The sequence below is a fragment of the Petromyzon marinus genome, chromosome 5, assembly GCF_048934315.1.
Source record: "Petromyzon marinus isolate PM22_M1 ecotype Great Lakes invasive population chromosome 5, UKy_Petmar_22M1.pri1.0, whole genome shotgun sequence".
Taxonomy (NCBI): domain Eukaryota; kingdom Metazoa; phylum Chordata; class Hyperoartia; order Petromyzontiformes; family Petromyzontidae; genus Petromyzon; species Petromyzon marinus.
This window is the reverse complement of record NC_133671.1, coordinates 644,778-716,866: the sequence shown is the minus strand read 5'-3', so window position 1 is coordinate 716,866 and position 72,089 is coordinate 644,778. Positions and strand designations below refer to the sequence as shown.

The window sequence follows — 72,089 nt, the reverse complement described above, 5'->3', positions numbered from 1 at the left end:
ATAATATTCTCACGACGTTTCGGCCACAACACAAGCGGCCTTCATCAGGTGAAGGGAGCGAGACTGTCTGGTAGGACAGCGCTGGAGTGAGAGAGCCACGTTCAGATCACGGCTTTTAAGCTGTGTGAGAGGAACAAAGAGCCTTGACGAAGGAATTAGCATAAAATTTAGCATTGAAAAGGCTGAATGATTAGCTTGTGACTGGTCACAGAAATAGCTATGTTAAAAGTTAAAGCATACACATCCGCAGAGGCACCCATTGTTAAAAAGGAATTAGCATAGAATTTAGCATTGAAATAGCTAAATTAAGGCATTCGCTTGTAACTGCTACAGAAATAGTTACGTTGAAGTCAGAGCATACACATTCACCGAGGCACTTAGTACAAATCAAAACAGGAGAATTTAGCATTGAAATAACTAGGCGAATTTAGCATTGAAATAACTGGGTGATTTGCTAGTGACTGGTCACAGAAATGCCTACACATCTGAGCTATTCACAGTACTATATAGTGAACCAATAAAAACTAAAATATAAATTACCTTCATGTTATCAATAAACTCTATATTCTCCAATCAGCTAAGCTACCAACCATAAGTCGTTATATATCACAATGCTATATGGCGAAAAAATGGGTGGATTCTTACCCTCAAATTTCCGTACCACGGATAGCTACGGGCCCCGTTCAGACGGACGAGTTCGTCCATGGTCGGAACAGAGGAGGGGGAGAGAGACAGCTGCGAAGCCCTAGTATACTCCATGTTGTAAACCATACCATTAACCGTGGTGTGAGAGGTATTAAGAGGCAATGCTGGCGAAAGAGCTGCGGTCTGAAGGTCATCGTAAAATTACAATTAATTAAGAACAGAAATGATTTAACACATCTTTCCAGTGGTTACTAAGCCTGAATCCATCTTCTCGGTTGAAATTGTCTCTGTGCTTGTATATGTGAATGGCCTCATGAACGAATCTCTCATGGTAGCCAGTTGGTTTGCAAAGAACCTCCGTCTTGGAGAAGTCAATGTCATGTGAGCCCACTGAATTGTAACAGTGATCTGCCACGGCAGAGGAGTTCGTCTTACCGTGTTTCAAGTCTGCTTTATGTTCGCGGATGCGGTCCGAGATATGTCTTTTGGTTTCTCCAATGTAGCTACTACCACAGAGGCACTTTAGTTTGTAAACGCCCGGGTACTGTATGTCTGGAAGAGCATCTTTTACAGATGGAACTAAATTACGGATTTTGTGTACTGTGTTGAATCGGACCTGGATCTTGTGTTTATTCAGGATTTTGGAGATCTTTTTATTGACCCCTGCAATGTAGGGTAAGGTGATGGTTTTGAGTGGCTCCACAAGAGGATCCTTCTTCATGACTGGAGTGATGGCTTTGCGGATTGTGTAGTCGGAGTAGCCATTAGCCCTGAGAGCCTGGTGTACGTGCTTGAGTTCACTGGTAATGTGTTCCTGGTCGGAAATGCATTGGGCTCTATGGTATAGAGTCTTGATGAGGCAGTTCTTCTGGGATGGATGGTGGTGGGAATCCGGTTTCAAGTAAGCATCTGTATGGGTAGCTTTCCTGTAGACAGAGTGGCTCATTGAACCATCATGTCTCCTTTTAATTAAGACATCCAGAAAGGGTAGTTTGCCATCTTTTTCGACCTCCATGGTAAATCTGATGGCTGGGTGTATGGAATTGATGTGGTCGCGGAATTGGTCTAGAGCAGGCTGGCCATGTGGCCAGATGACAAAGGTGTCATCAACGTACCTCTTCCATAAGGTCGGGCGTAGAGTGGCAGTCTGGATGGCGTCAGTTTCAAATTTTTCCATGAATACGTTGGCTACAACCGGAGATAGGGGGGAGCCCATTGGGGTGCCCTCAGTTTGTTTGTAGAAAGTTCCAATCCAGGTGAAGTATGTGTTGGTTAAGCAATGTCTCACCAGGGAGGGTACATCAGTATGCAGTCCTTGATGAACCAGGTCTTCAATGATAGCGATGGTGTCAGGTACCGGGACTTTGGTGAACAAGGACACCACATCAAAACTGACAAGCAGGTCGTTTGGGGACAGGGAAATGTCTTTGATTGTCGATACCAGGTGAGTAGAATTTAGTACCGCAGAGGTGGTTTTTCCAGTGAAAGGTCGCAGTATATCAGCCAGAAAACGTGCCAGTTTGTAGGTGGGGGAGCTGATAGTAGAGACGATGGGACGAAGGGGTGTATCTTCTTTGTGTATCTTTGGAAGGCCATATAATCTTGGTGGTCTGGCAGCAGAGGGTTTCAACAAGAACTGTTTGGTCTCATCAATTAATGCTGTTGAATCAGAGATAATTTTGTTCGTTTTGGTGACCAGGCTGTTGGTGGGATCTCTTTTTATTTTTGTATAGCTGCCATCGTTGAGTAGTTCTTGAATTTTGTTGTTATATTCTGTTTTGTCCATGATGACAGTGGCATTGCCTTTGTCGGCTGAGAGAACGACAATATCATCCCTCTTTTTTAATTGAGATAATTCAAAACGTTCGTCTTTGCTGATGTTGCTAGGTGGCAACTTAGCGTTTTTGAGGGTTGCAGCGATTTCAGATCTTGCTACGTCTGCAGAGATGTGACTCAAGCCCTTGAGTGCAACGTCGACATGGGCAATGATATCATTAACCGGTAAGTGTCTCGGTGTGACAGCAAAGTTGAGACCTTTAGCTAAAACGGATTTCAGACCATCAGAAATGGAACTGTTACTGCGATTAATTACGACTTTGTTGACGTCTATCTTTTCGGTGTGTGGATCCGATTTTTTGCTGGAGAGGTGATTGAATTTGGAAATCAAATTGTCCCTACATTGGTTCGACATAGTGGCATCCGAAGAGGTAGTCATATTGTCTACATGTTCCCAATCCGATGTAGACATTGTTGCTGTCAATTTTAAGTGTGATTTGTAGAGTGTCTTGTCTAACTGATCGAGTTCGGTGCGTGTAAGTCTGATTTTTTCCGAGATAAGAGCGAAGCTAGTTCTAGCTAGAATTCGTTTTGCATTGAGAGAAGTTGCAACAGCAGAGGTTAGTGTAAATGCGGTTGGTATTACCTTAGAGTCGCGGCATCTCTTCAGAAAGGTGAGAGACTCGATTAGTTGAGCCTTCTTATCCCGAAGTCTGTTGAATGATCTTAAGGATGTGTGGAATCCCTCCCCGTAGAGGCGGTTAAATTTCGATTTAAAGCTTTCGTGACTGCAATGATTCATCTTCTTTGGTTCTTTCGGTAAAGTCACGTAGAATGAGAATAAAATAATAAATTGATAAAATAAAATAACACAATAATATTCTCACGACGTTTCGGCCACAACACAAGCGGCCTTCATCAGGTGAAGGGAGCGAGACTGTCTGGTAGGACAGCGCTGGAGTGAGAGAGCCACGTTCAGATCACGGCTTTTAAGCTGTGTGAGAGGAACAAAGAGCCTTGACGAAGGAATTAGCATAAAATTTAGCATTGAAAAGGCTGAATGATTAGCTTGTGACTGGTCACAGAAATAGCTATGTTAAAAGTTAAAGCATACACATCCGCAGAGGCACCCATTGTTAAAAAGGAATTAGCATAGAATTTAGCATTGAAATAGCTAAATTAAGGCATTCGCTTGTAACTGCTACAGAAATAGTTACGTTGAAGTCAGAGCATACACATTCACCGAGGCACTTAGTACAAATCAAAACAGGAGAATTTAGCATTGAAATAACTAGGCGAATTTAGCATTGAAATAACTGGGTGATTTGCTAGTGACTGGTCACAGAAATGCCTACACATCTGAGCTATTCACAGTACTATATAGTGAACCAATAAAAACTAAAATATAAATTACCTTCATGTTATCAATAAACTCTATATTCTCCAATCAGCTAAGCTACCAACCATAAGTCGTTATATATCACAATGCTATATGGCGAAAAAATGGGTGGATTCTTACCCTCAAATTTCCGTACCACGGATAGCTACGGGCCCCGTTCAGACGGACGAGTTCGTCCATGGTCGGAACAGAGGAGGGGGAGAGAGACAGCTGCGAAGCCCTAGTATACTCCATGTTGTAAACCATACCATTAACCGTGGTGTGAGAGGTATTAAGAGGCAATGCTGGCGAAAGAGCTGCGGTCTGAAGGTCATCGTAAAATTACAATTAATTAAGAACAGAAATGATTTAACACATCTTTCCAGTGGTTACTAAGCCTGAATCCATCTTCTCGGTTGAAATTGTCTCTGTGCTTGTATATGTGAATGGCCTCATGAACGAATCTCTCATGGTAGCCAGTTGGTTTGCAAAGAACCTCCGTCTTGGAGAAGTCAATGTCATGTGAGCCCACTGAATTGTAACAGTGATCTGCCACGGCAGAGGAGTTCGTCTTACCGTGTTTCAAGTCTGCTTTATGTTCGCGGATGCGGTCCGAGATATGTCTTTTGGTTTCTCCAATGTAGCTACTACCACAGAGGCACTTTAGTTTGTAAACGCCCGGGTACTGTATGTCTGGAAGAGCATCTTTTACAGATGGAACTAAATTACGGATTTTGTGTACTGTGTTGAATCGGACCTGGATCTTGTGTTTATTCAGGATTTTGGAGATCTTTTTATTGACCCCTGCAATGTAGGGTAAGGTGATGGTTTTGAGTGGCTCCACAAGAGGATCCTTCTTCATGACTGGAGTGATGGCTTTGCGGATTGTGTAGTCGGAGTAGCCATTAGCCCTGAGAGCCTGGTGTACGTGCTTGAGTTCACTGGTAATGTGTTCCTGGTCGGAAATGCATTGGGCTCTATGGTATAGAGTCTTGATGAGGCAGTTCTTCTGGGATGGATGGTGGTGGGAATCCGGTTTCAAGTAAGCATCTGTATGGGTAGCTTTCCTGTAGACAGAGTGGCTCATTGAACCATCATGTCTCCTTTTAATTAAGACATCCAGAAAGGGTAGTTTGCCATCTTTTTCGACCTCCATGGTAAATCTGATGGCTGGGTGTATGGAATTGATGTGGTCGCGGAATTGGTCTAGAGCAGGCTGGCCATGTGGCCAGATGACAAAGGTGTCATCAACGTACCTCTTCCATAAGGTCGGGCGTAGAGTGGCAGTCTGGATGGCGTCAGTTTCAAATTTTTCCATGAATACGTTGGCTACAACCGGAGATAGGGGGGAGCCCATTGGGGTGCCCTCAGTTTGTTTGTAGAAAGTTCCAATCCAGGTGAAGTATGTGTTGGTTAAGCAATGTCTCACCAGGGAGGGTACATCAGTATGCAGTCCTTGATGAACCAGGTCTTCAATGATAGCGATGGTGTCAGGTACCGGGACTTTGGTGAACAAGGACACCACATCAAAACTGACAAGCAGGTCGTTTGGGGACAGGGAAATGTCTTTGATTGTCGATACCAGGTGAGTAGAATTTAGTACCGCAGAGGTGGTTTTTCCAGTGAAAGGTCGCAGTATATCAGCCAGAAAACGTGCCAGTTTGTAGGTGGGGGAGCTGATAGTAGAGACGATGGGACGAAGGGGTGTATCTTCTTTGTGTATCTTTGGAAGGCCATATAATCTTGGTGGTCTGGCAGCAGAGGGTTTCAACAAGAACTGTTTGGTCTCATCAATTAATGCTGTTGAATCAGAGATAATTTTGTTCGTTTTGGTGACCAGGCTGTTGGTGGGATCTCTTTTTATTTTTGTATAGCTGCCATCGTTGAGTAGTTCTTGAATTTTGTTGTTATATTCTGTTTTGTCCATGATGACAGTGGCATTGCCTTTGTCGGCTGAGAGAACGACAATATCATCCCTCTTTTTTAATTGAGATAATTCAAAACGTTCGTCTTTGCTGATGTTGCTAGGTGGCAACTTAGCGTTTTTGAGGGTTGCAGCGATTTCAGATCTTGCTACGTCTGCAGAGATGTGACTCAAGCCCTTGAGTGCAACGTCGACATGGGCAATGATATCATTAACCGGTAAGTGTCTCGGTGTGACAGCAAAGTTGAGACCTTTAGCTAAAACGGATTTCAGACCATCAGAAATGGAACTGTTACTGCGATTAATTACGACTTTGTTGACGTCTATCTTTTCGGTGTGTGGATCCGATTTTTTGCTGGAGAGGTGATTGAATTTGGAAATCAAATTGTCCCTACATTGGTTCGACATAGTGGCATCCGAAGAGGTAGTCATATTGTCTACATGTTCCCAATCCGATGTAGACATTGTTGCTGTCAATTTTAAGTGTGATTTGTAGAGTGTCTTGTCTAACTGATCGAGTTCGGTGCGTGTAAGTCTGATTTTTTCCGAGATAAGAGCGAAGCTAGTTCTAGCTAGAATTCGTTTTGCATTGAGAGAAGTTGCAACAGCAGAGGTTAGTGTAAATGCGGTTGGTATTACCTTAGAGTCGCGGCATCTCTTCAGAAAGGTGAGAGACTCGATTAGTTGAGCCTTCTTATCCCGAAGTCTGTTGAATGATCTTAAGGATGTGTGGAATCCCTCCCCGTAGAGGCGGTTAAATTTCGATTTAAAGCTTTCGTGACTGCAATGATTCATCTTCTTTGGTTCTTTCGGTAAAGTCACGTAGAATGAGAATAAAATAATAAATTGATAAAATAAAATAACACAATAATATTCTCACGACGTTTCGGCCACAACACAAGCGGCCTTCATCAGGTGAAGGGAGCGAGACTGTCTGGTAGGACAGCGCTGGAGTGAGAGAGCCACGTTCAGATCACGGCTTTTAAGCTGTGTGAGAGGAACAAAGAGCCTTGACGAAGGAATTAGCATAAAATTTAGCATTGAAAAGGCTGAATGATTAGCTTGTGACTGGTCACAGAAATAGCTATGTTAAAAGTTAAAGCATACACATCCGCAGAGGCACCCATTGTTAAAAAGGAATTAGCATAGAATTTAGCATTGAAATAGCTAAATTAAGGCATTCGCTTGTAACTGCTACAGAAATAGTTACGTTGAAGTCAGAGCATACACATTCACCGAGGCACTTAGTACAAATCAAAACAGGAGAATTTAGCATTGAAATAACTAGGCGAATTTAGCATTGAAATAACTGGGTGATTTGCTAGTGACTGGTCACAGAAATGCCTACACATCTGAGCTATTCACAGTACTATATAGTGAACCAATAAAAACTAAAATATAAATTACCTTCATGTTATCAATAAACTCTATATTCTCCAATCAGCTAAGCTACCAACCATAAGTCGTTATATATCACAATGCTATATGGCGAAAAAATGGGTGGATTCTTACCCTCAAATTTCCGTACCACGGATAGCTACGGGCCCCGTTCAGACGGACGAGTTCGTCCATGGTCGGAACAGAGGAGGGGGAGAGAGACAGCTGCGAAGCCCTAGTATACTCCATGTTGTAAACCATACCATTAACCGTGGTGTGAGAGGTATTAAGAGGCAATGCTGGCGAAAGAGCTGCGGTCTGAAGGTCATCGTAAAATTACAATTAATTAAGAACAGAAATGATTTAACACATCTTTCCAGTGGTTACTAAGCCTGAATCCATCTTCTCGGTTGAAATTGTCTCTGTGCTTGTATATGTGAATGGCCTCATGAACGAATCTCTCATGGTAGCCAGTTGGTTTGCAAAGAACCTCCGTCTTGGAGAAGTCAATGTCATGTGAGCCCACTGAATTGTAACAGTGATCTGCCACGGCAGAGGAGTTCGTCTTACCGTGTTTCAAGTCTGCTTTATGTTCGCGGATGCGGTCCGAGATATGTCTTTTGGTTTCTCCAATGTAGCTACTACCACAGAGGCACTTTAGTTTGTAAACGCCCGGGTACTGTATGTCTGGAAGAGCATCTTTTACAGATGGAACTAAATTACGGATTTTGTGTACTGTGTTGAATCGGACCTGGATCTTGTGTTTATTCAGGATTTTGGAGATCTTTTTATTGACCCCTGCAATGTAGGGTAAGGTGATGGTTTTGAGTGGCTCCACAAGAGGATCCTTCTTCATGACTGGAGTGATGGCTTTGCGGATTGTGTAGTCGGAGTAGCCATTAGCCCTGAGAGCCTGGTGTACGTGCTTGAGTTCACTGGTAATGTGTTCCTGGTCGGAAATGCATTGGGCTCTATGGTATAGAGTCTTGATGAGGCAGTTCTTCTGGGATGGATGGTGGTGGGAATCCGGTTTCAAGTAAGCATCTGTATGGGTAGCTTTCCTGTAGACAGAGTGGCTCATTGAACCATCATGTCTCCTTTTAATTAAGACATCCAGAAAGGGTAGTTTGCCATCTTTTTCGACCTCCATGGTAAATCTGATGGCTGGGTGTATGGAATTGATGTGGTCGCGGAATTGGTCTAGAGCAGGCTGGCCATGTGGCCAGATGACAAAGGTGTCATCAACGTACCTCTTCCATAAGGTCGGGCGTAGAGTGATATACTGCGACCTTTCACTGGAAAAACCACCTCTGCGGTACTAAATTCTACTCACCTGGTATCGACAATCAAAGACATTTCCCTGTCCCCAAACGACCTGCTTGTCAGTTTTGATGTGGTGTCCTTGTTCACCAAAGTCCCGGTACCTGACACCATCGCTATCATTGAAGACCTGGTTCATCAAGGACTGCATACTGATGTACCCCCCCTGGTGAGACATTGCTTAACCAACACATACTTCACCTGGAATGGAACTTTCTACAAACAAACTGAGGGCACCCCAATGGGCTCCCCCCTATCTCCGGTTGTAGCCAACGTATTCATGGAAAAATTTGAAACTGACGCCATCCAGACTGCCACTCTACGCCCGACCTTATGGAAGAGGTACGTTGATGACACCTTTGTCATCTGGCCACATGGCCAGCCTGCTCTAGACCAATTCCGCGACCACATCAATTCCATACACCCAGCCATCAGATTTACCATGGAGGTCGAAAAAGATGGCAAACTACCCTTTCTGGATGTCTTAATTAAAAGGAGACATGATGGTTCAATGAGCCACTCTGTCTACAGGAAAGCTACCCATACAGATGCTTACTTGAAACCGGATTCCCACCACCATCCATCCCAGAAGAACTGCCTCATCAAGACTCTATACCATAGAGCCCAATGCATTTCCGACCAGGAACACATTACCAGTGAACTCAAGCACGTACACCAGGCTCTCAGGGCTAATGGCTACTCCGACTACACAATCCGCAAAGCCATCACTCCAGTCATGAAGAAGGATCCTCTTGTGGAGCCACTCAAAACCATCACCTTACCCTACATTGCAGGGGTCACTAAAAAGATCTCCAAAATCCTGAATAAACACAAGATCCAGGTCCGATTCAACACAGTACACAAAATCCGTGATTTAGTTCCATCTGTAAAAGATGCTCTTCCAGACATACAGTACCCGGGCGTTTACAAACTAAAGTGCCTCTGTGGTAGTAGCTACATTGGAGAAACCAAAAGACATATCTCGGACCGCATCCGCGAACATAAAGCAGACTTGAAACACGGTAAGACGAACTCCTCTGCCGTGGCAGATCACTGTTACAATTCAGTGGGCTCACATGACATTGACTTCTCAAAGACGGAGGTTCTTTGCAAACCAACTGGCTACCATGAGAGATTCGTTCATGAGGCCATTCACATATACAAGCACAGAGACAATTTCAACCGAGAAGATGGATTCAGGCTTAGTAACCACTGGAAAGATGTGTTAAATCATTTCTGTTCTTAATTAATTGTAATTTTACGATGACCTTCAGACCGCAGCTCTTTCGCCAGCATTGCCTCTTAATACCTCTCACACCACGGTTAATGGTATGGTTTACAACATGGAGTATACTAGGGCTTCGCAGCTGTCTCTCTCCCCCTCCTCTGTTCCGACCATGGACGAACTCGTCCGTCTGAACGGGGCCCGTAGATATCCGTGGTACGGAAATTTGAGGGTAAGAATCCACCCATTTTTTCGCCATATAGCATTGTGATATATAACGACTTATGGTTGGTAGCTTAGCTGATTGGAGAATATAGAGTTTATTGATAACATGAAGGTAATTTATATTTTAGTTTTTATTGGTTCACTATATAGTACTGTGAATAGCTCAGATGTGTAGGCATTTCTGTGACCAGTCACTAGCAAATCACCCAGTTATTTCAATGCTAAATTCGCCTAGTTATTTCAATGCTAAATTCTCCTGTTTTGATTTGTACTAAGTGCCTCGGTGAATGTGTATGCTCTGACTTCAACGTAACTATTTCTGTAGCAGTTACAAGCGAATGCCTTAATTTAGCTATTTCAATGCTAAATTCTATGCTAATTCCTTTTTAACAATGGGTGCCTCTGCGGATGTGTATGCTTTAACTTTTAACATAGCTATTTCTGTGACCAGTCACAAGCTAATCATTCAGCCTTTTCAATGCTAAATTTTATGCTAATTCCTTCGTCAAGGCTCTTTGTTCCTCTCACACAGCTTAAAAGCCGTGATCTGAACGTGGCTCTCTCACTCCAGCGCTGTCCTACCAGACAGTCTCGCTCCCTTCACCTGATGAAGGCCGCTTGTGTTGTGGCCGAAACGTCGTGAGAATATTATTGTGTTATTTCATTTTATCAATTTATTATTTTATTCTCATTCTACGTGACTTTACCGAAAGAACCAAAGAAGATGAATCATTGCAGTCACGAAAGCTTTAAATCGAAATTTAACCGCCTCTACGGGGAGGGATTCCACACATCCTTAAGATCATTCAACAGACTTCGGGATAAGAAGGCTCAACTAATCGAGTCTCTCACCTTTCTGAAGAGATTCCGCGACTCTAAGGTAATACCAACCGCATTTACACTAACCTCTGCTGTTGCAACTTCTCTCAATGCAAAACGAATTCTAGCTAGAACTAGCTTCGCTCTTATCTCGGAAAAAATCAGACTTACACGCACCGAACTCGATCAGTTAGACAAGACACTCTACAAATCACACTTAAAATTGACAGCAACAATGTCTACATCGGATTGGGAACATGTAGACAATATGACTACCTCTTCGGCTGCCACTATGTCGAACCAATGTAGGGACAATTTGATTTCCAAATTCAATCACCTCTCCAGCAAAAAATCGGATCCACACACCGAAAAGATAGACGTCAACAAAGTCGTAATTAATCGCAGTAACAGTTCCATTTCTGATGGTCTGAAATCCGTTTTAGCTAAAGGTCTCAACTTTGCTGTCACACCGAGACACTTACCGGTTAATGATATCATTGCCCATGTCGACGTTGCACTCAAGGGCTTGAGTCACATCTCTGCAGACGTAGCAAGATCTGAAATCGCTGCAACCCTCAAAAACGCTAAGTTGCCACCTAGCAACATCAGCAAAGACGAACGTTTTGAATTATCTCAATTAAAAAAGAGGGATGATATTGTCGTTCTCTCAGCCGACAAAGGCAATGCCACTGTCATCATGGACAAAACAGAATATAACAACAAAATTCAAGAACTACTCAACGATGGCAGCTATACAAAAATAAAAAGAGATCCCACCAACAGCCTGGTCACCAAAACGAACAAAATTATCTCTGATTCAACAGCATTAATTGATGAGACCAAACAGTTCTTGTTGAAACCCTCTGCTGCCAGACCACCAAGATTATATGGCCTTCCAAAGATACACAAAGAAGATACACCCCTTCGTCCCATCGTCTCTACTATCAGCTCCCCCACCTACAAACTGGCACGTTTTCTGGCTGATATACTGCGACCTTTCACTGGAAAAACCACCTCTGCGGTACTAAATTCTACTCACCTGGTATCGACAATCAAAGACATTTCCCTGTCCCCAAACGACCTGCTTGTCAGTTTTGATGTGGTGTCCTTGTTCACCAAAGTCCCGGTACCTGACACCATCGCTATCATTGAAGACCTGGTTCATCAAGGACTGCATACTGATGTACCCCCCCTGGTGAGACATTGCTTAACCAACACATACTTCACCTGGAATGGAACTTTCTACAAACAAACTGAGGGCACCCCAATGGGCTCCCCCCTATCTCCGGTTGTAGCCAACGTATTCATGGAAAAATTTGAAACTGACGCCATCCAGACTGCCACTCTACGCCCGACCTTATGGAAGAGGTACGTTGATGACACCTTTGTCATCTGGCCACATGGCCAGCCTGCTCTAGACCAATTCCGCGACCACATCAATTCCATACACCCAGCCATCAGATTTACCATGGAGGTCGAAAAAGATGGCAAACTACCCTTTCTGGATGTCTTAATTAAAAGGAGACATGATGGTTCAATGAGCCACTCTGTCTACAGGAAAGCTACCCATACAGATGCTTACTTGAAACCGGATTCCCACCACCATCCATCCCAGAAGAACTGCCTCATCAAGACTCTATACCATAGAGCCCAATGCATTTCCGACCAGGAACACATTACCAGTGAACTCAAGCACGTACACCAGGCTCTCAGGGCTAATGGCTACTCCGACTACACAATCCGCAAAGCCATCACTCCAGTCATGAAGAAGGATCCTCTTGTGGAGCCACTCAAAACCATCACCTTACCCTACATTGCAGGGGTCACTAAAAAGATCTCCAAAATCCTGAATAAACACAAGATCCAGGTCCGATTCAACACAGTACACAAAATCCGTGATTTAGTTCCATCTGCAAAAGATGCTCTTCCAGACATACAGTACCCGGGCGTTTACAAACTAAAGTGCCTCTGTGGTAGTAGCTACATTGGAGAAACCAAAAGACATATCTCGGACCGCATCCGCGAACATAAAGCAGACTTGAAACACGGTAAGACGAACTCCTCTGCCGTGGCAGATCACTGTTACAATTCAGTGGGCTCACATGACATTGACTTCTCCAAGACGGAGGTTCTTTGCAAACCAACTGGCTACCATGAGAGATTCGTTCATGAGGCCATTCACATATACAAGCACAGAGACAATTTCAACCGAGAAGATGGATTCAGGCTTAGTAACCACTGGAAAGATGTGTTAAATCATTTCTGTTCTTAATTAATTGTAATTTTACGATGACCTTCAGACCGCAGCTCTTTCGCCAGCATTGCCTCTTAATACCTCTCACACCACGGTTAATGGTATGGTTTACAACATGGAGTATACTAGGGCTTCGCAGCTGTCTCTCTCCCCCTCCTCTGTTCCGACCATGGACGAACTCGTCCGTCTGAACGGGGCCCGTAGCTATCCGTGGTACGGAAATTTGAGGGTAAGAATCCACCCATTTTTTCGCCATATAGCATTGTGATATATAACGACTTATGGTTGGTAGCTTAGCTGATTGGAGAATATAGAGTTTATTGATAACATGAAGGTAATTTATATTTTAGTTTTTATTGGTTCACTATATAGTACTGTGAATAGCTCAGATGTGTAGGCATTTCTGTGACCAGTCACTAGCAAATCACCCAGTTATTTCAATGCTAAATTCGCCTAGTTATTTCAATGCTAAATTCTCCTGTTTTGATTTGTACTAAGTGCCTCGGTGAATGTGTATGCTCTGACTTCAACGTAACTATTTCTGTAGCAGTTACAAGCGAATGCCTTAATTTAGCTATTTCAATGCTAAATTCTATGCTAATTCCTTTTTAACAATGGGTGCCTCTGCGGATGTGTATGCTTTAACTTTTAACATAGCTATTTCTGTGACCAGTCACAAGCTAATCATTCAGCCTTTTCAATGCTAAATTTTATGCTAATTCCTTCGTCAAGGCTCTTTGTTCCTCTCACACAGCTTAAAAGCCGTGATCTGAACGTGGCTCTCTCACTCCAGCGCTGTCCTACCAGACAGTCTCGCTCCCTTCACCTGATGAAGGCCGCTTGTGTTGTGGCCGAAACGTCGTGAGAATATTATTGTGTTATTTTATTTTATCAATTTATTATTTTATTCTCATTCTACGTGACTTTACCGAAAGAACCAAAGAAGATGAATCATTGCAGTCACGAAAGCTTTAAATCGAAATTTAACCGCCTCTACGGGGAGGGATTCCACACATCCTTAAGATCATTCAACAGACTTCGGGATAAGAAGGCTCAACTAATCGAGTCTCTCACCTTTCTGAAGAGATGCCGCGACTCTAAGGTAATACCAACCGCATTTACACTAACCTCTGCTGTTGCAACTTCTCTCAATGCAAAACGAATTCTAGCTAGAACTAGCTTCGCTCTTATCTCGGAAAAAATCAGACTTACACGCACCGAACTCGATCAGTTAGACAAGACACTCTACAAATCACACTTAAAATTGACAGCAACAATGTCTACATCGGATTGGGAACATGTAGACAATATGACTACCTCTTCGGCTGCCACTATGTCGAACCAATGTAGGGACAATTTGATTTCCAAATTCAATCACCTCTCCAGCAAAAAATCGGATCCACACACCGAAAAGATAGACGTCAACAAAGTCGTAATTAATCGCAGTAACAGTTCCATTTCTGATGGTCTGAAATCCGTTTTAGCTAAAGGTCTCAACTTTGCTGTCACACCGAGACACTTACCGGTTAATGATATCATTGCCCATGTCGACGTTGCACTCAAGGGCTTGAGTCACATCTCTGCAGACGTAGCAAGATCTGAAATCGCTGCAACCCTCAAAAACGCTAAGTTGCCACCTAGCAACATCAGCAAAGACGAACGTTTTGAATTATCTCAATTAAAAAAGAGGGATGATATTGTCGTTCTCTCAGCCGACAAAGGCAATGCCACTGTCATCATGGACAAAACAGAATATAACAACAAAATTCAAGAACTACTCAACGATGGCAGCTATACAAAAATAAAAAGAGATCCCACCAACAGCCTGGTCACCAAAACGAACAAAATTATCTCTGATTCAACAGCATTAATTGATGAGACCAAACAGTTCTTGTTGAAACCCTCTGCTGCCAGACCACCAAGATTATATGGCCTTCCAAAGATACACAAAGAAGATACACCCCTTCGTCCCATCGTCTCTACTATCAGCTCCCCCACCTACAAACTGGCACGTTTTCTGGCTGATATACTGCGACCTTTCACTGGAAAAACCACCTCTGCGGTACTAAATTCTACTCACCTGGTATCGACAATCAAAGACATTTCCCTGTCCCCAAACGACCTGCTTGTCAGTTTTGATGTGGTGTCCTTGTTCACCAAAGTCCCGGTACCTGACACCATCGCTATCATTGAAGACCTGGTTCATCAAGGACTGCATACTGATGTACCCCCCCTGGTGAGACATTGCTTAACCAACACATACTTCACCTGGAATGGAACTTTCTACAAACAAACTGAGGGCACCCCAATGGGCTCCCCCCTATCTCCGGTTGTAGCCAACGTATTCATGGAAAAATTTGAAACTGACGCCATCCAGACTGCCACTCTACGCCCGACCTTATGGAAGAGGTACGTTGATGACACCTTTGTCATCTGGCCACATGGCCAGCCTGCTCTAGACCAATTCCGCGACCACATCAATTCCATACACCCAGCCATCAGATTTACCATGGAGGTCGAAAAAGATGGCAAACTACCCTTTCTGGATGTCTTAATTAAAAGGAGACATGATGGTTCAATGAGCCACTCTGTCTACAGGAAAGCTACCCATACAGATGCTTACTTGAAACCGGATTCCCACCACCATCCATCCCAGAAGAACCGCCTCATCAAGACTCTATACCATAGAGCCCAATGCATGTCCGACCAGGAACACATTACCAGTGAACTCAAGCACGTACACCAGGCTCTCAGGGCTAATGGCTACTCCGACTACACAATCCGCAAAGCCATCACTCCAGTCATGAAGAAGGATCCTCTTGTGGAGCCACTCAAAACCATCACCTTACCCTACATTGCAGGGGTCACTAAAAAGATCTCCAAAATCCTGAATAAACACAAGATCTAGGTCCGATTCAACACAGTACACAAAATCCGTGATTTAGTTCCATCTGTAAAAGATGCTCTTCCAGACATACAGTACCCAGGCGTTTACAAACTAAAGTGCCTCTGTGGTAGTAGCTACATTGGAGAAACCAAAAGACATATCTCGGACCGCATCCGCGAACATAAAGCAGACTTGAAACACGGTAAGACGAACTCCTCTGCCGTGGCAGATCACTGTTACAATTCAGTGGGCTCACATGACATTGACTTCTCCAAGACGGAGGTTCTTTGCAAACCAACTGGCTACCATGAGAGATTCGTTCATGAGGCCATTCACATATACAAGCACAGAGACAATTTCAACCGAGAAGATGGATTCAGGCTTAGTAACCACTGGAAAGATGTGTTAAATCATTTCTGTTCTTAATTAATTGTAATTTTACGATGACCTTCAGACCGCAGCTCTTTCGCCAGCATTGCCTCTTAATACCTCTCACACCACGGTTAATGGTATGGTTTACAACATGGAGTATACTAGGGCTTCGCAGCTGTCTCTCTCCCCCTCCTCTGTTCCGACCATGGACGAACTCGTCCGTCTGAACGGGGCCCGTAGCTATCCGTGGTACGGAAATTTGAGGGTAAGAATCCACCCATTTTTTCGCCATATAGCATTGTGATATATAACGACTTATGGTTGGTAGCTTAGCTGATTGGAGAATATAGAGTTTATTGATAACATGAAGGTAATTTATATTTTAGTTTTTATTGGTTCACTATATAGTACTGTGAATAGCTCAGATGTGTAGGCATTTCTGTGACCAGTCACTAGCAAATCACCCAGTTATTTCAATGCTAAATTCGCCTAGTTATTTCAATGCTAAATTCTCCTGTTTTGATTTGTACTAAGTGCCTCGGTGAATGTGTATGCTCTGACTTCAACGTAACTATTTCTGTAGCAGTTACAAGCGAATGCCTTAATTTAGCTATTTCAATGCTAAATTCTATGCTAATTCCTTTTTAACAATGGGTGCCTCTGCGGATGTGTATGCTTTAACTTTTAACATAGCTATTTCTGTGACCAGTCACAAGCTAATCATTCAGCCTTTTCAATGCTAAATTTTATGCTAATTCCTTCGTCAAGGCTCTTTGTTCCTCTCACACAGCTTAAAAGCCGTGATCTGAACGTGGCTCTCTCACTCCAGCGCTGTCCTACCAGACAGTCTCGCTCCCTTCACCTGATGAAGGCCGCTTGTGTTGTGGCCGAAACGTCGTGAGAATATTATTGTGTTATTTTATTTTATCAATTTATTATTTTATTCTCATTCTACGTGACTTTACCGAAAGAACCAAAGAAGATGAATCATTGCAGTCACGAAAGCTTTAAATCGAAATATAACAGTGTTGCTGATGATTTTTCTCCTGGTTCTGCTGCTAATGCTGGTGATCTCTGCAGGAAAAGAGACAGGAGGAGGAGCTACAAAAGGTAAACTCATAATGATGACATAGAAGAAAGAAAGTAAGCTCAAGTTCCAGTACCCCTGCCTATGGTGTGTATATATATGCCTATTACTTCTGTCAAGCAGCTTAGAATGTAGTTGCATTCACACGCCATATGAATCAAGATGGTAAACTATTATAAATTAAATTTCGATTTAAAGCTTTCGTGACTGCAAGGATTCATATTCTTGGTTCTTTTGGTAAAGTCACGAAGAAGGGAAATAATAAAATAATAAAAATTAAACATTATTTAATTATCACGACGTTTTGGCCACAACGCAAGCAGCCGTCCTCAGGTGAAGAACAGAGCTGTCGGAAAGACAGCGCTCCAATGAACACTGCTAAGCTTGGCAACGTATTTTAAGCTGGGTGGGAGGAGGAGAGCACCTTGACAAAGGAGTTTACATATCAACAGAGGAATTTAGCATGTTGATGACAAATGCAAATATGGAGTTAGTCATTCTTTGTGGAATGTTTCGGTGGTGGGGGGTCTCAAAGGCATATTATGCTAGTGTATTATGTAGGATTAGCAGTAATAAAGGAAAGGAAATTTTAATAAAAAAACAAAAGGAGTTTCTAAAGAACTGCAAACACCCTACTACCATACAATAAACCGATGTGAAAAAAATAAATATAAACTACATCAATCGCATCAACGTACTCAATATACTCTCCAATAAGCTGAGTTATTAAAATTAAGTAACTAGGTATGCACTACACTATATAATGACTACCATATAGTAAACCGAAAAAAACTAAAATATAAACTACATCAATATAATCAATATACTCAATATACTCTCCAATAAGCTGAGCTACTAACAATAAGTCATTATACATTACACTTCTATGTCGACAAAAAGTGGCGGTTTTTTTTCTTCACGTTAGCATCACGGACAGCGACTAGCGTTGTTCAGATGGACGAGTCCATCTATGCTTGGAACGGAGGAGGGGGGAGAGAGGGAGAAACAGCCACGGTGTGCTACACTGTCCTGTGCTGCGTTACAACTATGCTATAAACTAGACTACTATACATTACAATATTATTCCTTCCAATCTAAACTACACTGTATAATATCGTATACACAGCACCAATATAAGCTCTAACATTATGCATTATGTTAATACGTTATCTTTAGTATATTCATTTTCGGACACCCTGTAAATCCTTCTGTAAGGCATTCCAAAACCAATGGAAATACTTCACCCCTCCCACCCCCCTGGTTGTGTTTTATGTGAACAGATCGTGTGGACACGAGGGATTAAACCACAGCACGTTCTCGGAATAACGAACACCTTAATGTCAACTCACTATATGAAGGACCTGCTTGTTATATGTGAGAGATCATTGTTTGGTCCTGACTTTCGTTAATATTTTATGATTTGCAGCCACATAATTCGTAGCCCCACACATGGAGGACCGACGCTGCGATGAAAACTCTCTCTCTGTATGTGTCTCTATGTGTGTCTCTCTCTTTGTGTCTCCCTGTGTGTGTCTCTCCCTTGTTGTGCCTCTTAGCAAGATGGCCGCCTGAGGTGCGCGTGCTCCCGGGGCGCTCCCGGGCCGCGCTCCCAGCAGCGGCTGGCGGGGCCGTTTGTGAGGGGGCCGAGGGAGCCGACGGAGGGAGCCGATGGAGCCGAGGGGGGGCTGAAGGAGCCAGGGGGGGCCGACGGAGCTGGGGGGAGGGGCGACGGAGCCGGGGGGGGGGCGATGGAGCCGGGGGGGGCCAACGGAGCCGGGGGGGGGGCGACAGAGCCTGGGGGGGGGGGTGACGGCGCGAGCAGAGGGAGCCGACACTGACTTTCTCACACATCATACACTGACTCACTCACACCATGCACTGACTCACTCACACATCATGCACTCGCACAACCACTGTCCCATTCACTCATTATGCACAGGTTCACTCATCGTGTGCTGGCTCACTTGCACATCATACACTCACTCACACTGCCGCTAACTCGCTCACACATCATACACTGACTCACTCATCATGCACTGACTAACACATCGTGCGCTGACTCACACATCATACACTCACTCAACCTAATACTGACTCAATCATCATACGCTGACTCGCACATCATACGCTGACTCGCACATCATACACACACTCGCACATCATACACTCACTCACGCTGCTGCTGACTCGCTCACACATCATACACTGGGAGTGTCATGCTGCCAGCTATGGCTGCAGGTTTTGTCGTACGTGTTATGTATATCGTTTATTGTTAAATTTAAAATTACAGTTCCTATGATTACTGTTGTTAGATTGTTTTTGTAGCTCTATTTTGGTCTGGTTGTGGTGTAATAGTTTTCTGCAATGTAGATTCATATTTCGTTTGTTGCGGTTGCACCCGACTTAAGAGCCGCATGGCTCACAGGGCTAAACCTAATAAATGAAACTTGAAACTGTATTTGTCTCTATGTGTGTGTGTGTGTCTCTCTCTCTGTGTCTCTGTGTGGGTGTCTCTCTCTTTAATTAATAAGCTTGTGCCGGAGGCCCCGAGAGGACAGGCGTCTATGATGTCTCCCGGCCAAACCCCATTTGGCCGAGCCAGGAGATTGAATCTTTACCTTCGGGGCTCATTCATAAACAACAAAAAACCACTACGGATGGCCACGTGGAATGGTCGAACGCTCACTGCGGTGAAGAGGCTGCCACTCCTCTGTCGGGAGCTGGGCCGGTACCACCTGGATCTCTGTGGTATTCTAGAGGTCCAGTGGACCAGCTCTGGCTTCTGCCACCATGAGGGGTGGACAGTCCTCTAATCAGCGCAGGAGACTACCAAACAACAGGGAGTGGCTGTTCTTCTGAACAAAAGAATGAAGGGGGCGTGGGAGCGTGGCGGTGAAGTGTGGGAAGCTGTAAGCCCCAGGCTACTTTGGGCTCGCCTTCCCATCAACCGGAGGCAAGGAGTGGTGGTCGTGGTTACTTATGTAACCACCGAAGACAAACATCCGTGGAGGGATGCAAGCAAAGCCGATGAGTCAGATACCTTCTATGACCTCCTGTCACAGGTGCTAGCTAAAGTGGCCCCTCGGGATAGAGTCATCATGTTGGGTGACTTCAATGCTCGAGTTGGTCATGATGCTGGCACCTGGTCTGGAGTGATTGGAAGGCATGGGCCAGATCAGCTCAATAACAAAGGTAGGAGGCTGTATACTTTTGTTCAGCCCATGGGCTTGTAATTACTAACACGCTGTTCCGGCATCGGCGCATCCATACAACATCACGGATGCATGCCGGGTCCAAGCAAGAACATCTGCTGGACTACATAGTGACAGAACAGACCCATGTCCTTGACACCAGGACCTACCGTGGAGCTGATCTGCCCTCTGACCATCGACTTGTCCTCTGTAAGATGCGCCTGCCATTCTTCCACTCCGGTGGTGGGTGTACACTCAGGACCCCATTCAAATCTGAGGTGGCCTGGTCTAAGCTAGCTGATGAGAGTTTCAAGCTAGAATTTCATCATCTCTTGCGGCTGGGGTTGGCATCGTCCCTCACTCCTCTGGATGTCGAGGGTAAATGGGTGAGCTTTAGGACTGTGACTCATGCAGCTGCAATGGCTGCTTTGGGAAGGTTGTCCAGGCATCCCCAGAGACCCTGGCTGACAGAGGAGGTGTTCAAGCTGGCTGAGAAAAAGCGACAGGCCCACTCTAATCGTCTACAGCATTTCACGTCAGAGAATGAGGAGGCTTACCGCAGCCTTCGCTCAGAGGTTCGGAGAGCCATGAGGCGCTGCAAGGATGGGTGGTTGTCGCGAATTATGAAAAGATGGAGTCTGCCTCAAGGCCCGCGATCAAAATCCCTATTTAACTCCGTAAAAAAAACGGTGATCCAATCTCTGACCCCCAGGAACAGATTTGCAGATTTGCTGAACATTTCTGTGAAGTCCTGGGGGAGGGGAAATCCCTCGACATGGAAAACATCGTGGGACAAAGTGGGGATGACCTTGTTGAGGCTGCCGTGCCTAAAATATTGGAAGAAGAAGTGACCCCCTGTGAGTGGCTGGCTCAGGTGCCATCTGTTGAGGAAGTACTAAAGGTGATCCAGAGCCTGAAATCAGGAAACGCACCGGGCAGAGATTATCTCCGAAGTGAAATGCTGAGGGAGGGTGGCGTTTGTGCACAAACTGCCCTGCATGACATGATAACAACAGTCTGGACCACTGGACGGGTTCCGCAGGATTATAAGGATGCTACAGGGGCATCTCACTCCTCAGTGTGCCGGGACAGGTCCTGGCAAGGATTATTCAACATCGCCTTGCCGGGCACGCTGAGGAGAGGCTTGCGGAGCCGCAATGTACTTTCAGGAAAGGGCGGTCCTGCACAGATGCCATATTCTCTGTCCATTTGCTACAGCAGAGGTGTAGGGAATTCCAACAAGACCTACATCTCTGCTTTATTGACCTGGTCAAGGCCTGTGATACCATCAGTAGGCCTGGGCTCTGGGTTGTTCTTCGTGCTTTTGGAGTCCCTGACCCTCTGCTCACGATCATTAAGGACCTTTATGATGGTGAGCGGGCCCGGGTAAAACTACGTGGCCAGGAGTCAGAGCCATTCCCTGTTCACCTTGAAGGGTGCGACAGGGATTTCCTCTGGCCCCAACATTATTTAACATATTTTTGGAGCACGTAGTTCGTGAAGCCTTTGATGGCTGTACCAGAGAAATTTCCATCTGGTACAGATACAATGGGAGTCTGATCGATGCCCGGGTGAAGTCAAGGGGTGGCTCCCTATTGGTCAACCACGTTATGTATGCCGATGATCTGGTAATTGCCGCTCACTCAGAGGAGGAGTTGGAGGTTCTGCTGCTGAAATTGGAGCGTGCCACTAAGAGGTGGGGCCTTATTATCAGCCCCACCAAAACTAGCACCAGCCTGGGTATTTGTACCATCGGGCACTCCACCTGCCACAACTCCCAATCGCAGTTGTGGAGAGGTGGAGAGTTTCCCATACCTGGGTAGTGTGCTCATGACTGGCTCCGATTTGACAGCAGAGGTCTCACTCAGAATCAGTCGAGCGGCATCTTTTCATCAGTTGGGTAACGCTGTATGGAAGATACCTGGTCTGTCGTTCTGCACAAGGCTTCAAGTCTTTTCGGCCACGGTCATTCCCTCCCTTCTCTATGCTTGCGAAACGTGGACCCCCTAATGGAGCATCTTCGCTGATTGGAAACATTCAGGCTGGCCTGCCTACGATTCATCCTGGGTTTAACCAGGCTGGATTGTGTGAGGAGCTCACAAATCTTGGAAAGATCTGGGCAGAGTCCCATCGGTGAGCTCCTCCGGCAGGCAAGTCTTTGTTGTCTGGGTCATGTAGCCCGCATGCCAAGTCACCGCATGCCTAAACAGCTTTTGTTTGGCCGGATAGAGGGGGCTAAACGGGCGCAGCACGGGCTAGATAAGAGATTGAGTGATGTGGTGCAGGAGGATGTGGAGCTGAGTGGACTTGCCGATGACTGGTACCAGCGGTGTCAAGATCGGCCTCTGTGGAGGAGGCTCATGAAAGACGCTGCTGGGCAGTTTGAGGCAGTCACCCTCCAACAACAACGGAGGGTGGAGGAGTGACGCTCACAACAATGAGCGGAGCGCCGGATGGCTAAAGCACAGCAAGTTGTCAAAGTAAGGGGTACATCAGCCAGTCATCTCAGTCAGTTGACCCGTGGAACCTGGGTCTGCCCCGTGACCTCCTGCCAGCGGGCGTTCGATACTTCACGTGGCCTCAAGGTGCACATAGCCTGGCACAAGCGTCATGGTGACGTCACCGCCACTTAGTGGTGAATGACGGTTGTTGTTGTGTCTCTCTGTGTGTCCCTCTCTGTGGTTGTCTCTCTGTGTCTGTGTGTGTCTTTGTGTGTCTCTCTCAATGTGGATGTCTCTCTCTGTTTGTGGGTTGTTCCTCTATGTGTGTGTGTGTCTCTCTCTCTCTGTGTGTGTGTGTGTCTCTCTCTGTGTGTCTCTGTTTGTGTCTCTTGCGGAGCCCCAAGGCAGTTTCAGGAAAGGGCGGTCCTGCACAGATGCCATATTTTCTGTCCGTCTGCTCCAGCAGAGGTGTAGGGAATTCCAACAAGACCTACATCTCCGCTTTATTGACCTAGTCAAAACCTATGATACCACCAGTAGGCCTGGGCTCTGGGTAGTTCTTCGTGCTTTCGGAGTCCCTGACCATCTGCTCATGATCAATAAGGACCTTCATGATGGTGAGCGGGCCCGGGTAAAACTACGTGGCCGGGAGTCGGAGCCATTCCCTGTACACCTTGGGGCGCGACAGGGATGTCCTCTGGCTCCCACATTATTTAACATCTATTTCTACCACGTAGTTTGTGAAGCCTTCAATAGCTGTACTGGAGGAATTTCCATCTGGTACAGATGCAATGGGAGGCTGATCGATGCCCGGGTGCGGTCAAGGGATGGCTCCCTATTGCTCAACCATGTTAAGTATGCCGATGATCTGGTAATTGCTGCTCACTCAGAGGAGGAGTTGGAGGTGCTGCTGCTGAACCTGGAGCTTGCCACTAAGAGATGGTGCCTTACCATCAGCCCCACCAAAACTAAGCACCTGCCAGGGTATTTTATACCATCGGATACTCCACCTCCACAGCTCCCAATAAATTAATGCAAATTAATGCAAATGTTTCTTGCCGTTGGTTTTTGCATACCTGATGACGACCGTTTATGTTATGGTCGAAACGTCGTGAGAATTTTTATTGTTTTATATATTTTATTATTTTATTGTTTCCCTTCAACGTGACTTTACCGAAAGAGCTAAGAATATGAATTACTGCAGTCACGAAAGCTTTAAATCAAAAAATATAACACAGTGTTTACTGAAAGAAAACACATACTGACGCCTATCTGAATGCAAAGTCACACCATCACTCCGCATATAAATCTGCTCTTATCAAGACGCTCATTAATCGAGTTAAGAAAGTGTCAGATGGTGACACTCTGAGAAGTGAAATTCAACATGTTAAAGAAGCGCTACAAATGAACGGTTACAATGATGCACAAATCAACAGGGCATTGAATACCAAAAACAAATCAACTAACAAGAGCATTGAATAATAAAGGTTTTTGGGTTAGATCGCATTTATTTATAAATGTGTCGTAACCCTCCACCACCCGACACGGCCAATCAGCAAAAAAAGTGTAACGTTGACAGAAGACAAATAATTCACTACATTAGCCCACCGGTGTGTTGAAGAGTGAATCCACATTTACAGTTTGAGTACGACGTTTCGCTGGTAAATACGGTTTTTAAAATTTTATTCAGTATCTCAGCGGAGACAACAAAAACAAAACAAAGCAAAGACCGAGGGGCCGCCCCCTCGCTCGCGCCATAAAGGTCCCGCTCGGCCACCGACCCATCCTCTGGACCGGAGTCACCCCTGCCACAGCACTGGAGGGGCAGCCTCCCCTTCCAGTCACGCACACCTTCACTCCCGGACGCCAGCGAGCCCCCCCCCCCCCCCCTCCGGCCGCCCTAGCCCACCCTGGGCAGCGGCCACTTCCATCGTTCCCTTGCGGCATCGCGCCCCATTTTCACCCGGTCCACCTCCACCACCCTTTCCAACAATCTCCTCGCAACATAACATGTCTCCAACGGGGACATCAGGGACCCCTCCAGCTCCTTCTTTCGCGCTTTCCACAGCGCCTCCTTCGTCGCTCCTATTACAGCCCACACCTGGTCCCTGTCCTCCCTCCCCACCCCCCGCAGCTCTCCCCACATGACGTCCCGTACCGTCACCCTCGACAGCGCGAAATGGGCCAGCAACGGCTTACTCCTCCCCCAGACCTCCTGGGCAAAAGGGCACGCCACCATCACGTCCGATGCAGTTTCGTCCGCGTTGCAGCCCCTCGGACACAACTTGTCCCGGACAGCCAGCCATGACAGGTCCCTCTGCTCCTTGGTGAGCGCTGCCGACAACACATTCCTCCAAATCTTCCCGTGCATCTCCCTCCTCGCACCGGCCACTTCGTCACAGGCCTCCTCCTTCTCCGCCGCAGCTCGCACCTCCCTGGGAGCCCACCGGCCCCCCCACCGGTTCAGGCCGTGCTGCCCGACATAGCTCCCCACCACGTCGCTGACCCAGCCCCCCGGCCAGTCCAAAGGAGAGCTCCTTCCTACCTCAGTCATCCCAAGCCCCCGCAACCGCCACGTCAGCCGATACCTCATATAGCATGCTGCCTTGCCCTGCGGCTCCGCAGAGAAAAACAGCTGCAGCGCGTTGCAGACAAAAGTCGATTGAAGGGTATACCCCACATTTGGGGCACTCCTCCCCCCATTCCCGACCTGCAGACACACCGCAGCCCTCCTCACCCTCTCCATCCCTCCCCCAAAGATAAAACTGAAAATCGCCGAGGTCAAGGCCTTAGCCTCCCTCCCACCTGGCGGGAAAACCTGCGCCAAGTAGTTTAGGGATGGTAATATTTCTGTCTTTACCACCATAATCCTACCGGCCATCGTGAGCCGCCTCCCAGCACACTTACCCAGACAGCCCTTTGCCTTCCTCACCCCCTTCTCCCAGTTATTTTCCCCCATCCTATCCCCACAGAAGAACACCCCCAGTGCCTTTATCCCCTCTGTTTGTAGACTAAATTCCGGCGGCCGACCCTCGAAAAGCCTCGAGTCTCCATAAACCATCAGCTCACTTTTCCCCACACTAACCTTCAATCCGGAGGCTGCGCAGAATCTCCCCATCCCCTCCATTGCCCTCCATACCGATGCTACGTCTCTGCATAGCACGGCCACATCGTCCATGTACAGGGTCACCTTTCCTTGCTCCTTGCTCCCCGGTATTATCACCCCCCTAATCCTCTGGTCATTCCGTATCATCTGTGCCAGAGGCTCCATGCACATGACAAATAGTACTGGGGACATCGGGCATCCCTGCCGCACCCCGGAACCCACTGGAATGATCCCGGAGCGTTCCCCATTTATCAGGAGCCTGGCTCTGAGCCCCCCATAAAGTCGCTCCACCCACTCCACCAGGGGCCCACACACCCCCATCCTCTCCATCACCACCAGCATGAATTCATGAGAGAGGCGGTCGAAGGCCTTGTCCAGGTCCAGACTTAGGATCCCCAACGGGCACCCCCTCTCTCTCTCGCCTTCAATCGCCTCCCTCAAACCACCAAAGTGTCCGCGATCCTCCTCCCCGGGACCGCACACGTCTGGTCCGGCCCCACCACTTCACCCACCACCTTCCCCAGTCGCCCCGCGACTACCATTGCCAAGATCTTGTAGTCCGCATTCAGGAGGGTTATTGGCCTCCAACTTCCCAGGTCCCTACGGTCTCCCTTCCCTTTATAAATCAATGTGACCAGGCCCTCCCGCATGTCGTCAGGCACCCGCCCCTCCTCCAGAGTTTCCCTACAAATTTGCATAATATCCTCTTTCAGGAGTTCCCAGAATTTTATTTAGAAGTCCGCTGGGATCCCGTCCGGGCCTGGGGTCCTGTTCTTGTTCAGCCCCTTCACCGCCCCTTCCACTTCTTCCCATCGAATTCTCTCCTCTAGCGCCTCCGGGTTCTCAACCCTCTTCCCCAATGCCCCCAGCAGCTCCTCCCGCCGCCCCACATCTATCCCTTTCCTCTTATACAAATCCCCATAAAAGTCTTCCGCTACACTAATCATCCCTTCCGTCGTCACCTGTCTACCCCTAGTACGACTAACCAGCTCCCTCATTTCATTGTCTCCCTCCCTACCCGCCTTAAAGAAGAATCTTGTACACTGTTCCCTATCATCTGTTGCCCTGACCCTCGCCCTATACACTAATTGCCTAGTCCTCTTTTCCAGGACTGAGGCTACCCTCCCTTTCAACTCCTCTATCCTTTCTCCCACCGGGAACCCTAGCTCTATCAGTCTATACAGCCTTTCTAACCTAGCGTTCCACTGTCTCAATTCCCTACCCACCCCCTTCCTCCTACTATAACGCTGAAAGAACGTTCTTATCCTACCCTTTATCTGCCCCCACCACTCCACCCTCGTGGGGAAGCACACCTGCAGCGTCCTCCAGCTGGTATACGCTCGCGTGAAATCCTCCGCCACCTCCTGATCCACCAGCAAGCCCACATTCATCTTCCACACACCCTTCCCCCTCTTCACCCCACCTGGGATCACAAGCCCCGCCACCACCATTCTGTGATCCGAGAGGGGAAAAGGTTCCACCCCCGCACTTCCCACATTCACCTTGTCGGAGACGAAAATAAAGTCGATACGTGACTGTGTGCCCCCACTCTTATCCGCCCACGTGAACCCTGGCCGCGTGCCATGCACCCTCCTGAATGTATCCACCATCCCAAAGTCCTCCATCAACTCCCTCAGTTTCCTGGAAGAGGAATCTAACTTCCTCCTCCCTTTTACCGACACCAGATCCGCCAGACACAACGGGCAGTTAAAATCGCCCCCCACAATGACCTGCCTCCTGGTGGCCAGTAGGCCCGCCAGGCTCTCCCACACCTCCGTCCTGTCCATACATCGTACCGGGGCATATACATTTATCAGCCGTAGCTCCACACCCTGGTAAGATGCATCTACACAGAGGAGCCGACCCGGTATTATTTCCTGGGTCTCTTCCACTCTCATTCCCCTTCTTCCTAGGAGGGTAACCACGCCTGTACATCTGTTCCCGTTGCTGCCAGACCAAATGTAGTGTCCCTTCCATTCGTCCAGCAGAGCCTCCGACCCTAGGGTATAAGGTAGGTGACATTCTTGGAGGAAAATTACGTCACGTCTGGTGATCTGCAGCCACTGCATGATTGCCCCTCTCCTTCCCTTCCCCTTCATTCCTCTCACATTAACAGATGCTACAGATGTGTCCATGCCGAGGCGTGCATTATTCCGTGTCGGACTCCGGTGCGCGCTCCCCCCGTCTGCCTTTGTCCGCCTTCTCCTTCACCTTTTTTCTACCCTTCAACCTCCGGGGCTTCCCCCGGTTCAAACGTCCCCCCCCTTCCGCCCACCTCCACCCAGATTCCCCCGAATCCGGCGAGGATCCTGAAAGGCTCGCATCTTGCTGGGGACTAGCTTCTTTCAGAACTCTATCCAGCTTCCGTTTTCTCCGCCCCGATTCCTCCCATGCGTCATCCGCTTCTTCCTCCACCCGCTGCCCCTCCTCGCCCTCCTCCTTGCCCATCACCTCCGCCCAGTCCCTCACTGGGGTTTCCGAGTCCTCTTCTCCATCTCCCCTCCCCTCCTCCCCCCCTCCAGTGGTGGTGGTGCTCCCTCCCCCACAAATCCCCCCCCCTCGCCCTCCCCAGGGGGTCGTGGTTCCTCCACCTCCCCTTTCCCTTCCCCTCCATGCATCCGGCCCGCTTCCCGTCCAGCCACCTCCTCCGCCGCCTCCTCTACCTGTCCACTCCGACATGCCCGCACCCTGTTAGCATAGGACTCTGGGCAGGTCCTATACAGATGCCCTCTGCTGCCGCACAGGTTGCAAAGGGCCGGCTCCCCACATTCCTCCACCGTGTGGTCCAGCGCCCTGCACCTGTAACAAACGCGTGCCACGCACGCTGCCGCCAGGTGCCCCCCTCCCCCACACCTCCTACACAGTTTGGGCTGTCCCGCATAGACAACATAGCCCCTGTTCCCCCCAATGTTCAATGCGCTCGGGACGTGCCTCAGTGCCCCCCCTCTCTCCGTCTTCAGACGCACCCTCCATTGTCTGGCCCCCGTCCATATCCCCGCCGCATCCAGCACCCTCTTGCAACCCGACAGCACTACACAATGCTGCCTCAGCCACACCTCCACGTCCTGATCATACAATGCTTCATTATAGAGGAACACGGTCACAACCTTTGTCTCCAGGTCCGACATTAACCGCGTCCTCATGGAGGCTAGCGGCTTCTCCCCTGCCTTCTCCTCGAAACGGGCAAGGAAATTTTGCAACAGAATGTTGGAGTTGAAGCTCACATCAAACGCCCTCCCCCCGGCAGAGCAATCAAGCAATAGAGGTCCTCCACCTCCACCCGCAGCATCCCAAGCACCACCGACCTCACGAAGGTCGTCCTGTCCAGGGTCACTCCCTCTTCCACATCTTCCTTGAATTCGACTCGCACGCAGTTGTGCCTCCTGGCCTGCATCGGGGTCAGGCCCGCCCCAGCTCCGCTGCGCCACCTCCCCGCTCCTCCGCCGGGCTTCCCCGCACCCACCGGGCCAGCGCCCACGGTCTTCTCCCTCCACTGCCCCTCCCCCGGCCCCTGGGCTGCAGGCGCCCCTCCTGCCCCTTCCTCCCCATTCTGGTCGGGGGCACTCCCACCCCATCCTCCCGGTGCTCCCCCTCGTTCTCCTCCGCGCTCCTCCCTCCCAGCACTCTCCAGCCCATCCACCCCCTCCACTCTCTTCCCTCGTTGCGCCTCACCCAACATCACCCCTGCACCAGACGGGCTCACGCCGCTCCTCCGGTCGCTCGCAGCACCCCGGGCGTCTTCCTTGGTCCGCGACGTGCGCCGCGACTCCGTCTCCATCCCCGCCATCTCCACGTGGCCGCTGCAGCGGGGTCACTCCTCCCGCGGCGCCTGTGGCTCCCCCACCCTCCGGCAGCAAGGCCACCCCAGACCACCCGGCCTGGGGCCCTCGCACACCCCGGGGTGGCTGGAGAACCCACGAGACACCGACGAGCGCTGCAGTAGTGCGTCAGGAAGAACAGGAACAGGAACGCGTTTCGCTGGTAATTACTCCAGCAGCATCGGGCAATTCACCAGAATGGTAAAGCCCTCGCTTGCTCCCGGTTTTATATAGAGCAGCAGGGTGACGTCATCACTTAACTCATATCAGGTGCAGTGATTAGAGGCGGAGGGGGGGGGGGTATTGTAATTATATAATCGATTAGTAATCAGTCATTGGTTATGATTAGTAATGAGTTGTAGATTAGTAATTTTTTTAATAAAAATGTAATGTGTATTATTTAATAACACGCTTCCAGGCCGCACTAAGCCTGTAGCTGTCAGAGCGATTAAAGTTATTCTTGTTCCTCTCAATTTCAATGGATTCTCTAATTAGTCTTTGCCAGTAATAATTAGTTTTACACACCACTGCAACATTGTCAAAATCAATTGAGTGTCCTTGTTGACAAGCATGTTCTGCCACTGCCGACAGTTGTGTTTGAGATAATTTAATATTTATCTGATGTTCTTTTAGTCGTACGCTGATGTTACGTCCCGTCTGTCCAATGTAGCAGCTGCCACATAAACAATTAATCCGATATACACCTTCTGTTGATAATTTAGGTAATGCGTCTTTAGTGCAAGATACTAGTTTTTGAATTTTGTGTACTGTACCAAATCTTACTGTAAATGTGGATTCACTCTTCAACACACCGGTGGGCTAAAGTAGTGAATTATTTGTCTTTTGTCAACGTGACACTTTTTTTGCTGATTGGCCGTGTCGGGTGGTGGAGGGTTACGACACATTTATAAATAAACGCGATCTAACCCAAAAACCTTTATTATGAATAATATTGGTCGCGAAAGCCTACATGTTAAAGAGCATTTAAACTGCCCAAGTAATTAAAACGATCAAAATACTGTACATTACGGGAGTCACTGATAAACTAGCCAGATGTTTGGAAAAGCAAAACATCCGAGTAAGATTTGGCACGGTACATAAAATACAGAATCTAATGTCTGGTACAAAAGATGTATTACCGAAGCTATCAACAGAAGGTGTGTACAGGATTAATTGCACGTGTGGTAAATGTTATGTTGGGCAAACAGGACGAATGATCAGTACGAGACTTAAAGAACATCAGAGAAATATTAAATTCTCCCAAATGCAACTGTCAGCAGTAGCAGAACACGCGTGCCGACAAGGACACTGAATTGATTTTGATAATGTTGAAGTTTTGTGTAAGACTAGCTACTACTGGCCAAGACTAATTAGAGAATCTATCGAAATTGAAAGAAATCAAAATAACTTTAACCGTTTGGATAGCTACCGTCTTAGTGCTGCGTGGAAGAGAATAATCAAATAATACATTATTTAAAATCATGCCTACAAAGGGCAGCGTACTTCAATAGGGATTACGGTTGGTAGGGCTATTTTAATAAACACAATAGACAGAAAGGACAAGTTAAAAGTGCTCGCATAATGCACATTTAAAATGTACGTGGCCTCAGTAATCCGCCCCCCCCCCCCCCCCCCACATTGTGCAAGAGCGCAGAAGGGTGGTCAACACATCTACGCCGCTATTTAAGGAACGAAACTGGAAGACTTCTCCACAAATCTGGCTGTTGCCTGATGAAGCAAGTTGTAATTACTGGCGAAACGTCGTACTCAGTTTGTAAATGTTGTGGCTTGGCTCTCCAACATACCGATGTGCTGTACTAGTGACGAATTGGCATGTTGTTTACGTGACAACCATTACTAGTTGGCTGTGTCGGGTGGTGATGCGTTTTAACGACACATTTATATATTTATGCGATATAATGCAAAAACCTCTATTATGGATATTGGTCGCGAAAGCCTACGTGTTAAACAGATACTGATGTAATGGCAGGGTGACATCTGCTGACCTGAAGGGGTAATTACGGTTATAGCTACATTACATAATGCCTTATTATAAAGGGGCGTATCTGGGGTAAGGGTCAAGGGCTAAGTCAGTTGAGAAGCTCCGGTTCTAGAAGGGGGGCGTGGCCAGAGGTGGGGCTTCGCCGTAACAGGGAGATATAAGGAGTACAGGGAGATATAAGGTTTGGGGCTGTTAGTGTGGGGTATGGGTCCTGGTTGCATTGCTGCTCATCGTCATCTCTTCGTCTTCGACCACGTGGCTGTTCTTCTGTGAGACCAGCTCCGTCGCCGCCGCTACGCTGGTCAACCAGCCAGCGTAGCGCAGGCCGGAAATGTGCTGCATGTTTGGACAGCCTAGGTGTAGCCATATTACAAAGTGTATAACCCTGTGTGCTCTTAATAAATAAGAAGCCTTCTACTAGATGTGTGTCGGAAGCCTCTTAACTACGCTAATATAATCAGTCGATACTACTATAGAGTCAGTAGATACGACTGTAGTCACTAGATACTACTATAGAGTCAGATACTAATATAGAGTCAGTAGATACTACTAGACACTCTTTGGTTCTTTTGGCAAAGTCATGTAGGTATAAAATAAAATAAATCACGACGTTTTGGGCGCAACAGAAGTATCCGTCATCAGGTGGGAAAGCATAGTCTGCTGCTGAGGCAGACGGTTTTAAAAAGATTTGAAATCGGTGTAGCTCAAGGGTTATAAAGAAGTGGCCAGGGCTAGTGATGTTAATGTGAGAAATTAGCATGGAACTGTAAGATAGAGGAGCGGCCTCCTAAACGAGGGCACGGAAGTGGCTATGTTAATGTGAGGGATTATCACGATGTTAATGTGAGTAATTAGCATGTCAACGTAAGCTAGAAGAGTGGCCTCCTAAACGGGGGCACGGAAGTGGCTATGTTAATGTGAGGGATTAGCAATAGAGTGGCAGGCAGAGGAGGGAATGCACCCTAGGATAGGCGCACTATGGAGATGGAGGAGTTAAATCAGCTCAGGTGCTGGAGCTATATGGATTGTATCACATGACTAACAGTGGCTTTGGGATGCCTTCATTCAGCAGTGGATAGAACGTGGCTGATAATTCCTCGTAAAAATAAATTATAGGGCTATAGTAGCTGGGTTCAAACTGTCAACTGATTCCTTCGTAAGTGGCCACTGGCCACTTGGCCACCCAGTTTTCATATTTCCACTTGTTTACATGAAAAGGAGGAAGGCGTTTAAAATGTAGTAATTTCTCACCAAGAGAGTCCAGCCACTGCTTGACTTCAGGATGCTTATCCTGCACTGCACGCAGAGCAAACAGCAGCTGGAGGCATTCGTCATTGCCTCTGTATATGAAGTAGTTGAGCACTAGCTCTGCACACTCCTCGTCGTAATGCTCAAGTGAAGAGCCTCGTAGGATTTTTTCTTTGAAACGTCAGCTGTGATAGCAGATGCTGGCAGTCTCTACCGATCCACAACTTCAGATCCCACTTCTTCTCTCGAATAGACCACACAGACTTACCTGTGACAAACACAGCTTTGAATGCATTTGTACATTCATCTTTTCATGCAAATTGTGTTTTCGCATTTACTATCCTGTTCTGCCAAAATGTGCCAACAGAATCAAGGCACAAGCAATATATACGTTCATTATGGTACTCAACCAATTTTTAAATTAACAATAGAAAGTTGTACATTAACCATGCATATGCATGACTAGCTTTACTACCCGGCTTCGCCCGAGACTTGGATTCTTGTCTTGGATTAATACACGGCCTACGCGGAGGGTGGGGGGGGGGGATGCGTAACGACAGCAGGCACACTGCATGACGCTCCCATATGCGGGTGACATCACAGATGTGACGTCACCGCTCACTTGCCGTGCAAAATATATCCATTATTGCGCCCCCCCCTACCCACCCCCCAAAAAGTACATTTTAATACTTTTTGCATTGTGCACATTCTGGAAGCTACCCACATGCCAAATTTCAAGTCTGTTGCATGTTGGGAAGTATGCTAAACATTTTGAACAGACACACATGATTCAAGAGCCGAATGGCTCACAGGGCTATACCAAATAAATGGAACTATGAACTATGAACATTCCCAAATTTCCTTTTTATATATGTAGATTTATTATTAATATGGGTCATACCGTGCTTCTGAAACCAGCATTAACATCAATAGCCCAGGCAACTTCTTTATAACCCTTGAGCTACACCCATTTCTAACCTTTTAAAACAGCCTGCCTCAGCAGCAGACCATGCTTTCCCACCTGATGATGGACGCTTGTGTTGGGCCCAAAACGTGGTGATTTATTTTATTTTATACCTACGTGACTTTACCGAAAGAACCAAAGAGTATGGATTCCTGCAGTCACGAAAGCTTCAAATTAAGTTTGAATCGCCTCTACGGGGAGGGTTTTCACACATCTGTTAGAGCTTTTAACAGACTGCGAGACAAGAAGGCTCACCTGATCGAGTCGCTAACCTTTCTCAAGAGATGCCGAGAGAATTCTTCTGTGATGGTGGTTCAATGAGCCACTCTGTCTACAGGAAAGCTACCCATACGGATGCTTATCTGAAACCGGATTCCCACCACCATCCATCACAGAAGAATTCTCTCATCAAGACTCTGTATCATAGAGCCCAATGCATATCCGACCAGGAACACATAGGCAGTGAACTCAAGGATGTGATTCCGGACATACAATACCCTGGTGTCTACAAACTAAGTTGCCTCTGTGGTAGTAGTTACATTGGAGAAACCAAACGCCATGTCTCGGACCGCATTCGTGAACACAAAGCAGACCTTAAACACGGTAGGACCAACACCTCGGCCGTGGCAGATCATTGTTATAATTCAGTAGGCTCACATGACATTGACTTTTACAAGACAGAGGTTCTTTGTAAGCCATCTGGCTACCATGAGAGATTCGTTCATGAGGCTATCCACATATACAAGCACAGAGACAATTTCAACCGAGAAGATGGATTCTGGCTTAGCAATCATTGGAAAGATTTGATAAACCATTTCAGGTCTTAATTGATTGTTCACGCTTACAGTGGCTTTCTGACAGCATACATTAAATTCTTCGTCTCCCCCCTCCTCTTTTCAGAACATAGATGGACTCGTCCTTCTAAATAAACTGCCAAATCGCTGCTCGTGGCGCTAACGTTTTTTAATAAATGAATAAATACACCGTTTAAAAATAAATACATTTATGCAAACCGACACATCCGATGACGACCGTTTGTGTTATGGTCAAAACGTCGTGAGAATTTTTATTGTTTATTATATATTTTATTATTTTAGTGTTTCCCTTCAACGTGACTTTACCGAAAGAACTAAGAATAGAGATGACATTGTCATCCTCTCAGCCGACAAGGGCAATGCCACTGTCATCATGGATAAAACCACTTACAACAACAAAATTCAAGACCTTCTTAATGATGGCAGCTATGCCAAAATCAACAGAGATTCCACCAACTGCCTAGCTACTAAAACCAACAATATTATCACTAAATCGACTTCTCTAACCGATCAGACCAAGCAGAGCTCCCTAAAACCTTCGGCTGTCAGACCACCCAGATTTTATGCCCTTCCGAAAATCCACAAACTAGGTATCCTGCTCCGTCCTATCGTTTCCACGATTAACTCACCCACCTACAAACTGGCCCGATTTATGTCTGAGACTGCTTCCTTTCACTGGCAAGTCCACCTCAGCTGTACTTAACTCAGCTTACTTGGTTTCTCTAATAAAGGACATCTCACTGTCTCCGGATGATTTGCTTGTCAGTTTCGATGTAGTCTCTCTGTTCACCAATGTACCTGTACTTGACATAATTGCAATCATTGAAGACTTAGTCCAACAAGAACTGAATCCAAAAGTACCAACTTTGGTAAGGCACTGTCTTACCAACACATACTTCACCTGGAATGGTACATTCTACAGACAAAATGAGGGTACCCCAATGGGTTCTCCCTTATCACAAATGGTAGCGAATGTTTTAATGAAAAATTTGAGACAGATGCCATCCAGAGATCCACCCTACGTCCTTCCTTGTGGAAGAGATAGATAGATGACACGTTTGTCATCTGGCCACATGGACTGCCAGCACTGAACCAATTTCTCAACCACATCAATTCCATACACCCATCTATCAAATTCACCATGGAAGTGGAAAAGGATGGCAAGCTACCATTCCTGGATGTTTTGATCGAGAAGAGACCTGATGGCTCGTTGCGACATTCGGTCTACAGGAAAGTAACCCATATGGATGCCTATCTAAAGCCTGACTCCCACCACCATCCAGCCCAGAATAATTCCCTCATCAAAACACTACACCGTAGGGCCCATTGCATCTCCGACCAGCACCACCTAGCCAGTGAGTTGGAGCACGAACACCAAGCCCTCAGGATAAATGGATACTCGACCGTACAATCCACAAAGCTGTCTCCCCAGCCATGGGGAGATAACCTTCAGAGGATCCAACCAAAACCATCACTTTACCGTACATAGCAGGGGTTACCAAAAAGATTTCCAAAATCTTAAACAAACACAAGATCCAGGTTCGCTTCAATACAGTACACAAAATCCGTGATTTAATCCCATCTGTAAAATGTGATTCCTGACATGCAATACACGGTAGTACCAATACCTCTGCCATTGCCAATCATTGTTTTAACACTGTGGGCTCACACAAAATAGATTTTTCCAAGACGGAGGTACTCTGCAAACCTATTGGCTACCTTCAGAGATTTTTTAATGAAGCCATTCAGATATACAAACACAGACACAACTTCAACCGAGAGGATGGGTACAAACTGAACAATCCTTGGAAGGACGTTATTAACCAGTTAAAGTCTTAACTGACTGTGATGTTTCCATCCCAGCTGCATATGTCAGCTGTTATTTCGACTCTTTGTCTCTCTTTCTCTCTCTATTCCTCTATCTTAGATCTCTCATACTCACATGTCTGTTGCATTACACTCTGTTGGCTTTGGATTGCACTCTCATACTCACAGGCCCCTTCGGATTACACCCGTTGGGTTGCACTATTTCTCACTTTAACATCATGCTAATCCCTCACATTAACATAGCCACTTCCGTGCCCTCGTTTAGGAGGCCACTCTTCTATCTTACAGTTACATGCTAATCGCTCACATTAACATCACTAGCCACTTCTTTATAACCCTTGAGCTACACCCATTTCAAACCTTTTTTTAAAAAGTCTGTCACAGCAGCAGACTATGCTTTCCCACCTGATGGCGGATGCTTGTGTTGCGCCCAAAACATCAGGATTAATTTTATTTTATACGTACGTGACTTTACCGAAAGAACCAAAGAGTATGGATTCCTGCAGTCACAAAAGCTTCAAATGAAGATGACACTACTATATAGTCATCAGATACTACTAGTGAGTCAGTAGCTACTAATATACAGTCAGTATATACTACTGTAGAGTCAGTAGATACTACTGTAAAATCAAATAGACTACTACTACAGAGTCAGTAGTTAGTACTGTAGAGTCAGCAGATACTACTGTAGAGTCAGTAGATACTAATATAGGCAGTAGGTACTACTGTAGAGTCAGTAGATACTAATATAGTCAGTAGTTACTACTGTAGAGTCGATAAATACTACTATAGAGTCGGTATATACTACTATAGAGTCAGTAGCTACTACTATAGAGTCGGTAGATACAATAGAGTCAGTAAATACTATTGTGTGTCAGTAGATACTAAAATAGAGTCAGTAGATGCTATTACAGAATAAGTAGACACTACTGTAGAGTCAGTAGATACTACTATGGAGTCCGTAGTACTACTATAGCGTCACTATATACTATTGTAGAGTCAGTAGATACTACTATAGAGTCAGTAGATACTGCTATAGAGTTAGTGGATACTACTGTAGAGTCAGTAGATACTACAATAGACTCAGTAGCTACGTGTATAGAGTTAGTAGATACTACTATAGAATTAGTAGATACTACTGTAATGGCAACTTGACACACCTCTCTTGAGATGGCACTTTATTGAAGACACGTTCACTTTACATCAGGCGGACATCCCACTGCAACAGCCCAGAGGCTCCCACACATCTCCCTTATATCTCAAGATGATGCCATTGCCCCCTTCTCGATCATTCTCGACTCGACTGTCCTCTTCCGTCACCTGACCACGCTACCTTTTTGAACATACCCGTAGCCACCAGTCCCTTCGCACTCACAACTGATACCCCTGTTATTACCTCCCGTGGCCACTAGTGTATTCGTACTATAGGATGACCTCCCTGTCATTTCTTCCCGTGGCCACTAGGGCCCTCATACCACATGCAGGATCTATTGTCATTCCACTACTATAGACTCAGTAGATACTACTATAGAATCAATAGTTACTACTGTAGAGTCAGAAGATACGACTATAGTCAGTAGTTAGTACTGTAGAGTCAGCAGATGCTGCTGTAGAGTCAGTAGTTGCTACTGTAGAGTCAGTAGATACTACTGTAGAGTCAGTAGATACTGCTATAGAGTCAGTGGATACTACTATAGAGTCAGTAGTTACTATTGTAGAGGTAGTAGACACCACTATAGTCAGTATATACGACTGTCGAGTCAGTAGATACTATGGAGTCAGTGGATACTACAATAGACTCAGTAGCTACTACAATAGAGTGAGTAGATACTACTATAGTCAGTAGATACTACTATAGAATCAGTAGATACTACTGTAATGACAACTTGACACACCTCTCTTGAGATGGTACTGTATCGAAGACACGTTCACTTTACATCAGGCGGAGATTCTCTCTGTCCCTCCTTCTCCCCTCTGGCACGTGTTTTAATGGGTACTGCAAGATCTGACCGTGTTCGGCCAGTTCTCGCCGAGCTGCGTTGGCTTCCGGTTTCCGAACGAATCCATTATAAGATCGCACTCATTACACAGAAAGTGCTTGCCACGAATTAACCACAATAACTTACTGATATCGTCAAGGAAACATTTAAAATTATTTTCCCATAATGGAGTTTTTTTTTCTTAGATCGTATAAATATAAATGAGCCATTATACCCGCCACCAGCCGACACAGCCAATTTGTGAGGTTTGGCAAGTAAATAAAACATTCCAATTAGTTACTAGTTCAGCACACCGGTGTGTTGGAGAGTAAACCCACAACATGTACGTGCAGCATGTCTACTCTCAGAAGTGTATTAGCTGCAAGTTTATTTCTCCGACGTTTATTACCTAGAAGTTTATAAGCCAAATAAAGTCCATTGAGCTATGAAGATATTTTTCAAGGGCAACTCGCCAACAGGCGACCTAAGCAGCAAAGCATTCCGATCACCATTTAGAAGTATTGCTGGAGTTAAGGACTTCTCCACATTGAGTCAAAAGCGTCCCTGAGGACCAAGCTACAGCAGAATTTTCTATCGAGATAAAAAAACGAATTTCTTTACTACTGCTTTTTGTGTTTAGTTTGTTGTCCTTCCGCCGCACCTCCTATTAGCACATTTGGCTACATATGGTGCGATAGAAGTTCAACATATATACATACATAGAGACCCACAGACTCATTTGAACACTCAGTCTCACATAGATACACACAAACTCACACAGATACCCACATACTCAAACAGAGGCGCATAGACTCATAGAGACCCACAGACTCACAGACCAATAAACTCACACAGAGACCCATAGACTCACAGAGAGACCCACATACTCAAATAGAGACACATAGACCCGTAGAGACCCACAGGCTCGGAAACCCATAAACTCACACAGAGACCTACAGACTACAGCATGAGACCTCCCTTGCCAGTATAAAAAAATAGGATTAGGTTTTACCCTTTCTGGCAATAAAACAGGTGTTAAGATGTAAAAACTCCAAACTGAAACCTTTTGCAAGGAATCATGTCAGAGCATGTTTTTTGTTTGTTTGCATGTTCACCACAAGTATATGTGGTTAATGCAGACATAATTCCTTGCAAAAGGTTTCAGTTTGGTGCTTTAACATCTTAACACCTGTTTTATTGCCAGAAAGGGTAACACCTATTCTTATATTTTGATACTGGCAAGGGAGGTCCTATGATGTAGCTGCTCACTCCGAGCTCTCAATGTCCTGATAGTGCATTGTCTCTGTGCTGTTCGCCTTTTGGTGTCCTCTGGTCTAACACTGTTTGAGACTAGGCTCTAAAAGAAAGCTGTCTCTGGTGTGGACCAATCAGTTTCAAAGACAATGCATACACTGTCAGAGCATGTTTTTTGTTTGCATGTTCACCACAAGTATATGTGGTTAATGCAGACATGATTCCTTGCAAAAGTTTCAGTTTGGTGTTTTAACATCTTAATACCTGTTATATTTCCAGAAAGGGTAAAACCTACACTTATAGACCTACAGACTAACAATGAGATCCATCGACTCACACAGAGACCTGCATACTCAAAAAGAGACCCATAGACTCACAGCACCTCACGTGGATTGGTATGTAATGGAATGCCGAGGCACGTTCAGATTAGATCAGATATGGGGAGCATAAGCCATTCACCCATAAACACCAGCTTACATATATTCAAGCATTTATTTGTATACTGTCATATATTTACATATCATATGGATTTACATTAGTGTTATATTTGTATTACACTTATATATTCATTGTATTCATGTATAGACACGTATTTTATTTCGACATTTATCCCCACATCAAGCAGCTGAAACTGATGTCTTCGATGTCGTTCCTCAAAAGATCCGGAGATGCAAAGGTACTACAAAACACAGTTAAACTAACACTTCACATTAAGTATCTTAAAGCTAATTATTGTGAAAAGATAGAACATAGTATAATAGGAATTAACTAATTAGTATTTGTAAATCATTACTTGTACTTACACTTACAAATAACTAACACTATATTGGAATATAATCGACACAATTAAACAACAATCGACTGACAATTTATTGAAGTGAACGAACACTAACCAAATTAATACATTTGCTAGGACAACTCGTGAGGACGCTCTATCATCTGGTAGGCAACGCTGGTGCCATTAGATAATATGCAAAGGTATGGGTATGGAAAAATAAATTAAAGAGGTGAGCAACTGCTATAATTCGCTTCAAAAGATGACATACCTATATATAATACTGAGTTCAACAAACGGAGTGCAGAAAATGGACATGAAGGGCACCGGGTGTAAAACTTACGAATACGACAGATCTGGTAATGACCAAAGATGCTGGAAAACATTAGTTCGAATTTACAGAACAATCCAAGGAGCCGATGTCTCTTCGGGCAACAGCTTGGTACGATACAACCTACGACTAAAACTAAAACGTACATCGAGAACCGAATATGAGAAGAGGAACATGGAGGCACTCGAGAACGATGAGACAAGGAGGAGGTATGAAAAGGGAATATCGAGTGGAATCAGGCGGGTAAAAATATAACACCTAAGCATAGACAGCAAGGTATTAGCACTGAAGACCCGAGTTGGATTCCCGCTCACGGCCACCAACACCAGTAACGATTATCGGAACAATCGGTACCTGTGCCTCCCCTAGGCAGACTAAGCTTCAAATTAGTTCCCGTATGGTCTGTCTGAAACATCGCCACTGGGGAGACAAAGGGGGACGGGCGTGGCACTGGCAACACCGCCCCCTCGTGTGTCATGCCGCGTTTCATATGGTGCTGCTACTCACTAATAGCACTTGCCCCAACAGCCTATTAAGACTATACAGGGGATCTTTGTCTTGTCAAAAACCAGAACATGTTTGTTCCCCATGCAAATGGTTCAATGCAGAAGGTGTTCGTGCGGCTATTTTTAGGCCAATACTAGAAACGCATGCGGAATCCCACGTGCATTCCGTGAGATATTTAAAAAAAGTAAGATTGCCTTCCAAATTCTTAAAAGCAGTTTGCACAACAATTATTTCAAACAGGTGTTTTGGGTCCATTAACCTTTTTGTGCACGTTCCATGAATACGAGTCAATGGCCAGAACGTTTTTTTTTTTTAAGGAAACATGCAAGCACAAACATCCCCGTATAGCCAGCCTATGGTGGTGTTACTGACACGGAACTTAAATCATTCCTTAAAGCTTTCGTGACTGCAGGAATTCATATTCTTTGGGTCTTTCGGTAAAGTCACGTAGACAGGCTCAAAGAAAATGACAAATAATAACAAAAAACTACGAAGTTTCGATCGCAACACAAGCGTTCGTCACCAGGAAGAACGTTTGTGTTGCTATCGAAACGCAAGCGTTCGTCATCACGAGCGATCGTCATCAGGAAGAACGCTTGTGTTGCAATCGAAACGTCGTAGTTTTTTGTGATTTTTGTTATTTTCTTTGAACCTATTTACGTGACTTTACCGAAAGACCCAAAGAATATGACACGGAACATGTTGAGTTGTTGTCGCTCTTTGTGTTTGTTTCTGCACTACTGAGAACACAGCGATACCATTAAAAATTCCAACTGGGAAGGGAGTGTGGACCAGATGGAGATTAGTCCACACACTTTGCACCTTCTGGCAGAACCAGGGTTACGGCTCCTCCTCTACGCCAAGGGATGGAATGTCACAGCACATCAGTGTGCGATCCTCCAACCCTCGTTGCAGCCTCCACAACAGCGCTGGACGATTCTAGGCCACGCACTGCCACCACCGCCAACATCACCACCACTACCGGAACTACCGACACTGACAACGCCCAATGCATTTTTATCATTCATGAAATTTTTTCGGTTACTTGCATACATAAACAGTGAGTACAGAGTGCATACACCGGAATTTCCAGATGCCACAAGCAGGTGCTGGACTTTGTATTCGTGACGTTGGTCGATGCTGCAAAGGGGTCTGTCTCCTTCCCACGTCACGAAACATTATAAGCCATCGTTAAAGACTCGAAGCTGTGGTACCCAGAAAGGAGGAAAAAGAGACGGGGAGAGAGAGAGAGAAGGAGCGACACACGCGTGGTCTATGTGAGTACAATGTCCGTATCCTCTGTCTGGGATTTCAACACGAATTAAGGGGTGGGGGAGATCCTCTAGCGAGCGGTTGATGGTCAGAGATCATTGATGGCTTTTGGACCACCCTGTAAAACATAGCCTATGTGTCGTTGCTTCTTGTGTCACATTATAAAGCAATCCTATGTGTCCTGACTTTTTGGGCCATACTGTAAATAAGCCCAAATGTCCGGACTTTTGGGCCACCCTCTATCATAACTATTTGTGTCCTGACATATTGTGCCACCCTGTATAATAACTCCATGTGCCCTGGTCTCTTGGGCCACCTTATAGAAAATGCTGTGTCCTGAGTTGGGCCATACTGTATAATAATCCTGTGACCTGACTTCTTGGGCCACCCTGTACAATAACCCTGTTTCCTGACTTTTGGACCACCGTCTATAATAACCCTATGTGTTCCGACTTTTTTGGCCACCATGCACAATCGCGCTCTTTCCTGACTTTTTGGGCCACCCTGTATAATAATAAACCCTATGTGTCCTTGCTTCTTGGATCACTTTATTAAACAATCCTATGTGTCCTGACTTTTGGGCCATACTGTATAATAAGCCCATATGTCCTGACTTTTTGGGCCACCCTGTACAATAACCATATGTGTCCTGACTTTTTGGGCCACCCTGTATGATAAGCCTGTGTCCTGACTTTTTAGCCATACTGTATAATAAGCCCATATGTCCTGACTTTTTGTGCCACCCTGTATGATAACCCTGTGTCCTGACTTATGGGCCACCCTGTACAATAACCCTATGGGTCCTGCCTTTTTGGGCCATGATAACCCTACGTGTCCTGACTTATTGTGCCACCTTATAAAACAATGCAATGTCCTGAATTTTGGGCTATACTGTATAATTATCCTGTGTCCTGACTTCTTGATGCATCATGTATAATAAACCTATGTGTTCTGACTTTTTGGGTCACCCTGTAGTACCCCTTTATGTCCTGGCTTTTTGTGCCACCTTCTACAATAACCCTATGTTTTCTGACTTTTGGACCACTCTGTACAATAATCCTATGTGTCCTGATTTTTTGGGCCACCCTGTACATAACCCTACGTCTCCTCTCTTTATAAAAACCCATAAGAAATTAACTCAATATGCCTGTATATTTGGGATCCAAGTCGATTGTATCCACGCGCCTGCCTGCCTGTGTGGTGTATTTATCACCATCACTCAGCACTTCTGTAAATAAGTCGAGTGGTCTTAACAACCCAAAACGGGTGGCTTGGAGAGGGTTGCTTCACAACGAGCACGTGGGCGGGGGTAACATGCGCCAAGTGTTTCATGGGTGTAGATGTGTGTCTGTGTGTGTGTAGGTGTGTGTAGATGTATGTATGTGTGCTTCTGTGTGTGTGTAGATGTGTGACTGGGGATGTGATAGTGTAGCACCTAACGCACTCGGGTTAGATTCCCGCTCAAGGCCAACATCCGTGACGATTATCTGGACCGGTCCTGGACCTCCCGTAGGTCGACTCAGCCTCAAATGCATACCTGATGCGATGTGTAAGCATCGCCACTAGAGAGACAAAGGCGGCCGGGCGTGGTGTTTGCCATCCACCCCCTTGAGTGCCGTGCCAGCCTTCATAGGTGTTCGCTAACAGCACTTGCCCCAACCGTCTGTTAAATCTATACGGGGGATCTTTGTCTTCGTCTTTGTTGTCGTTCCTCAAAAGATCCAGAGATGCAAAGGTACTACAAAACACAGTTAAACTAAGACTTCATATTAAGTATCTTAAAGCTAATTAAATACTACATATTGTGTTATTGTGAAAAGATAGAACATAGTATAATAGGAATTAACTAATCAGTATTTATAAATCATTACTTGTACTTACACTTACAAATAACTAACACTATATCTACGGATTATTGGAATATAATCGATCTAATTACACAACAATCGACTGACAATTTATTGAAGTGAACGAACACTAACCAAATTAATACATTTGCTAGGACAACTCGTGAGGACGCTCTATCATCTGGTAGGCAACGCTGGTGCCATTAGATAATATGCAAAGGTATGGGTATGGAAAAATAAATTAAAGAGGTGAGCAACTGCTAGAATTCGCTTCAAAAGATGACATACCTATATAAAATACTGAGTTCAAACAAACTGAGTGCAGAAAATGGACATGAAGGGCACCGGATGTAAAACTTACGAATACAACAGATCTGGTAATGACCAAAGATGCTGGAAAACATCAGTTCGAATTTACAGAACAATCCAAGGAGCCGATGTCTCTTCGAGCAACAGCTTGGTACGATACAACCTACGACTAAAACTAAAACGTACATCGAGAACCGAATATGAGAAGAGGAACATAGAGGCACTCGAGAACGATGAGACAAGGAGGAGGTATGAAAAGGGAATATCGAGCGGAATCAGGCTGGTAAAAATATAACACCGGCCATAGACAGCAAGGTATTAGCACTGAAGACCCGAGTTGGATTCCCGCTCACGGCCACCAACACCAGTAACGATTATCAGAACAATCGGTACCTGTGCCTCCCCTAGGTAGACTAAGCTTCAAATTAGTTCCCGTGTGGTCTGTCTGAAACATCGCCACTGGGGAGACAAAGGGGGACGGGCGTGGCACTGGCAACACCGCCCCCTCGTGTGTCATGCCGCCTTTCATATGGTGCTGCTACTCACTAATAGCACTTGCCCCAACAGCCTATTAAGACTATACAGGGGATCTTTGTCTTGTCAAAAACCAGAACATGTTTGTTCCCCATGCAAATGGTCCTTTGCAGAAGGTGTTCGTGCGGCTATTTTTAGGCCAATACTGGAAACGCATGCGGAATCTCACGTGCATTCCGTGAGATATTTTAAAAAAGTAAGATTGCCTTCCAAATTCTTAAAAGCAATTTGCACAACAATTATTTCAAACAGGTTTTTTGGGTCCAATAACCTGTTTGTGCACGTTGAATGAATGCGGGTCAATGGCCAGAACGTTTTTTTCCTTTTAAGGAAACATGCAAGCACAAACATCCCCGTATAGCCAGCCTATGGTGGTGTTACTGACACGGAACTTAAATCATTCCTTAAAGCTTTCGTGACTGCAGGAATTCATATTCTTTGGGTCTTTCGGTAAAGTCACGTAGACAGGCTCAAAGAAAATAACAAACAATAGCAAAAAACTACGAAGTTTCGATCGCAACACAAACGTTCGTCACCAGGAAGAACGTTTGTGTTGCTATCGAAACGCAAGCGTTCGTCATCACAAGCATTCGTCATCAGGAAGAACGCTTGTGTTGCGATCGAAACGTCGTAGTTTTTTGTTATTTTCTTTGAACCTATTTACGTGACTTTACCGAAAGACCCAAAGAATATGACACTGAACTTGTTGAGTTGTTGTCGCTCTTTGTGTTTCTGCACTACCGGGAACACAGCGATACCATTAAAAATTCCAACTGGGAAGGGAGTGTGGACCAGATGGAGATTAGTCCACACACTTTGGACCTTCTGGCAGAACCAGGGTAACGGCTCCTCCTCTACGCCAAGGGATGGAATGTCACAGCACATCAGTGTGCGATCCTCCAACCCTCGTTGCAGCCTTCACAACAGCGCTGGACGATTCTAGGCCACGCACTGCCACCACCACCACCGCCAACATCACCACCACTACCGGAACTACCGCCAATGACAACGCCCAATGCATTTTTATCATTCATGCATTTTTTTGGGTTACTTGCATACATAAACAGTGAGTACAGAGTGCATACACCGGAATTTCCAGATGCCACAAGCAGGTGCTGGACTTTGTATTCGTGACGTTGGTCGATGCTGCAAAGGCGTCTGTCTCCTACCCACGTCACGAAACATTATAAGCCATCGTTAACGACTCGAAGCTGTGGTACCCAGAAAGGAAGAGAAAGAGACGGGGAGAGAGAGAGAGAGAAGGAGCGACACACGCGTGGTCTATGTGAGTACAATGTCCGTATCCCCTGTCTGGGATTTCAACACGAATTGAGGGGTGGGGGAGATCCTCTAGCGAGAGGCTGATGGTCAGAGATCATTGATGGCTTTTGGACCACCCTGTAAAACATAGCCTATGTGTCGTTGCTTCTTGTGTCACCTTATAAAGCAATCCTATGTGTCCTGACTTTTTGGGCCATACTGTAAATAAGCCCAATTGTCCGGACTTTTGGGCCACCCTCTATCATAACTATTTGTGTCCTGACTTTTGGGCTACCCTGTATAATAACCCTGTGTCCTGACTTATTGTGCCACCCTGTATAATAACTCTATGTGCCCTGGTCTCTTGGGCCACCTTATAGAAAATGCTGTGTCCTGATTTGGGCCATACTGTATAATAATCCTGTGACCTGACTTCTTGGGCCACCCTGTATAATAACCGCATGCCTTGACTTTTTCGACCACACTGTACAATAACCCTGTGTTCTGACTTTTTGGGCCACACTGTACAATAACCCTGTTTCCTGACTTTTGGACCACCGTCTATAATAACCCTATGTGTTCCGACTTTTTTGGCAACCATGCACAATCGCGCTCTGTCCTGACTTTTTGGGCCACCCTGTACAATACCCGTTTGTGTCCTGACTTTTTGGGCTACCCTGTATAATAATAAACCCTATGTGTCCTTGCTTCTTGGATCACCTCATTAAACAATCCTATGTGTCCTGACTTTTGGGCCATACTGTATAATAAGCCCATATGTCCTGACTTTTTGGGCCACCCTGTATGATAACCCTGTGTCCTGACTTTTGAGCCATACTGTATAATAAGCCCATATGTCCTGACTTTTTGGGCCACCCTGTACAATAACCCTATGTGTCCTGACTTTTTCGGCCACCCTGTATGATAACCCTGTGTCCTGACTTATGGGCCACCCTGTACAATAACCCTATGGGTCCTGCCTTTTTGGGCCATGATAACCCTACGTGTCCTGACTTATTGTGCCACCTTATAAAACAATGCTATGTCCTGAATTTTGGGCTATACTGTATAATAATCCTATGTCCTGACTTCTTGATGCATCATGTATAATAAACCTATGTGTTCTGACTTTTTGGGTCACCTTGTAGTACCCCTTTATGTCCTGACTTTTTGGGCCACCTTCTACAATAACCCTATGTTTTCTGACTTTTGGACCACTCTGTACAATAATCCTACGTGTCCTGATTTTTTGGGCCACCCTGTACATAACCCTACGTGTCCTCTCTTTATAAAAACCCATAAGAAATTAACTCAATATGCCGTATGTTTGGGATCCAAGTCGATTGTATCCACGCGCCTGCCTGCCTGTGCGGTGTATTTATCACCATCACTCAGCACTTCTGTAAATAAGTCGAGTGGTCTTAACAACCCAAAACGGGTGGCTTGGAGAGGGTTGCTTCACAACGAGCACGTGGGCGGGGGTGACATGCGCCAAGTGTTTCATGGGTGTAGATGTGTGTCTGTGTGTGTGTAGGTGTGTGTAGATGTATGTATGTGTGCTTCTGTGTGTGTGTAGATGTGTGACTGGGGATGTGATAGTGTAGCACCTAACGCGCTCGGGATCGATTCCCGCTCAAGGCCAACATCCGTGACGATTATCTGGACCGGTCCTGGACCTCCCGTAGGTCGACTCAGCCTCAAATGCATAAATGATGCGATGTGTAAGCATCGCCACTAGGGAGACAAAGGCGGCCGGGCGTGGTGTTTGCCACCCACCCCCTTGAGTGCCGTGCCAGCCTTCTTAAGTGTTCGCTAACAGCACTTGCCCCAACCGTCTGTTAAATCTATACGGGGGATCTTTGTCTTCGTCTTTGTGTCTAGATGTGTGTGTGTGTAGGGGAGCGGTAGTGTAGCGGTTAGTGCGCTGCGCTAAGAACTCGGCATCTCGAGTTCGATTGCCGCTCACTACCAACACGAGTGAGAATGATCTAAACCGATCCTGGGCCTCCTCTATATTGACTCAGCCTCAAATGAGTACCTAGTGCGATGTGTAAACATTGCTACTCGGGAGACAAAGATGGCAGGGCGTGGTGCTGGCCACCAACCCCCTTGTGTGCCGTTCCAACCTTGATAGGTGCTCGTTAACAGCACTTGCCTCAACAATCTGTGTGTAGATGTGTGTCTGTGTGTAGATGTGTTTACGTGTGTAGGTGTGTGTGGCCTTCGACACTTCACGTGGCCTCAAAGTGCACCTGGCTTGGCACAGGCGCCGTGGTGACGTCACCGCCACTTCGTGGCGAATGGCGACTGCGTTGGTGTATAGATGTGAGTCTGTGTGTGTGTGGGGAGCGGTAGCGCAACGGTTTGCACGCTGGGCTACGAACCTGGCCACCCGAGTTCGACATCCTGCTCACGGCCAACACCAGTGGCGATTATCTGAACCGGTCCTGGGCTTTCCCTAGGTCAAGTGAGCCTCAAATGAGTACCTGGTGCGGTGTGTGCGTCGTGTGAAACATCGCCACTCGGGAGACAAAGGTGGACGGGCATGGTGTTGGCCACACCTCCCCCTCGTGTGCCACAGTGCTGGCCTTCAAAGGTGCTTCTCGCTAACCACACTTGCCCCAAACGTCTGTTAAGGGCTATACGGGCGTGGGGTGGCTTTGTCTGTGTAGCTGATGGTTGCTCACGTCATGTGAATCTCATCCGACCTGTCAAGGAACGGCTTCTGTCAAGTATCTGGTGGCTGAGGGCTCGGCACTGCGGAGATCTTGGATCTTTCACATCCAGCGCCAGTGTTGTTTTAACTCTGTACTGCTGCAGCTAAATTATCTCTGGGGTTAAGCTCTCAGTTCCTATCTTGACTTAAAGCTTTCGTGACTGTAGGAATTCATATTCTTTGGGTCTTTCGGTAAAGTCGTCTTCCTGAAGACAGTTGCTTGTGTTGCGATCGAAACGTCGTGGTTTTTACACGCCTTCTATTAACTCACTGTCTGTTTTGATTTAAAGCTTTCGTGACTGCAGGGATTCATATTCTTGGTTCTTTAGGTAAAGTCACGTAGAAGGGAAACAATAAAATAATAAAAATATACAACAATAACATTCTCACGACGTTTCGACTGCAACACAAGCAATCATCATCAGGTGTGAAAACCAAAGCAATATTTTTTTTTTAAAGTGGCGGGTTTTTTTTGGACTCGTCCATCTGAACAAACTGCCAAATCGCTCTCCGTGGTGCTGACGTTAAAAAAAAACGCCACTCGTGGGCCGTGCTGGCCTTTATAGTTGCTCGCTAACAGCGCTTGCCCCAACAGTTTTTAAAGGTTATACGGGGGTCGTTGTCTTTGTGTGTCTGTGTTTGTGCAATTGTAGTGACTCATTGTGCCCCTACCGACAAGAGAGCCAGAATGAGGACTCAAGGTAAGTGAAAATAAAACGGATTTTTTAAAAATATTAATGCCACTATTTTGTATGTTATGTTCTCTATACAGTATTTTTTTAGTGGTACATACAAATGTACAATATGTCTTTTTTTAAATAATTTTAACAATGCTCTTTTTGCTGAACCGTAACACATTTCATTGTTCTCAAATATGGGTATTTAAACACAGTACCATAGTGTGTTCCGACTTATGAACAGTTCGACTTACGAACGTGTCTCAGGAGCGGAACCCGTTAATAAGTCAACGAATGCCCATTTAAATCAATGGTGCGTCCATCCTGACCGTTGATTCCCCCTCCCTCGTTCCGCCCCTCTGGATCATGAGGCAAGTGCCTCATCACCCACCCTTAGTGAATGCTGGTTGCGCCTCGGGGTGACGCGGTGCACTAGGAACTCGGGTTGGCTGGACTGTTTCAAGAAAGGTTTGGGAGAGGTCCTAACGGACTCGACCCTCACAATGTATAGTAGTGTAGTGTATAGCAGTGTAATATACGTGACTTTACCGAAAGAACCAAAGAGTAATTCCTACAGTCACGAAAGCTTAAAATCAAGTATGATACCTATACGTTAAACCAACAGCTCCCATTTGTCAATATACACACGTATGTGTGTTGAATTTCATTAGCACCGTACGTAGCCAACCGTGCTAATCGGAGGTGCGAGAGGAGGACAACAAACTGAACACAAAAGGTAGTTTTAAAGAAATGAGATTTCAATCTAGATCAGTTAAAAGTGCACAACTTTAGTGGCTTCGTAATATTGGAAGGGAGAGCGTTCCAGACGACCGCAGAAGCGCATCTGAAAGCGCATGATGAAATGACCGTCATTGTTCGATGGCCAACCCAAAGTGGATTATATAGTGTAGTGTATAGTACTGTAGCGTGTAATGTAGCATAATGTAGGGTAGTGTAGTGTATAGTAGCGTAATATATAGTGGAGTGTACTTAGCATCTGAAAATGCGCGATACAGTGACTGTCTTTGTTTCGACGGCCAGCCAAAAGCTGCTGTGAGTGTAATTGGAGTTCGCGTGATGATTTATGCTCCTTGACAAGATCAGCGAGGTATTGTGGTTCATTTATAGCAAGCACTTTGTGTGTAATGAGTGCGACCTTATAATGTATTCGTTCAACAACTGGCAGCCAATGCAGCTCAGTGAGCACTGGACGGACATGGTCGGATCTTGCAGTACCCGTCACAACACCTGCCAGTGATTATTTTTTATATGCTGCAGCTGGATAATGTAATATTTTAACCAAGGTGCAACCTCAACCGCAGAGACTCGGACCGCTTTGACACATAGGCTGTCGTTTCCAAAATTATTAATAATAAAGGTTTCTGGGTTAGATTGCATAAATATAAATGTGTCATTAAAACACCTCCACCCGACACAGCCAATTAGTAAGGTTTGTCACGTGAACAAAACGCGTCAGTTAGTTGCTAGTTCAGCACATTGGTGGGTTGGAGAGTAAAACCCACAACATTTACATTGAGTACTGCGACGTTTTGCTGGTTATTGCAATCAAGTTCATCAGGTGATATGCCAGCTTCATCAAGCGATTTGCTTCACCAAGCGACCAAATATAAGCCACGTTCTCGGAATCAACGGAGCCTGGAATATAACGGATGTGCAACAAACTCTATTGCATTCCTCTTGCTGTTTGGGGTTGTTTTCTTTTTTTCAGGACTGAAATAAAAAAACGGTTGAAATCGTGAATTCTTGAAAGGAAATTGGCATGTCACCCTGGAGCAAGCTCATCGCGCTGCTGATAGCACTCCTTGTAAGATGTACGTAGACCACATTTGGTCACATTTTTGTACCTTTTACATTCGTTTACTCAGAGAGACACCAGGTAGCATGGTGCGGATGCGGTATCTGTCACAGTGAATGCATTGTGGTGGTGATATTGCCGATGGTCCTGCTGCTGCCAGTGATGCTGCTGTATATAGATTCTGATGGTGATCCTGATGATGTGTCAGTGTGTCTGCTATAAGCACATACTGTGTGTTTGATTGACGATTATAATGTATGTATGATGATGTACATAGATGCTGATGAAACATATATGACAATGATAACGCTCATGATGATGATATATATATAGATGGTGCTGATGCCAATTATGTATAGAGATGTTGCTTATAATGTATGATGTATATAGATGATGATAATGATGCTGCTGATGATGATGTATTTTGCTAATGATGTATGATGATATATTTTAATGATGCTATTAAATTAATGATAATATCCTCTATATAGATGATGATGCATAAGGATGAACGTGAGACAGTTGTGGTGACTATCCGTCTGCATAAAAGTACTGCACATGCCTAGTATTTGACTCCTACTGCACACAGATGCCCACGCTGAAGGAGAAATCGCCGTCCACACAGACACGGAGGTTGCCATCAAGGAGGGCAGCGACGCTCTCCTCTCGTGCACCTACGAATGCACGCCCCACGGGGACAACCACACGGTGGTGCAGTGGTGGAAAGTTAAAGAGGATAAAGATGAACAGGCAAGGCATTGTCTCGTGGACCCAGCCCTGAAGTCTCACTGAGAGTGGCCAAATGCTCGCTGAGCTCCATCGGCTTCTGGTTGCCAAACGAATACATTGTTATGAGGTCGCACTCATTACACACAAAGTGCTTGCCACAAATGAACCACAATCACCTTGCTGATCTCATCAAGAAGCATAAACCATCATCACGCAGACTCTGGTCATCCTCGCAGCAGCGGCTTTTGGATAACCATCACACTTTTAGATGCACTTTTGCTGACATCTGCAACACTCTTCCTTCTGATATTAGGAAGCTACTGGAGCTGTGCACTTTAAAAGATAGGTTGTTTTAGAGCTGCATTTTGTGTTTAGTTTGTTGTCCTTCGCCCGCACCTCTGATTATCGCGGTTAGCTACGTACGGTGTGACTTCAATGCCCGAGTTGGTCATGATGCTGGCACCTGGTCTGGAGTGATTGGAAGGCATTGGCCAGATCAGCTCAATAACAATGGTAGGAGGCTGCTAGATTGTTGTGTAGCCTATGGGCTTGTAATTACCAACACATTGTTTAGGCATCGGCGCATCGACACAACATCATGGATGCATGCCGGGTCCAAGCAAGAACATCTGCTGGACTACATAGTGACGGATCAGCGGATGCAGGCCCATGTCCTTGACACCAGGATCTACCGTGAAGCTGATCTGCCCTCTGACCATGGACTTGTCATCTGTAAGATGCGCCTGCCATTATTCCACTCTGGGGGTGGGTGTACACCCAGGACCCTATTTCAACCTAACGTGGCCTGGTCTCAGCTAGCTGATGAAAGTTGCAAGCGAGAATTTCATCATCACTTGCGGCTGGGGTTGGCATCATCCCGCACTCCTCCAGATGTCGAGGGTAAATGGGCGAGGTTTAGGACTGTGACTCATGCAGCTGCAATGGCTGCTTTGGGTACGCGGTCCAGACCTCCCCAAAGACCCTTGCTGACAGAGGAGGTGTTCAGGATAGTTAAGAAAAAGCGACAGGCCCACTCTAATCGTCTACAGCATCCCATGTCAGATAATGAGGAGGCTTACCGCAGCCTTCGCTCGGAGGTTCGGAGAGCCGTGAGGTGCTACAAGGATGGGTGGTGGTCGCGGGTTGCTGTGGAGATGGAGTCTGCCTCAATGGCCTGCGATCACAAATCCCTATTTAACTCCATCAAAAAAAGTAACCTGCAGCGCCACACCTATTACCATCATTAGGGGAAAAACGGTAATCCAATCTCCGACCCCCCAGGAACAGGTTTGCAGATTTGCTGAGCATTTCTGTGAGGTACTGGGGGAGGGGACATCCCTCAGCCTGGATAATAACGTGGGACAAAGTGGGGACGACCCTGCCGAGGCTGTGGTACCTCAAATATTGGAATAAGTCACCCCCTGTGAGTGGCTGGCTGAGGTTCCATCTGTTGAGGAAGTACTGAGGGTGATCCAGAGTCTGAGACCAGGAAAGGCACCGGGCAGAGATGATCCCCCAAGCGACATGCTGAGGGAGGGTGGCGTTTGTGCTCAGACTACCCTACATGACATCATAACAACAGTCTGGACCACTGGACGGGTTCCGCAGGACTGGAAGGATGCCCTGGTGGTCTCCCTCTTTCAGAAAGGGGACCACACAGACTGTAACAACTGCAGGGGCATCTCACTCATCACTGTGCCGGGAAAGGTCCTGGCAAGGATTATTCAACATCGCCTTGTTAAGCACGCTGAGGAGAGGCTTGCGGAGCCTCAATGTGGATTCAGGAAAGGGCGGTCCTGCACGGATGCCATATTTTCTGTCTGTCTGCTACAGCAGAGGTGTAGGGAATTCCAACAAGACCTACATCTCTGTTTTATTGACTTGATATCATCAGTAGGCCTGGGCTCTGGGTTGTTCTTCATGCTTTCGGAGTCCCTGACCCTCTGCTCACGATCATTAAGGACCTTCATGATAGCGAGCGGGCCCGGGTAAAACTACGTGGCCGGGAGTTGGAGCCATGCGCTGTAGACCTTGGGGTGCGACAGGGATGTCCTCTGGCTCCCACATTATTTAACATATTTTGACTACATAGTTCGTTAGGCCTTTAAAAGCTGTACCGGAGGAATTTCCATCTGGTACAGATATAATAGGAGGCTGATCGATGCCCGGGTGCGGTCAAGGGATGGCTGCCTATTGCTCAACCATGTGATGTATGCCGATGATCTGGTAATCGCTGCTCACTCAGAGGAGGAGTTGGAGGTGCTGCTGCTAACCGGGAGAATGCCACTAAGAGGTGGGCCTTACTATCAGCCCCACCAAAACTAAGCACCTGCCAGGGTATTTTGTACCATTGGACACTCCACCCCCACAACTCCCAATTGGTGATGGGGCAGCTGTGGAGAGAGTGGAGAGTTTCCCATATCTGGGCAGTATGCTTATGACCAGCTCCGGTTTAACAGCAGAGGTCTCACTCCGAATCAGTCGAGTGGCATTGTCTTTTCATCGGTTGCGTAACGCTGTGTGGAAGCTACCTGGTCTGTCGCTCCACACGAAGCTTCAGGTCTTCTCGGCCACAGTCATTCCCTCCCTTCTATATGCTTGCGAAACGTGGACCCCCCTAATGGAACATCTTTGCCGGTTAGAAACATTTAGGTAGGCCTGCCTACGATCCATCCTGGGTTTAACCAGGCTGGATTGTGTGAGGAGCTCACAAATCCTTGAAAGATCTGGACAAAGTCCCATCATTGAGCTCCTCCGGCAGGCAAGGCTGTGTTGGCTGGGCCATGTAGCCTGCATGCCCAATCACCGCATGCCTAAACAGCTTTTGTTCGGCTGGATCGAGGGGGCTAAGCGGGCGTGGCACGGGCTAGAAAAGAGATGGAGTGATGTGGTACAGGAGGATGTGGAGCTGAGTGGACTTGCCACTGACTGGTACCAGCGGTGTCAAGATCGGCCTCTGTGGAGGAGGCTCGTGAAGGACGCTACTGGGCAGTTGGAGGCAGTCGCCCTCCAACAACAATGAAGGGCGAAGCGCGGAGGAGCGACGCTCACAGCAACGAGCGGAGCGCGGGGTGGCTAAAGCACAGCAAGTTGGCACAGTAGGGGGCACAGGTGGTGCATCATCCACTCATCTCAGTCAGTCGACTCGTGGCACCTGGGTCTGCCCCGTGACCTCCTGCCAGCGGGCGATCGACACTTCACGTGGCCTCAAGGTGCACATAGCCTGGCACAAGCGTCGTGGTGATGTCACCGCTACTTAGTGGCGAATGGCGGTTGTTGTTGCGTTCCCAAGGCAATGACGCGGCTCCCACTACATTTACTATATCAGAGGCGAGCATCACGAGCATCGCGCCGGGTACATAAAACACAGAAAGTTGGCGCAGGTGGTGTATTTGCCCATGATCCTAGTCAATCCATTGCAGCTACTGGGTCTCCTGTCAGCGAGTCTTCAACGCTTCACGTGACCTCAAAGCCCATATAACCTGGCAAATGGTGGTTGCTGTAAGGTTAGCCAGGCAATTCTTCTCGGTGATATATTTACAGCTAACGTATTTATTATAAAAAAATAATTTAAAAAGCGTACGACACAACATAATAGTATAGGCACAACGTTATAGGTCTCTAGTAACATAACTAAATAAAACAAGAAAGGAAATTATTAACACCAACTAATTTATGATAAAATATTGGGCCTAACGCAGGCTCAAAAGTGTAGATATTCCCAGTTATGGGTGCAGCCTGGGACCCTTAATCATTCCTCCCACCCATTAGGCGTTTTCATTACATCAAAATTTTCATCACAATTAGTTTCCTATGACATAATCCTGCACCATTGTGGAACAACAATGTTACAGCCCTTAAAAGGTGGAGATATTCTCCATCAGGAGATTCCGCTTCACATCCCCTTTGCTTCCACCACTTTCCCGATCCTTCGAACACCGTGGAAGTCTGGAAATTAAATCAAAACTCAATAACAAAATAAGACAGACCTTCTTCCTTTGAGAGAAAGAGTGAGGGGGAGCATGAGGCGGTCACAGGCGTTCTGCTGGTACTATGTACAGGTGAAGTGACAGGCTGGTGCTCATTCTTACATAACCTCGCTATGCTCGTTCTAGAAATGCTGTTGAGATGCAATGTACGTGTGCATGTTGAACTTCTTTTGCACCGTACGTAGTCAACTGTGCTAAATCGGAGGTGCGGCGATAGTAACACACTGGACTTGCAATCCATAGGTAAATTTTCTTCTCCCCGTGCGGCAATTGAGACAATGAACAGTTAAAACAACCCTACCCCTCCTCTGCCCACCCGTCAATATAAATGGGTACATGAGTTTGTAGCATATGGTGGGATAGTCTGCGTACTCCAGCCTTTTCCAAGCCATCTGATCAGCGTGGAAGAGGAAACCAAATACCTTCGAGAGGGCTCTCTATATCTCGCACCACTAAAGGCCGATTAGCACGGTTGGCTACTAACGGTGCAAAAGAAGTTCAAGATACATACAAAGGCCCTTCCATCAGCAGTGGCCTGATAAAGCAATTACTGGTGTGTTGCTTCATTGTATTGCAGCATGATATCATTACATTTGCATGACGCCATTGTTTCTGAACATGGCTGTTGATGTCTTACAAGAGTTTGCTGTTCGTTCTATTTCCCGTTTTCATTTTCCATTCGTAGATTTTCATCAGAAACGGCAAGGAGGTGAACAACCACCCCCGAGTCCAATGGACGGGCAACCCGGCCGCGTGCAACGCTTCCATTGTGATGCGTAAGGTGCTGTTGGAAGACTCGGCTCAGTATCGCTGCGAGATCTTCCGCATCCCCTCCTACAACGAGGGGCGCAGCGTGGTGAAGCTGCACACGTTACCCTCCACAGGTGACCTACTGAGGCATCATCGTCCTCATCATCATCACCTACAACCCTCCACCTGGTGGCTAAAGCTACGAGTTGGGGCCCTTTTCACAACCACCATGACATATGTTTTCAACAACAGTGTAAAAGAACAACAACACAATTAAAACGCGGTTTAAATATATTTTTGTTATGAAAATTATTTCATTTACGTACCACATTTGATCTTAATTTAGTTAGAGCAGTAACATAATATTGCAACGAGGTACTACTACAGAGCTGTAGTGGCTGCATTTTGTAAAGACGGAGCGCTCCTATGGTGTTAAATGTTTCGAGACCGTGAGCGTAACGATTTTGTGATTAGGGCAATAGACCGCGATAGAATACCCTGGGTGCAACAGTGCGAGACAAATCGAATATTGGGGCCCCACCGATTGCCGCACCCCCTGAGCTGATAATGTAGTTACGACATCACTGCCTACTACACCACTAGCTAGCAACCACTGCCAACATCATAATTGTCTTCATTCCTTCATCTCTCACCCTTGATAATAACAAAGTATGTTGTAATAGTAATACACTCATATTGTATCTTTGTCAGAGTACTAGCAGTATTCACACAATGTCGTTTAACTGTAACGCGGAATGCGCACAATTATGACGCGGAACGTGTGGTCGTTATAACACAAAAAGCACATCATTATAATGTAGAATTTGCCCGCTGTTATAACGCAGAATGTGCACCATTATATCAACGTACACACACCGTTATAACGCGGTATGTACACGTTATAATACGGTACATACCGTTATAATGTGGAATTTGCACCGTTATAACACGGTTTCTGAGCAGTCCATGATGAACTCCTTTCTTGAGCTGTGCAGCTGAGCGGTGCAGTGATACAGTAACGCCGAACGATACAGTAACGCAGTAGCTGTGTAACCCTCATCTCATTCTCTGTGCTGCCATGGGATGACTGCGGCCCGAATGTTTTACAATGCAGCTGTGATTCAGCACAGTTATTCCTCGCGTAGTGCTTTTTCTCTGAATATGGCAATTTTGAGGAACTCATCTACTGCTCGAAACGAGGAATTACTTTACAGGGTGGTCCAGATGTCTTGTGTCCCCCATTTAATTCTCTAAAACATAATATATTTGTGGTATACCAATGGGTGTGAAAGCAAAAGTGAGTAAGCAAAGGAAACACATTTTAGGGGTAAATTAATTGGGTGTCACAAACCTTCTGGAACCACCCTGTGCAGTAATAGTGGCCTGGTGGCACTGACACCAGAGTGGCGAGCTGGTTACCACCGAGATCCTATTCAAATTTAGACAACCTTAGGTGATTAAACCAGGTTCTTAAATGTATTGAGTTATGGTTCTAAAGATTGGTCTCAAATAATAACATAGTGACTCAGACACACGTAGAGAACCATAGACTCACAGAGGTCCATAGACTCACCCAGAGATCCAGATACTTTCAAACACCTGGTTACGTGATTATAGTACTTTTTTCCTTGACAATTTAAAAACAAATTACGTGTATCACTGTGCCTGTCATTTAACAATGATTGCTTTTTGTAAGTGCAGGTGGAAAAGTGCTTTTTACCTACTGGGAGAATCAGGGACCACTTGAAGCGATCTCAGGAGTAGATCTGCAATCGCCTTTTTCGTGACAAATCTTTGAGAAACAAAAGGGTTGCAATTCTCAGTGAGAGATCAGAATCGGTAAATCGTCCAATTAAATGATGCCATCAAGCAAAGAGGGTTATATTCTTTGGTTCTTTCTGTTCTTAACCTCGGTGAGCGTACTGACACTCTATAATGTAGACTGTAGGCTGGTTCTTAACCTCGGTGAGTGTACTTGCAGTCTATAATGTAGACTGTAGGCTGGTTCTTAACCTCGGTGAGTGTACTGGCAGTCTATAATGTAGACTGTAGCCTGGTTCTTAACCTTGGTGAGCATACTAGCAGTCTATAATGTAGACTTATTCTTGGTTCTTTCGGTAATAAAAACATAAAAACCACGACATTTCGATCACAACACAAGCGATCGTCTTCAGGAGGAAAGAGGGGGAAGGTCACCGAAGGCAACCGTTTATAAAGGTTTCAAAAATGGGCGTGGCACAAGAGCACAAGGGCGCAATGAAGTGGGCGGGGCATATGTGCCCTGGGGTCAGAGAGCACCAATGTGAAGCACAGAACATGAAGGTTAAGAACCAGGCTAGAGTCTACATTATAGACTGCCAGTACGTTCACTGAGGTTAAGAATCAGGCTACAATCTACATTATAGACTGCCAGTACGCTCACTGAGGTTAAGAATCAGGCTACAGTCTACATTATAGACTGCCAGTACACTCACCAAACTTAATAACCAGGCTACAGTCTACATTATAGACTACCAGGATACTCACTCCGATTAAGAACCAGGCTAGAGTCTACATTAATGTTTTTTTTGTTTTTTATTACTTTTATCACTTTATTTTTATTATTTTTCTATCTAAGTGACTTTACCGAAAGAACCAAAGAATATGAATTCCTGCAGTCACGAAAGTTTTAAGTCAAAATCAAGGAGGGTTACCACATCGTGCACTTTCAGATATGCTTCTGCGGCCATCTGGAATGCTCTTCTGATATTAGGAAGTCACCAAAGCTTTACACTTTTATTTCATCTAGATTGAAAGCTGATTTGTTTAGAACTGGTTGTTATTGTGTCTAAGTTGTTGTCCTTCCCCGCACCTCTGATTAGTACGGTTGGCTATGTATGGGGCAAAAGAAATTCAACTTACTAACAATAGCACAATTATGGTAACAGTGGATAAAAACAGATGAACATTAAGATATACAATACTTTTAAATGTTACATTCAAACCTAAGCAATGTTGTTGTCACGTGTGTACCTGTTCTTGTGAAGAACTCATCATCTACGCACCAACTGAAGAGACCACCATTGTTGGAAACGATGTTCTTCTGAAGTGCACCTACTTCTGCAAAGGCCCCAGGGACAAGTTCACGCTGGTGCAGTGGTGGAGAATTAGAGACGGCAGGGACGAGAAGGTAGCGTCTTCGCGTGGTCAGATAAGGGAATGTTGAACTTTATTGACATCAGAGTTAAGGTTCGTGTATTTGCAACTTGTCGCAGAGGTTCACGGTTCGATGCACTGCCCTTCCTGAATAATAATGTGGTTGTGTTCACTCTTTTCTGTTCCGATAATGTACGTGTACATCATAAAAGTTAAGCCGGAAAAAAATGTAATAACTTTTTCGGTACCGATCCTTCCACAAGGCCATGCCAGGAGGGTGTGTGGCACAATTCTGCACCAGCTATATCATAGGGTGCGGTAATGTCGCTACGGTTATCTATATAAAATTGACTCTGAGCCACTTGCACGTTCCGAGATTCAGAGGTGAGCGGGACACCTACACCCTGCAACTTGCAGTCGTCTACTGTAAAGTAGCTATCGCTACTTTACAGTAGTGGTAAAAAAAATCCCGTTGACATTCTTTAAACAACAATAAAATGTCAGTCAATGTGTGCCGGCATAATGTTTTCCAATTTTAATATTTGAACAAAAGGTTATGGTCATCAGGAAAGTATCTTGAAAAGAGAGGTATTTCGATGTCCGAATAGAACGATAATGGTAAAATGATTTATCATGGTGTTACAGGGTTCCCAGTCAACTTAACATTATTTTACTAGGTAAGGCTCACTGATATAAATAGCTATTTTTCAGATGCGACCTGGCCATAAATGGATAACTCAACGAAGTGGCTTATCACGTGGACGTTTATAGCAGCCAAATACTCCGCGTGATGTTGATTCTAAATGTGGAGGGAACACCGGAGGACCCGGAGAAAAATGCACGTGACCACGGGGAGAACATGCAAACTCCAAATATACAGGCGTCAGGGTCAGGATCGAACCCACGAAACTCATGTATACAAAGCGAGGTAGTTAATATCTCGCCACTGTGGCGACCTTAAGTTTTGTGCACCTTGCAATTCTCCAGGCAATATTAAGGGTTCTAATGAGATGAGTGGCGTCCGGGTTGGACCATGGTGGTTGCTTGCCTTAAACATCAATTTATTTAGTAGGTGGGGTAGGGGGTGGTGTTTGTATATATATTTGTACGTAGGAATTAATGTTTGGGGGGTAGCGCGCTGGGCTATGAACCCGGCGTCCCGAGTTTGATTCCAGCTATAATCTGAACCGGTCCTGGGCCTCCCCTAGGTCCACTCAGCCTCAAAGAAATACCTGGTGTGCTGTGTAAACATCGCCGCTGGGGAGACAAAGGCGGCAGGCGTGCTGCTAGCCACCCATTCCCTTGTGTGCTGTGCCAGCGTTCATAGGTGCTCGGTAACAGCAATGTTGAACTTCTTCTTAGGTTCTTTCGGTAAAGTCACGTAGAATGAGAATAAAATAATAAAATAATATTTTAAAATAACACAATAAAATTTTCACGACGTCATATAGTAAACCGATGTGAAAATACCTAAGTCTAAATTACATCGATATAATAAATATACTCAATATATCCTTATTATATTGTATTGATGTAATTGATGTAATTTAGACTTAGGTATTTTCACATCGGTTTACTATATGATAGTCGAGTTGTTGCAGCCCCTTTGGCGTCCATGTACTGGGTGCCTCTGTAGATGTGTAGGCTTTGACTTTAACATAGCTATTTCTATGACCAGTCACAAGCTAATCCATCAGTTATTTCAATGCCAAATTCTCATGTTTGATTTGTACTAGGTGCCTCTGTGGATGTGTAGGCTTTGACTTTAACATAGCTATTTCTATGACCAATCACAAGCTAATCTCTCAGTTATTTCAATGCTAAATTATCCTGTTTGATTTGTACTAGGTGCCTCTGTGGATGTGTAGGCTTTGACGTTAACATAGCCATTTCTGTAACCAGTCACAAGCTAATCACTCAGTTATTTCAATGCTAAATTCTCCTGTTTGATTTGTACTAGGTGCCTCTGTGGATGTGTAGGCTTTGACTTTAACATAGCTATTTCTTTGACCAGTCGCAAGCTAATCAGTCAGTTATTTCAATGCTAATTTCTCCTGTTTGATTTGTACTAGGTGCCTCTGTGGATGTGTAGGCTTTGACTTTAATATAGCCATTTCTGTGACCAGTCACAAGCTAATCACTCAGCTATTTCGATGCTAAATTATCCTGTTTGATATGTACTAGGTGCCTCTGTGGATGTGTAAGCTTTGACTTTAACATAGCTATTTCTACGACCAGTCACAAGCTAATCACTCAGCTATTTCAATGCTAAATTCTCCAGTTTGATATGTAAACCCCTTTGTCAAGGTGCCTCACTTCTCTAAACCAGCTTAAAAGACGCTACAAATCTTAACAACGTTCATTGAAGCTCTGTCATCCCGGCAGGTCTGTTCCTTTCACCTGAAGGCCACTTGTGTTGTGGCCGAAACGTCGTGAGAATTTTATTGTGTTATTTTATTTATTTATTATTTTATTCTCATTCTACGTGACTTTACCGAAAGAAACAAAGAAGATGAATCTTTGCAGTCACGAAAGCTTTAAATCGAAAAATGTTGAACTTATTTCGCACCGTACGCAGCCAACCGGGCTTATCAGAGATGCCAGTGTTTATTCGTGATTCTAAAAAATAGCTTTTGGAAAAATGCCCAGGCAGTTTCTTGCCAAGGGTATGTTATGGTTACGTTTCCTTAGCAAATATTTGATAAGTTTGTAAAATATTTCAATTGTGAACAAATAATTGTCGAGTACAAGCATAATCAGAGATGTCCGTCCCTCTGTGTGAGTCAAAAAGATCTTCATAAAAAACGGCGAAGATCACGTCGTCCACTCGCGGTTTGCGTGGCGTGGGAACGAGACATCGTGCGACGCGTCCATTGCCATCACAAACGCGAGCCTCAGTGACGTGGCCCATTACCGCTGCGAGGTCACTTACATCCCGTCGTACAAACAAGGCAGGAAGGTGATGCGTCTCAACGTGCAGGCGCCACCAGGTTCGTCCGCACTCTCTCTGCACGGATGGTGGACGTTTTCGGGCCATTTTGATGATGGTAGCAATGATGACAAGCGACAATAACGTACCGTGGTGTTTTTATTTTTCCTTTTTGTGCAGATACACCAATTCAAACAACGCCCAGAATAAATCCAGAAATCAACAACTCGATTCAAGATATAAATACACGGATCACAGTTATTGTCGTTATAGTAGTATTTCTTTTTCTCGTCGCCTGCATTTTCATGTGCTTACGATGTCAGAAACATTTTTCACGATGCCGGTGAGTTCATCGCCTCTGTTTCTTTCTCCTAATTAGTCATCTTGCCAACCACCATCCAGTGCACGCCTCCAAACCTCACCTCATCCCGACAGCTGACTTAGTTTGTGTCTGCCTCCGTTTCTCCTTGCCTCCATGTATGTGTTTTGCACTTCTTTTCCACCATACGTAGCCATTCGTTCTTATAGGAGGTGCGGGGAAGGACAAAAGCTAAACACAAAAAGCAGTTCTAAAGAAATCAGTTTGTCAATCTAGATATTTTAAAAGTGCATAGCTCCAGTGGCTTCCTAATATCAGAAGGAAGAGCATTCCAGACGGCCTCAGAAGCGCATCTGAAAGCGCGCAATGCAGTGATCATCTTTGTTTGATGGCTAGCCAAAAGCCACTGTGGGGATGACCGGTGTTTGCGTGATGATAATTTATGCTCCTTGACGAGATCATTTGCGGGGAGCAAATGAACCACACTAAAATTGAAAGATAAACATCTACAAGTTACTACGATATTATTCAAAGAGTATATATGTTTGTCTTTTAACGGTGATTCTTAAATAATGTATTATTAGTTGTAATATTAGGTTAGTAGCACATTATGTGCTCTCCAGTTGGCTGGGTGAAAAATGGGTGAAGGTTTGCCCAATCCTGGACACCTGGTATAACAAACTTAATAAACCAAATAACTAAATAATGTGGACACTATGGGAGAGGGTTGTTGGGGAAATTTCTAGGAGAAAAGATGGAACGGAGGTGAGGGTTATATTCTGGAGAACAGAAGGGAGGCGAGACGTTTATGGTTTTGGGAATGTGTTGAGAGGATGCAATGAGAAGGGCGAATGAGATTCCGCTGGTGCAGGGCTGAAGGAGTAGAGGGGAACCCAAGGGGGAGATTAAAAAATGCGGTGGAATGAGACAAATAATACAAGTGCATGGAAAATAGTAATCTGAGCAGCCAACTCTATGGAACAATGGGGCTTTGGTCTTAAAAGAAAAAGAAAAAGATAATCAAGTTTAGAGAACACAAAACCATTCATGAATATAACTTGTCTGGGAGTTACTAATAAGGCAATTAACAGGGGGTGGACAGAACTGATGGGTGCGACAAAGACTCGGTGACATTCAGAGCCAAATGTGGTTGTACTTGAGCGTGCCGTAAACTCTCGGTGGTTTGTTAACTGATACAAACATCCACCGTTCCCCTGGCCAGAACCCTCTTGTGAAGGTGGGGACTTGATGTTCGTTGCTTTGTTATAAAGCTTGCACTCATTACATACAAAGTGCTTGTCACAAATTAAAACCACAACAATTTTTGATCTCATTAAGGAGCATAAACCATCACGCCAACTCCATTCATCCTCACAGCAGATTTTGGCTGGCCATCGAACAAAGACGGGTACTGCATCACGTGCGTTCAGATGCGCTTCTGCAGGCACCTGGAACGCTCTAACTTCCGGTATTAGGAAGCAAATGGAGCTATGCACTTTCATTTCTAGATTGAAAGATTATTTTTTTTAGAACTGCTATTTTTGTTCAGGTTGTTGTCCTTTCCCCGTACCATCCAGTTCGTATGGATGGCTACATACGTTGCGAAATAAGTTCAACATATTAATCGATTGGCGGTGACCCGGGTCACCATCGTGACCAGGGGGTGCCAAAACCTCCATAACTCCGAAACCAGAAGGCCTATGAAGACGGGAGATGTCACTGAGTCCGATACGCACGCCAAATATGGAAATTAAAAAACACACGCAAAACACCCGTAAAAAGGGGGGCAACTGGGGATTTGTGCGTGGCAACGGCTGTTCATCGTTTGTTTTGATAGTACATCAGGATGCTGGTCTAGTCATTCCCCAGCACGTTCTGCTTCTTACGGGGGCGGCCACCATTTTTTTTGGGGAGCGAGACCACTTGGAGGCAATGGCGCACCAGGCGCTCTCTTGGTACGGCCGGCGGTCATGGTCGTGCAGGCGGGCTCGACATCGTCGTCATCATCGTTCCCAGCATCGCCTTCCGGCAGGACAGGGTAGTACCAGCGATGCTCCCAGAAAAAAAAACCTTAAACTATGCCCGGCCCACCAATATTTTTCGGTGACCCGGGCTACCGCCAATCGATTCATATGTACATAATCATCACAAGGAACCTCTGTCGACGCACCTACTGCTTAACTAAAATAGCGTTTTGTTGTCACGCGAACGAAAGTAGTTAATAACTGAGAAAACAGACGAATTTAACAGTAAAGTGATAACGTGAGCAGTTCTCTCTGGCAATACAAACAGAGCTATACATAAATCATACATCCGCAATGACAAATAACATGTCAGATTAAGTGGAGGAATTTCCATGGGTAATACTTGAAGAACGAATCACTGCCCTTCGCAGTACGAACAGGAAACGACTCTTTGACCAGACGGAATAACTGTGGCCATTTAGGAAAATATAATTAAATGAATCAATGTGAACAGCTGTCAGAACAACCCTAGTGGATCTCTTTACCAAATCTTGATTTGAAGCTTTCGTGACTGCAGGAATCCATGCTCGTTGGTTCTTTCGGTAAAGTCACGTAGGTATAAAATAAAATAAATCACGATGTTTCAGGCGCAACACAAGCGTCCGTCATCAAGTGTGAAAGCATCTTTACCAAATGTTTGCAGACAAATGAAACACAGTAAGCAATAATTAATGCTTACATCCTTCCCCTTTACAAAAAGGGAGAATTTCAGATTTGAAAAAGTACAAATCCACTTGCATAATTTTGCATGCACTGACTTTGACGATCGATTATGATATTGGAACTAAGAATGGAATTATTAGAGACAAACATTTTCTGTGAGCTATCAAGCTGAATCTAAAAAAAGGGTTTTCAACCATTGTCAACACGTATGCTCGCAGTTATATCCTAGAAAATATAATGTATTTCATATATCACTATGTCTAGCTTGTATGCGTTATGATGCGCGATTCAGTGTAAACTGTTGGGAGTCATTCAAGTATTGATCAGTCAATACCATAGTAAAGAAATATAGACGTATAGAAATTATTACATACGTTTGTAAAAATGTAATTGTTACTCTGCGATGACATAACACAACAACATACTAGTCTGATGGGGAGCAACAGAAACGGAGAATGGATTACCATCTCGGATTGGCTGACGACATGGTCATTGCAGCAACCGGCTGAAATGAACTATGACGGAACTAATTACACATAGGGATCTGTGATGCTGTGTTCAATTTTGCATGTTAATACCTGGAATGCATCGCGATGTGTTGACATTCGCTTGTGATATATTGTCTTCATATGTATTGGCCAATTGAAAGACAACGAACGGAACAAAGCCACAACACAGGTGGTAAGTACATTGGCACACATGTATTCAATTGTAATATGTTTGACATGTTTTATATACAATGTGATGCTCCATATGTGTGATCTATACACAATTGGCCAATGTATGTTATCTATACACTTAATCGATGTGTGTGATCTTTACACCTACTACATGTGTGTGATCTATGCAACAACATTCACTATTCGCCACTAAGTGGCTGTGACGTCACCATGGCTCTTGTGCTTGGCTAAGTGCACTTTAAGGTCATGTGAAGTGTCGAACGCCAACTGGCAGGAGGTCACGGGACAGACCCAGGTGCCATGGGTTGACTGACTCAGACGACTGGCAGATGCACCACCTGTGCCCCCTACTGTGCCAACTTGCTGTCTTTTAGCCGCCTGATGCTCCACTCGTTGTTGTGAGTGTCACTCCTCTGCCCTCCGTTGTTGCTGGAGGGCGACTGCTTCCAACTGCCCAATACCGTCCTTCACGAGCCTCCTCCATAGAGGCTGATCTTGACACCGCTGGTACCTGTCATCTACAAGTGGAGGGAAGCCTGGGAAAACATCCAGTCGATTAAAGATATAGACACCAACTTCACGTGTATGATCTAGACACCCACTCCATATATGATCTGGACACTCCATGTAGGATATGGAGACCGATTGTGAACAATATGAATACGTGCTTAATACGCTGGTTATGTTGGGTTGGCTGGTAATGTCATGGATGGAGGCACTCATAACTATTTATTGCCAACGTAGGATCCCCACAATCTATTGGGGGCACTGACTATTGAAGACATACATCTTTTGACTGTGATGCTTCTTGAAGTGATGATGATGTCATATGGAGTAATAGTAAGATGTTATAGTTTGATGTTAAATATAGAACATTGCTCATGATAAAGGTGTTTGGGTTAGATCGCGTTATTTATAAATGTGTCGTAACCCCCTACACCCGAGAGTTACGACACAATTATAAATGACGCGATCTAACCCAAAAAACTTTATTATGAATAATATTGGTCGCGAAAGCCTACGTGTTATATAGATCATTGCATTGACTAAATTGAAAACTCATTTCTTCTGAACTGCTTTTTGTGTTTAGTTTGTTGTCCTTACCCCACACCTCTGATTAGCATGATTGACTACGTACAGTGCGAAATAAATTGAATATACTTACATATTGCTGTACTCCTAAGCTGGTTCGTTTATGCACTGTGTACATGTAGACACGTAGCCCACGTAAGCAGCTTGGTATGGGGAGACCCTCATCCAGGAGTGTATTGACAGACGCACAAGAAAGGATGTACCTGTCTCAGTATGGGTACTTCTTTTTTCAGCTCCAGGAAATGGAGGACGTAATGAGGAGGAACCGGAGGTGATTCCGTTGCAGAGAAATCCCTAGTCTGCAGGTATTATTTTATGTATTGGTTTCATCAGACCCTTGGGGAGATTATACACTTAACAACAACACCTCGATGTCCTTACCAACAACACGATGTCCTTAACAACAACAACAACAACAACAAACCGGGTGTCCTTAACAACAACACTGTGCCCTTAACAACACGATGTCCTAAACAACAACACCGTGTCCTTAACAACCACATGGTTCCCTTAACAACAACACGTTGTCCTTAACAACAAAACGGTTTTCTTAATAACAACACGATGCCCTAAACAATACCACCTGGGTCCTTAACAACCACAAGACGGTGCCCTTAACAAACGATGGCCATGGTTCACTTAACATTAACATGATGCCCTGTGATGTTCTCAGATGCTGCGTCTTAACGTGTCGAGCTCATGAGCGCCAACACCTAGAAAGAAGAGGCGACATCCTGGCAGGTGGGGGGTTACCAACCCGACCTGACCAGCAGGGTGAATTATGATTAAAATAGGACTGCAAGAAGCCTCTGCAGCAGTGGGAAATCCCGAGCATGTTTTACCATAATTTCTCACCTCCAGCCAGCGTTTCCCACTGCAGAGGCGTCTTGCAGTGCTACTTTCACAATGTTTCCTCACGGTGAAATGTGGTAAAGGTTTGTTGAATAAATCTATATCTCAGGGGCCATTAGATAATATTCCTTAGTGATATGATGCCACTAATTTCCAAGAGGTTTGCCCAAAGAAAATTTAGTTGCGTCAGAAATTAACGCTAAGAATATACATTGCAATACAGTAAAAATGTATTATTGATATTAATTCGTCATCTTCATCATCAGCCGTGATCTGTCTATGACTGAATGAAGGTTCTACCCCTAAGCCATCAGTCACCATCTCTCAGGGTCTGCCAGATGCAACAATCCATCCTGGAGTTGCACACCAGCTGCTTTCATTGCTCATTGTGCTTCGTCTGCCACTCTGGCATTATTCGTCATCATATGAATGTATGTTGACTTTCTTTTGCACAGTACCTAGCCACCCGTGCTAATCGGAGGTGCGGGTCAAGGAAAACAAACAAAATACAAAAAGTAAATGTAAAGACATGAGTTTTCAATCTAGATGATGTAAAAATGTGTAGCTCCAATGGCTTTATGATATCGGAGGGATGAGCGTTCCAGTTGACTGCAGAAGCGCATCTGAAAGCGCATGATGCAGTAACCGTAACCCCCCCCTCCCCCCACTTTGCGCAAGAGCACAAAAGCGTGGTCACCACATCTACGCCTCTATATAAGGAACGAAACAGACTTCTCCACAAACCTGGTTGTCGCCCGACAAAGCTAGTTGTAATTACTGGCGAAACGTCGTACTCAGATTGTAAATGTGGTGGCTTGGCTCTCCAACACACCGGTGTGCTGTACTAGTGACGAATTGGCATGTTCTGTTTTACGTGACAACCCTTCCTCGTTGGCTGTGTCGGATAGTGGCGGGTTTTAACGACACATTTATACGTGTACGCGATCTAACCCAAAAAAACTCTATTATGGAGTAACCGTCTTTGTTCGATGGCCAGCCAAAAGTGAAGTGTATACTGTAATGTATAGTGTAGAGTATAGTAGTGTAGTGTACAGGGTAGTTTATAGTGTAGTGTATAGTGTGGTGCATAGTGTAGCGTGCAGTTTATAGTAGGGTCGTGTAAAGTGCAGTGTAGTGTATAGTAGTTTAGTATATGGTGTTGTCAATAGTGTATTGTCTAAGTACATTGTTAATGTAGTGTATAGTAGTGCAGTGTATAGTAGTGTAGGGTATAGTAGTAGTGTATAGTGTAGTTTATAGTGTAGTGTATGTAGCATATGAAGGTGCACGAAGCGGTGACCGTCTTTGTTCGATGGCCAGCTAAAAGCCGCTGTGAGGATGATCGGAAATCACGTGATGGTTTATGCTCCTTGACGAGATCAGCAAATGTACTGTGGTTCAATTGTGGCAAGCACTTTGTGTGTAATGAGTGCGACCTCAAAATCTATTCGTTCGGCAACCGTAAGCCAATTTACTAACTTCCAGCAATGTGTCTTGCCCAGGACCCACTTGCTTTTCTTTTCCAGTCACTGTGAGATCTCTCACGAGTAAATAGCTCTAATCCAAACACTCCTCTTATCACATAATTCCAAACATGCACGACTCTGTACTTCGTTGCATACTTTTCAGCGTTTTGTTTAATCGTTTTGTCCAGTATTCACGTTTCAGATGTATAGGTCAGAGCAGGCAACATTGGGTTATTATCAGTCTGTCACGGGATAATCGTTCAACGTAAATTTGGTCATATAATTATTTATTGCCAGCTAAGATAATCAAGGTAAAAAGTACAGTGATTTTCCCACCAAAGCATCGTTTGACTTGTGATTATACTCGTTTTTTTACCACATGTTCCGTTATTGCTATGTTTAAAATACTGTATTTAGATAATGCGACTGTATACAATGCAGTATAATCCTCATGTAATACCATGTTTGATTGGAAATCGGTGATACTACGATTAGTGATTTTTTTATGGCTGATTGTGCAGTTATACTTACAAAAATAACATTTACAGTTCTATACAATAAGCCGGGGTGGAAATGAAGGAGGCATATCGCCGTGTTGGGAGATGTGTCAAGTATGGAGAAATAAAATTCGCTGTCAGAATCTGGGGTGATGCAGTGACTTATTTTTTATTTTGATAACAGATTGAACACCTAAGGAGATGGCAGGTTTTCAGTACAGCATTTACTTAACAAGAAAGTGAAATTCACCAAGTTTGTTTAAACGTCATGTGAAATACAAATGTGTGTGTGTCGCTGTTAGTGGTATGTGCTGCGCGACGAACCCGGAGATCTGATTTCGATTCCCGCTCACAGTCAACACCAGTGGTGATTATCTGATCCGGTACTGGGCCTCCCCTAAATCGACTTCGCCTTAAATGAGTATCTGGTGCCGTGTGTAAATATCGCTACGCGGGAGGCAAAGGCGGCCGGGTGTGCGGGCGTGATTCTAGCCACTCACCCCCTCGTGTGCCTCAGTGCCGGCCTTCATAGGCGCTGCTGTTGCTGGCTAACAACACTTGCTCTCCAGCCTGCTCAGGTCCCCCGACCTTTGGCTCCTTCATAGGCGCTGCTGTTTCTGCTACTCGCTAATAACAGCACTTGCCTAAACAGTTTATTAAAGGCTACACGGGGGAACCTTTGTCTTTGTTTTTTTACGTCCTCGGAAGCTTAACAGTCTTCTTCTTTGGTTCTTTCGGTAAAGTCACGTAGAATGAGAATAAAATAATAAAATAAAAATAAGACAATAAAATTATCACGACGTTTCGGCCACAACACAAGCGACCTTCTTCAGGTGAAAGAACAGAACTGTCGGGACGACAGTGCTTCAATGAGTGCTGCTGAGATTCGTGGCGTCTTTTAAGCTCGGTGATAGGTGTGAACCACCTAGAAAGCAGGATAATTTAGCATTGAAATAGCTAGGGATTAGCTTGTGACAAAAAATAGC

General features: G+C 45.4%; 1 protein-coding gene across 3 annotated transcripts; it reads left to right on the top strand.

Annotated features, from left to right (window-relative positions):
* The first annotated feature begins 42,667 nt into the window (after window positions 1–42,667).
* LOC116938920 (uncharacterized) lies at window positions 42,668–71,246 on the top strand. 3 transcript variants are annotated; one of them, XM_076060764.1, is made up of 12 exons: window positions 46,240–46,794; window positions 48,962–49,094; window positions 50,139–50,186; window positions 51,892–51,994; window positions 52,568–52,728; window positions 57,382–57,580; window positions 60,473–60,615; window positions 63,373–63,571; window positions 63,691–63,853; window positions 67,166–67,197; window positions 68,522–68,593; window positions 68,962–71,246. In XM_076060764.1, the coding sequence occupies exons 4-11, from the start codon at window positions 51,943–51,945 to the stop codon at window positions 68,584–68,586; spliced, it is 1,014 nt and encodes a 337-aa protein (XP_075916879.1). In that variant the 5' UTR covers window positions 46,240–46,794; window positions 48,962–49,094; window positions 50,139–50,186; window positions 51,892–51,942; the 3' UTR covers window positions 68,587–68,593; window positions 68,962–71,246. The 3 variants fall into 3 exon arrangements, with proteins under 3 accessions (XP_032802538.1, XP_075916879.1, XP_075916878.1); XM_032946647.2 differs by lacking the exons at window positions 46,240–46,794; window positions 48,962–49,094 and adding an exon at window positions 42,668–42,824; XM_076060763.1 differs by lacking the exon at window positions 48,962–49,094.
* The last annotated feature ends 843 nt before the right edge of the window (window positions 71,247–72,089 follow it).

What these genes read in the sequence shown, in the direction of transcription:
- LOC116938920 (XM_032946647.2), top strand. Translation starts at nt 51,943, where the DNA reads ATGTCACCCTGGAGCAAGCTCATCGCGCTGCTGATAGCACTCCTTGTA. An exon ending in CAACGTGCAGGCGCCACCAG is followed by an intron (nt 63,572 to 63,690) that starts GTTCGTCCGCAC and finishes CTTTTTGTGCAG; the next exon opens with ATACACCAATTCAAACAACG. An exon ending in ACAAAGCCACAACACAGGTG is followed by an intron (nt 67,198 to 68,521) that starts GTAAGTACATTG and finishes TTCTTTTTTCAG; the next exon opens with CTCCAGGAAATGGAGGACGT.